A 66,993-nucleotide genomic window follows, 5' to 3' on the forward strand; every position below is an offset into this window, starting at 1 on the left:
AGATAAGGGACTCATGGAGTTTCCTGCTCCGGGCTGGCTTTGAACCGTGATCCTCAGATCTCAGCCTCCTGAGTAGCTAGGATGACAGGCGTGAGCCACCGGCGCCCAGTTTACTGGTAGCTTTTGATGACTTCCTTCTTTCCTGTGTATGCACCCAATTTAAACTAGCCTGTGATCATTTTCGTGTTTTCTTCCGTACCAGTTTGAATCAGATTCCCACCCACCCCCAAAAAATGTTGACATTATCTAGATGAAGTGTTAAGGTTTAACAGGATAGAATGTTCTCCCGCATTCTAACAGGCTCAGGAATATCTGCCAAGGTTGTGATGGCATTTGAAGGCCAATTTCCATCCAGCGTCAGTGCTGAAATCTTAGCCCCCTACCTCCCCGGACACACACACAGCAGGAGCCTGTGAGAGATTCAGATGCCTATCCGCCTTTCTGTGGCCAAGGACACAAATGCTGCTCTCTGCTGAGTGACCTCGAGAGTGACACTTAACCCACCTGAGCTTCAGTGGCTTTATCTATAGAACGGGTTAAAAAAACACTAACCTACCACACAGACACACAGACAGACACAGAGACCACGCCACAAGCAGTCAACACGTATCGAAGCTCTGGCCTCATTGCTCAATACCAGGCCTTTTGCAGAACTGGGTTAATCGAATGATAGCTTTCACTAATAGAGACATGATGTTTCCATCGGCCTTGAAGAGAGGAGAACTGGGCTCTAACTACATTCCCACGTGGATAAGATGCGTTTGTTTGTTTCAACGCGGAGCTTACATTTATCCTGGGTTCAGTTTTATTTCTCTCTCTCTCTCTCTCTCTTTTTTTGGGTCCGGTCGTGGGGCCTGAACTCTGGGCCTGGGCGCTGTCCCTCAGCTCTTCAGCTCAAGGCTAGTGCTCTACCACTTGAGCCACAGCACCACTTCCAGCTTTTTTCTTTCTGCTTATGTGGTGCTGAGGAATCGAACCCAGGGCCTCAGGCATGCAAGGCAAGTGCTCTACCACTGAGCCACCTTCCCAACCCCCCCTCTCTCTCCCCCTCCCTCCCTCCCTCCCTCCCTCCTTCCCTCCTTCCCTCCTTTCCTCCTTCCCTCCTTCCCTCCTTCCCTCCTTCCTTCCTTCCTTCCCTCCTTCCTTCCTTCCTTCCTTCCTTCCTTCCTTCCTCCCTCCCTCCCTCCCTCCCTCCCTCCCTCCCTCCTTCCTTCCTTGCTTCTTCTTTCTCGCTTTCTGCCAGTACTAAGCCTTGAACTTGGGACCTTTAACTCTTCCTTGGCTTTGTTTTGCTCAAGGCTGGCGCTCTACCACTTGAGCCAGAGCTCCCCATCCAGCTTTTTGCCCGTTCATGGGAGATAGGAGGCTCACGGATCTGTCTGCCTGGTTGGCTTCCAACTAACTGCCGTCCTCCGCTGTCAGCCTAGATCAGAGGGGGGCGTGCTAGTGTCCAGTTCGGTGTGTTTTGTCAGTTTGGTGTTCGATCTGTGCTTGGTCCATCTTAGGATATGACTGGACAAATCCAACTCCATACGTTTGTGTTCCTCACAAATTCTGACACATCCAAGTGACCAGCATAGATTAAAAAAAAAAATCTAGGGACTTTATCCCCCAACCATAAATATAGACGCTGATTTTAATACAGGCTAGCTTTATCAAAATAGCTATTGGTAAATATTAATGGTTAGATTATTTATCTATTCATAGATGTGTTTGTGTGTTGATATGTCTATAGAATATTCATATTGTATTAATATTTATAAATATGAATGAATACAGCCAGAGCCCATTCTTCCCTGGGTAGTAAGATGAGGCCTTCTTCTCCTGATTCCCGTTCCCCTCCCCTGCCATCAGCCAGGCCGGAAGGCCCACCTGGCTCCATCCACTTCCTTCCTGTCTCTTCCAGGACTCAGATCTCCCCGGAGACTCCTCCAGCTTCTCCTTTCCCCTCCTCTTCCTCCCTTCAAACCTCACACAGTCTCCTGTGTTCTGCCTGTGGCTGAGGACACACTCCCCTCCTCCGAGACGGCCAGCCTTGCTGTGATTTCCTCCCTGTTTCTCAAGCCCACATCCCAGGGGGGACCCCTCCATCATGGACCTCCTAGCCCATCAGCTCCATGGAACGGTTCCCCAAAAATCCCACTGCTAGGTTCCGTGAGAGAGGCATCTGTATTCAACTCTCGGTAGAGCTTTCCGTGGCAGCCAACAAGATGAGTCAGATTTCATGGCATTAGCAAGTAATATGCCTGCCGTCGATATCTGCTTGCATTCCCGTTTCCGCCTTATTTTAGGTCTACCTGGACCGCAGCACCTTGATTGATTGTCTCCCGGGAATTAATACTAGGGAGTTTCTATGTGCTAGCCGTTGATGGGTTTCTAGAAGCATATGATTGTAATAGCCCCTCCAAGAGCCCTTTTGGTCCTCCGGAAAGGTTTCTGTAACTGCAGCCTTCCACGGTGTTAGACATTCAAATGTTAGGCGGAACGGCGTCAGGACCGCTGGTTGTCAGGCTCACGCAGCTTTGGATCCGAAGAGGTGGATTCAAGCTGTGTCTCTCTGGCTCGGCCTGTCCCCAAACCCACGCTGTGCCACGCTGACATTCTCGGGATACGGGTCATCAGGAGCTGTCCTTACCCAGAGGGGCTCTCCGTGTTGGAATTAGGTTTCCAGGTGTTTGGTTATTTGCGTTCCCAACACAGTTCAGAACTCTGTGAAGTTGGGGGTTTTCATAGAACATCTCATTTCTTATCCACACACTCCCCCCGCCCGCCATCTCCGTTTCTAAATCATCATTTCCCCCCAGCCCCATGAAATCACGTACTTTGGCAGCAAGAGACAAGCACTGTGTCGTGAAGAAGATGAAAATGAAGTCAGACATGTTCCTTTCTGGCCTGTGGCTCCACCTTCCCAGGACCCATAAGACTCGGATCTAATGAGAACCAGGAGTGGCCGGCGGCAGACTAATGAGAAACTTAGCTGGTGCCGTCTGTCCATCCCTTCCATCTCTCTCTGTCTTCCAGGGCCATGCTCAATGGGGTATTTACACATCTTTCCTCTTACGGTTCTCCCTTCTCATGGGTCTGATGCAGCACGTAGCAGGGCTGTATTTGAGTATCAGTAGATCCCCGGGGTGGGATTAGATGCCCCAGGAAAGACATGACCGTGTCTGCTGGACCACCTGACGTGCTTGGTCTTCTCTGATCTTAAAGCTGATGATCTTGGATGGGGATATTCGAGGATTTGTCTCCCAGGAAAGCCAAAGGCAGCATGGTGTCAGATGATGTGCAGAGGATTGGGATTATTCTGAAACTCAGTGGGAGGGAGAAGTAAGAACAGGGAAAGGTCTGTGCGTGCTCCGGGCCAGCTCCGGCCATTTCTGTGTAACAAGCCCACCGAGCCCTCCGACAAGGAGCCCCAAGAGGAGAATTGCGTCCTGTGTGGACTGTATCCCAGTGGCCGTCGACGTGTTGGCAGAAAATAGAAAGTGAATACTTAGAAGTGAACGGGAGAATTTGCATTCATCCTCCCAACTTCATAGTTGAGAAGATGCAAATGACGGTTGTAAACTACTTTTGCGTCTGATTTATAGGCTAGATTGGCTTGGTCGATGGCCCTTCTATGTGGAAAACTGTATGTCCAGTCGCTCAGAAAACACTGGTTTGTTCTAGTTGGAGAAAGATGTTTCCCCTGAGAAATTTGCACCTCCGGTTTGACTTTATGAGGGCCTGTGGTTTAAATTTATATTGCTGGTGACATCCTAGAAACTCAAACTGAAAAATCAATTTAAAATGCGGTATTAGGTTGGAAATACTCTTGGAACAAAGCAAAAACAAAGATAAAGCATCTTTGAAGGAGCCAAAGAACAGCCAAGAGCTGAAGATGTCTCCTTCACTAGAGCCCTACCAACATCAACTCACAGCTCAGAGTAAAAAAAGCGTAAGGAAACAAACCTCCATGAGAGACAGCAGAAATGAAAATCTGAAAGACAACAAGATTACAAGCCAGGCACCAGTGGCTCACACCTGTCATCCTAGCTACTCAGGAGGCTGAGACCTGAGGATCACGGTTTGAAGCCAGCCCAAGCAGGAGGGTCTATGAGACTCTTGTCTCCAATGAATCAACAGAAATCTGGGCGTGTGTTGTAGCTCGAACTGGTAGCGCACTGGCCTTGAGCAGAAGAGCTCAGGGACAGCATCCCAGCCCAGAGTTCAAGCCCCATGACCAACCAAACATAAATACACCCAAGATTTAAGTGTAATGAATTAAGGTACCAAACGTGAGAGGTTAGGAGAAATATACCCAGAACAAATCCGAAGATCGCAGAATTAAACCCAAAAGGCAGATAAAGGCAGAAACTCAGAAAATAGAAAACAAAACTATACCCAAGAAGATCAAGGAAGTCCAAAGCTGGGTTATTATTTTGTTTGTTGGTTGGTGTTTGTTTGTTTTTGAGAAGGCAAATAAATTGGGCGGTTTTAATATGCCAAGAAGAAAGAAAAATAAGCAACTCTATAAAAAGAAAGGAGCTCCCATAGGTTCTGTATCCATTTAAGAAGCTAAGAATATGTCAGAATTTGTGCAAACAACTCAGTAAATGTAGATGAAATGGAAAATTGAATGGAAACATCACTTACCAAACTATCTAAGGGAAAAACTACTTAAGTAGAGCTGTCCTCACTAAAGAAATGGGATCAGCGGTTAACCTATCCATTCACCAAGAGGCAGACACTTAGCGCTTTGTGGATGAGTTTCTGGCTTTTCGTTTTACACATACCTTTCAACAGAAAAGGTGAAGAAAGAAGACACCCCAAATTATAAGGGTAGCAGAACCCAGGCGTAAAACCCTGTCAGAGCCAGAAATGAAAATGTCACAGCCCCTCCTAGGCAGATCATGAACGCAAGAACCGAGGAACCACACGTTAGCCAGAAACCTCGCCCATGGATGTATAGGGAAGTACATCGCCATGAATCTCCATTTATTCCAGGGAAGAAAAAAACGCTCTAATATTTGCCACCAATAGGGTATCATTTACCACGTCCCCAGACAACGAGAATATACCATCTCAGTAGATACAGAAATGCCTAGAACAGGGAAGCGGTGTCGAGTAGGCCGATTCTTAGCCAAAAATAAAAGGGAAAATTTAATCTGACAGAGAATGTCTAATTATAAACCACTGGAAATACCACATAGGGTGATGGAACTTTAAAAGTATAATCCTTCTTACACAGTCTCTGATAGGCTCCCCCTTAATGTGTTTTGTTTTTTACTATTTTCTATCCTTTTATTTTAAGCAGGGAACATCCTTGGATTAAGAAAACACACACACACATATTTGTCACACTGCTTCCTTGGGATAAATTTCAAGAAGAGGACTCGGTTCAAGGATTTATGTGCTCTATATTTTTATTATATATTCTGGAAACTTCCATGCAGGAAGGATTGTACAGTTTCAGTGTCATCAAGCAGTTTCTGGGAACTCTATTTTTACCCCCTTTATTCATTCAACAGATGTTTATTGAGCATCATGATAGGCTAAGCTGTCAGCGAGTGGCGTGCTCAGGGCTGAGCGGAGCTCTGTGGAGCCTGCACATTCGTTGTGATGTTGTCTGTATCCTTCAAGAAATCGTCTGCTTGAGACTTCACGCAGTTTTGTTTTGGATTTTATTTTCTTGGGTACTTGGAAGGATTTGCCAGTAGGTGAGATGTGTAGGTATTCAGTACATGAAGTATTGGAGCTGCAAGGAATGACATCTCTCTTTAGAGTAACCGTTTCCTAAACAAAAAAATAAAAATCCAAGCCGGGCGCTGGTGGCTCACGCCTGTCATCCTAGCTACTCAGGAGGCTGAGATCTGAGGATCCCAGTTCAAAGCCAGCCCGGGCAGGAAAGGCTATGAGACTCTTATCTCCAATAAACCACTAGAAAACCAGAAGTGGCGCTGTGGCTCAAGTGGTACAACGCTCACCTTGAGCTGAAGAGCTGAGGGACAGCACCCAGGCCCGGAGTTCAGGCCCCATGACTGACCAAAAAAAGAAAAAATATCCAAACAAATGGTGGGAACGAGTGTAATTGTACTCAAATGGGGATAAAGGAAATACTAGCCAGGCACAGGGCACCCAAGGTGTCCCTGTGTGTCATCAGGGAGAAGCTGGGGCTCCCACCGTGGATTGCCTAATTCCGCCAGGTTTGCTCTGAGCGCATTCTGATGGTCCTATGGCACCAGAGGTCTGTATCAACCAGCCTTGAGCTGAGTATCCCTAGAGCTCAGGCTAAACTGACCATACCTCTCTACAGTCACACTGGTGGGGGGGGCCCACAGGTAACCTCCCAGCTATGAGCATCATGTGTGCAGAAGAAATGAGGAGTGAGCGCAGAGGCTGATTTTAAGCTTCAAGGGTGTCACTGCAGAGCAGGCTCTCTTTCTACAGATGCATGTGGTTTTGCTTTGCATATGAACGAGATTTTTTTTTTAAGCCATCGTGAATATACACAGAGCCAAGACAGACCTATGTGGGATAATTGAAGTCCCTCAACAGTTGGGAACACGTGTAAAATGGGCCGGCAGAGCACCAGATGAAGTCAGGACTCAGCTCTCCTTCAGAAGTGGTGTGGGCAGGCGAGGTTTTTCAGTGAACACGGAGCCGTCTTCCCTGGGAACAAAGAGAAATGCTTCCCTCCCCTGTACTAACTCGCGGTTTTTGACATTTTGCTTCTATTGCTATGGGTGTGCAAGGACTCCAATACCAAGAGGTTTTATAGAAGGGGGCTTTATAAATCTCCCGGAGAACGAAAGCTCAGCGAATTTAATCATTACAGAATATGAATCTTCTGGAGTTCAGAATAAGCGCTTACACCATCTCCAGTGGCTATCATGTGTTAACCGTCTGTGACGAAGGAGCTAGCCCAGCCAGCTTACTGTCCATCAGCGATTGAGTTATGGATGCCCAGGCCTTGGCACAAATCACTGAAGAGCTGCGCTCCAATTGAATGGCATCATCCAGATTTTCATCTTTCATTTTATTGATTCCTCTGATTTATACCCAGCCCAGCCTCTCACCAGGCCAGCAGAATCAATGCCCTGGTCTCGGCTTTGAGCCTTCTATTGAGTGCACACTAGGCCCATTCTGCCGCAGTTCAACAATTGAACTCACAATCTTCTACATAATGAAAATAATTTTAAGCCCCTGTCATAGCTTTTAATTTTCCTTCGCAGACGAATCGATTGAATCTGTAACCCACCTTACCTTGGGACCCATATTGCTGATCAATGGCATCAGAATAAGCACCTTGTGAAGTTGCAGACTTGAGGAAACTATCTTTAATGAAGATGCAACCTTAGAAAACCTACCTCCCCCCCAAAAAAGTCAAAAGTAGAAAACCTCCAGAAATAAGAACGCTGTTATCAGTGTTTACCGGCTAATGTAATTTAGAAAAAAATTCAAAGAAAATAGCTTTCCCCTGACATTATACACTTGAGGATTTCAAGAAAAATCTGACTGCGGTGTTTGCTCACTCTTTATTCAGTTTAATGAAGCTCAATTCCTTGCAGCTGTAACTACATTTATTATTTATTTCCTGTATTAACTTTCCTTAATGATGCCTATTCATCTTCCGGAAGAAGAAAAAAAGTGTTGTGTTTTTACAGGCTGCGCTTTTGAAACGCCCGTGGTTTTAGAAAACAAAATTAGGGTTAGAAAAGGCGGTGAGATGGGAGGAGGTCGGTAGCCAGCGGGAAAGGAGAGGGAGCCAGGGATGGTTTCAAAGGGAGAATTCAGGGCTGAGCAGCACTGTATGTCAAGCCCTTCCAAACACAGGGAGTAGATGGTGTTAGGTTGGAGGTGCTGCAGAAGCACAACCTCCAAACTGGGCTGCCTACACTTTAGGCATTTATCTACACCTAGAGGTCTTATATATACATGTATATAATATACTTAATTATAATAGAATAAACTTAGGCATTTATACATAGATGTTTTATATATATTTATATATAATTACAATATATAATAAAGTTTAGGCATTTATCTACACATAGATGTTTTATATAATTATAATATATAATAAACTGAGGCATTTATGCATAGATGTTTTATATACACATAATATATAATATACTTAATTATAGTATATAATAAACTTAGGGATTTATCTATACATAGATGTTTAATATATACATATATAATTATAATATATAATAAACAGGCATTTATACATAGATGTTTTTATATATTTATATATAATTATAATATATAATAAACTTTAGACATTTATCTACATGTAGATGTTTTATATATAATTATAATATATAATAAACTGAGGCATTTATGCATAGATGTTTTATATACACATAATATATAATATACTTAATTATAATATCTAATAAACTTAGGGATTTATCTATACATAGATGTTTAATATATACATATATAATTATATAATAAACAGGCATTTATACATAGATGTTTTTTATATATTTATATATAATTATAATATATAACAAACTTTAGGCATTTGTCTACACATGGATGTTTTATATATAATTATAGTATATAATAAAATGAAGCATTTATGCATAGATTTTTTATATACACATAATATATAACATACTTAATTATAATATATAATAAACTTAGGCATTTATCTATAGATTTTTTTTATTGTGAAAATACCGTACAGAGGGGTTACAATTACATGGGCAAGATAATGAGTATATTTCTTATCAAGCATTGTAGCCTCCTCTTTTGTTTCCCCTTCCATAATATATTGTGTATTACAATGAATAATATATAGTAATATATGTTATATAAATAATATATATATCTTAGGCACTTAATCTATACATAGATTTTATATGTATTACAATATGTAATATACATAGATTTTATATGTATTACAATATGTAATATATAATAATATATTTTATAATATATAAATAATATAAATAAAAAATATATATATATAAATATCTCATCTATAGGAACCTGTTTACCATGAACAAATTTCTTGAGTAATAGAGACTCAGGGATCAAAATTTTGTGTTTTCAGTAGCGTTTACTATAAACATTAGATCTTCTGTATAGAAAGCTTCCACTTAGAAACAAAGATAATATTTTGTTAAAAAAAAAAAAAAAAAGCTGGACACTGGTAGCTCACGCCTGTCATCCTAGCTACTGAGGAGGCTGAGATCCAAGGATCAAGGTTCAAAGCCAACCTGGGTGGGAAAGTCCCGGTGAGACTCTTATCTCCAACGAACCACTCAAAAACCACAAGTGGCGCTGCGGCTCAAGTGGTAGAGCCCTGAACACAATGAGGCTCAGGGGCAACTCAGACCCTGAGTTCAAGCCCCACAACCGACAAGAAAACTAAATAATAATAACAACAACAGCAATAAAGCAACAATACAAAATTAACCCTGGGACAGAATTGTGTAGAAGACAAAATAACATTGTTATTTATTATTGCAGCTTGACAAGTTTTGGAATATCCCAGTTCACATGAGTTTTTGATTGTGTCAAACTGTAGCCGACATAAACAGGGTTGAGGAAATAAGGTGCCTTCCATCAGGATCACTCAGCCAGTGCACGCATCCACACCTTTCACTACAGGAAATATCATCTGCTGATAAAGACAAATTGCAGTCCTGTGTGTATATAAGAGAAGTCAGTCAGAATGAGGAGTGAGCATGTTTTTTATTAGAAAGACAGGACTTTTTAAAGTCTTTAAACTCAGCAAATAACTCAGACTAACAGGCATGGTGTCCGAGAAGTCTTCCAAGAGTGTGGTTTGCCGACCGAATGAAGCTGCTGAATTCACACGGGAATGACCGCCAGCCCCTTCCCGTTCCCCACACAGCTCATCCTCCGATGGAGCTATTTCCCTACTCTTGTTTGTACTATTAACTCGCTTTTATTTTTAAATTCCTTTTTCTGCTGAAAGGAAGCTTTGTTAAGCAAAGATTATAGCCTTACCCCAGGTCCCCTTCGGCAGCTCACCAAATGTGAATTCACAGAAACAAAATTAACACTGTGGATTGTGCTGATTTTTAAGTCAATTATTTTCACTGATCCTGGTTGGAAAGGAAGTCACCTGTTTATATTGAATTAGGAAGAGACTAATTTGAAATGTATCATTGTGGCAGTCTGGGGAATTTTGTTGGTTTGTTTTCATTTTCGGTTTATTTGTCAGTCCTGGGGCTTGCACTCGGGGTCTGGGGTTTGTCTCTAAGTTTATTTTTGCCTCTAAATCTTGAGCCACAACTTTACTTCTGGGTATGTGTGTGTGTGTGTGTAATTCTGAAGGTCAGTTAATTGTGCATTTGGGGAAGGAACAGGTGGTTTTACCGCATTCTCCTTTGGAACTGTCTTTAGGACAGTTTAACGTGAGAAACGACATTAAATTCACCACACAGATTTTCATTAAGGGTCCAAGAAGGAAATTATTATAAAAGCCTGTTCGTTCAGAGAAACGTCATTCTGTGATAGAAGTCGACAAGAGTGCTAATCAGCATGGCTGCTTCCTATCAAAGGAACCTTTTTTTTTCTTTTTTTTTACAATGCTAACCATCCTCTGCAATTTAAAATGAGAGAATCTATCACGTTGTCACGGGTTTTAAAAACAGAGGTTTAAAATGTTCGTGTTGGCAAGAGAGGGGCGGGGTCCTCTCTGCCGCTTGGGTAGAGACGCAAACGGACTCGTTCTTTCTGGGGGGTCCGGTCGTGGGGCCTGAACTCTGGGCCTGGGCGCTGTCCTTAGCTCTTCAGCTCAAGGCTAGCACTCTACCACTTGAGCCACAGCGCCACTTCTGGCTTTTTTTCTTTTTGCTTATGTGGTGCTGAGGAATCGAACCCAGGGCCTTAGGCATGCAAGGCAAGTGCTCTACCACTGAGCCACCTTCCCAGGCCTGGACTAGTTCTTTCTGAAAAGCAGGCCGGTAGTTAGGTTTGCAGAGGAAGCCTGCTATCTGCTCCGTGACACAGAAGCCTGTGTCAGGAATTTCACCCGAGCTGGACTGCCCAGAGCCGCTCAGCTCAGTTTGTGTCCCGGCTCCCCGGTGTGGTGCGCCTCCTCAATTCACACGTGGTCCCCCATTCCGGGTGGGGTGCTGTTTGGAGGGTGAAGCTTTGGGGAAATGGTGGTCAGGAACTGAATTAGAGGATGAATTGAGCCGGTGTCCTCATAAGAAGAGCAGGTGTAGGAGGTGTAGATCAGAGTAGGAGGTGACCCTGGTCAGCACCCAATCAGCCGGCACCTTAACACCCCCCGCCCCAGCCCCCGGGGCTTACCAGCTACTGGATCTGTGTCAACACCAGCAGAGAGATCCAAATGATGGCCAGGTCTGACTTCGGGGAGTGCTGAAGGTTGATGAGGCAGAGAGGCGTTCCCCCTGTTCTAAGATCTTTCCGTTTCCCATGACCACTTAGGGGATGGTGTTTGGCTGGACCAACTGGACACTATGGGAAGAAGACCGGGTTGTTCGCAGGAGCTGCGTGGGGTTTTGTTTTTGATTCCTTTCTCCCTGTTGCTGGTTTGAATGAAGGTTTCTGACAAGATTCTGAGCCGGGCGCCGGTGGCTCACGCCCGTCACCCTAACTATTCAGGAGGCTGAGGTCCGAGGATCGCGGTTCAAAGTCCGTGAGACTCTGATCTCCCATAAACCACCAGAAAACCAGAAGTGGCGCTGTGGCCCAAGCGGTAGAGCGCCCGCCTTGAGCTGAAGAGCTGAGGGACGGCGCCCAGGCCCGGAGTTCAAGCCCCTCGACCGACAAATAAATCAATAAAGAATCTGTTTTCTGTCAGGTGACAGGTACCAGGCGTTCTTTGTGGGGTTGACAGAGTTCTCTCCAGAGACCTTTACCTAAGGGTGGTGTATGTAGGGGGGGGATGAAGTTTCAGAAACTTCCAGATGAAGAACCTAGACCACAAAGTCAAGTCTCCTGTGGAGGTGCCCCGGGGAGAGCCCGTGGACATGGGGCCCTTGTGGTGTTGAATGCAGGCGTTAGAGAAGGTGGTCCACGTCCCACCGAGCGCTCCGCGGGTAGTGGAGACATCCTGGCACAGCCGCGTCACCCCAGCAGCATCTCTGCCTGGCTGCACAGCCCCGTCGGGGGATTACTTACTCCCTTTGTACCAGGTAGAAAGGGGCATCCCTTCATCAGTCAACCCAGCAAGCCCTGCCTGCCCAGGGGCTCAGAATAAACTGATGGCTCTAAGGTTGAAGAATAACAGACGCTCTTTCTTCCTTGCCAGTTTTCCCTGTTTGTCTCTCCTGCCTGCCTGAGGAGGGTCACTTAGTTTAAGCTCAGATATGTTTACTTGTGTAGAAGCACATACTTGTACGTAAGTATATATAAATATAGAAGCATATATATGTATATATAATAGGGCTGGGAAGGTGGCTCCGTGGTAGAGCTTTTGCCTTGCATGCCTGAGGCCCTGGGTTCGATTCCTCAGCACCACATAAGCAAAAAGAAAAAAGCCGGAAGTGGCGCTGTGGCTCAAGTGGTAGAGCGCTAGCCTTGAGCTGAAGAGCTGAGGGACAGCGCCCAGGCCAGAGTTCAGGCCCCACGACCGGACCCCAAAAAAAAAAAATACTTATATACTTCTTCAGGGTCTTAGAACTTAAGCACACCTCCCGGGTGATACACAGAAAGAGGAGAAACAATCTTTGTGTCATTTACTGTCATACCTCAAGCGAGTCGCTGGGCTTGGATTTCCATAGCAGGGGAGGTCGGTTGTCTCCGTTGGAATGGTCGTCCGGGAAAGCGCGCTGGTTGATGTTACCCGGGCTCGCTCCTCCTGGGCTTGCGGTTGGGAAGCGCGGGGTGGGGGTGCGGCTGGGCTGCGCGTCACTGGGTAGAGAGCCAGCTGGGTCAGCCGAGCTGACCGGAGCCGTGAGGCCCGTGAGCCAGGAGAGGGACGTGCATGGGGGCCCACAGATGGGCTGGCTTCCCGGACCGGGGAGGCCCACCGAGTCATGGAACACACCGGTCTCCAGCCTGAGCGGTGGCTGACGCTCTGGGTGTCTGTTTTGCTTCCAGTTGTTTGAGTTCATGAACTTCCTGGCTGAGAACGTCATCTTCTGCTACATGGGCCTGGCGCTGTTCACCTTCCAGAACCACACCTTCAACGCTCTGTTTATCCTCGGAGCCTTTGTATCCTTTGAAAGAGGGAACGGGGCGCGATCATTCGCCCTAACCTCTGACCGTTCGTTCTCCTGAGTTCACTGCAGGGTTCAAACCAGAGATGTCATTTCCAGTGAGAGGGGGAAGTAAAAAGCATCCTAAGACAGCAGGGACTCCATGAAACATTTGTGGTGTAGGGTAAGAAGTCGAGAAAATGCTCTGGGGAGTCGAGGAGGGGGACACCTAAAGAAAAGTGAATTTTCAAGTATTCAAACTATGCCTAGCAAAAAAAGTTAATCATTTATAGATGTATAAATCATGTATATGTCCAGGTATGCGTATAGAAAAAAAAATACATTCACTTTGAATTAGAGCCGAGCTGAAGGCTTAGCGAGAATTTTACACTCTAGAGATGTTTGCATGACGTGGTAATAAAATCCTTTTCTTAGGAAAAAAAAAAGTAAAAGTAGCCAGGCGCCGGTGGCTCACAGCTCACCTCTAATCCTAGCTACTCAGGAAGCTGAGACCTGAGGATCACCGGAAAATCCCCGTGAGACTCTTCTCTCCAGTGAACCACTCAAACAAACGGAAGTGGCGCTGTGGCTCAAGTGGTAGAGCGCTAGCCTTGAGCACAAAGAGGCTTGGAGACAGCGCCCAGGCCCTGAGTTCAAGCCCCACAACCAACAAATAAAGGTCTTGCTTGGAATCCGGAGGCCCCTCCTGGCTACAGGCTGGGGTGGGAGCCGTTCCCAGGGGAGCAGGTATTTGTCAGGCAGGGTGCCAGGCCAAGGGACACATTCCTAAAAGCAGTCGGGCCTGCCAGCCTCGTTTTCCCACTTGGAAGAGGAGGAAGGGGGTCCCTGGCAGAGGAGCTCACGAAAGTGAACCTCTCCCTTGTGAGCGTCTGCCTGCCGTCTTGTCTCATGAAGCGTTCAGCTGGACTCTCGAATTTCACCTACACCCCGAATCTTCCAAGAAAGCTCCCCGGTCCCAAATGACTTCCACCCCCACCCCGCCCCTCTACCCCCTTCGGTGAGGACAAAGTAGAGGGCACAGACGTCCCAGGGACAGAGACCAGGACAACAGAGGAGAGGACTCACGAGGGCCAATATCCTCGTGGATTCTTACTTGGCTTTTAGTGAGATGCGTCTCAAAGCCGTTGCCCTACGTATTCAGATGGGTGCTCCCTTCCCAGAAAAGACAGAGCAACAGACACATTGACCAGCCGCGCTGGGGAGCGGGGGAGCAGGGCATGGGGGGAGGGGCTCCTGCCCCTCCCCACTTTTGTCCCCCAATTCTGGCTTCCACAGAATCCAGGGTAGAGTCCATCACGAGCCCCAGAAAGGTGTCCAGACGCCTGGTCCTGGGCTCATGACCTGAAATCAAGTGACACGAACTGGCAGACTTCCCGCCCCCCCCTTGTTTTCTGGGTGCCGTGTAGAGACACGTGGTCAGCACGGGGCAGTGACCCTCGCTCGGCCTCCATGTTTTCCTCAACGCGTCTGTCTTTAGCTCGCTATCTTCGTGGCCCGGGCCTGCAACATCTACCCGCTGTCCTTCCTCCTGAACCTGGGCCGGAAGGACAAGATCCCCTGGAACTTCCAGCACATGATGATGTTCTCAGGTACGGTGCTGGCATGGCCGGGCTGCGGTCCTCCTGTACCGTCGGGAATGGTGTGGGGCACGGTGGGGAAGCTGGGAGAGCCTGGAAAATCGAAGTCCTCTGGGGTGGCAATTACACACACACACACACACGTGCACACGCACACATGCACACACGCACATACTAGATCTTTCCAAAGCGGGAAATGAAATTCAAGGGAACTTGTGGAACTGGTGCCAGCCTGGTCCCACGGCTAACGGTACACATGGAACCCTCCCCTGTTTGGGACACTTTGCATGGTCCCCATAGCCGCTTCATCTGGCCCACAATGCCTTGTGGAGGGCGGTGTCGATGGAGACCCAGCAGGTGCCTGAAATGCGTTCTAGGCGGAGCCAGTGAGTTCCCTGCTCCCAAGTAGGTCCTGTGTCTCCCCGCTAACTGATGTCCTTCCCGCTCAACCCCAGGCCCCCAGGCTCCTCTGAGAGGAAAGTAAACCCAACGAGCCTGCGCCCGACCGTTCACCAACCCTGGCGAGGGCCGTTTCTTTTGAGATCATCCATTTTCCTGCCACCAGCCTTTTCCCTGCGGGGAGACATAGTTGAGAGGCCGCGTGTGCTCTGTGCGTGCGCTCTGCGTGCGTTCACAACACAAACAAAGGCACCTGGGTGGAGAACAAATGATCATGGCAAGCCAACGTCATCCGGGGCACATCGAGATGTGTGGAAAAAAGTGAGGGGCGCTAATGTTGTCACTGCGTGCCAGCTCAGGAAGCGAATCAACACCGCTCACAGGTGGACGAACACGTTCAGGATCTCTAAGGGTTTGAGTGTGTGTGTGTGTGTGTGTGTGTGTGTGTGTGTGTAAATCCATTGTTTTAACTTAACCCTGGCCTATAGTCTAACCTGGGAGACGTTCCCTGTGTATTACATATGGTGCTGTGTTGTGTGTTTCGAATGTGTCCATTGGTTCTGCTTGTTTGGGGATTCTTGCGTTTGCTGTTCCTGGGCCTTGAACTCTAAGCCTGGGCGCTGTCTCTGAACTCCTTTTTGCTCAAGGATCCTGCTCTCTCAGTTGAGCCTCAGCACTACTTCTGGCTCTTTCTGTGATTCGTGGGAGGTAAGCGTCTCAGGACTTGGATCGGCTTGTTTTCATGTGTCTCTGTGAACCTGCTTCTCTTCTGTCTGGGTATCTTAGCCATCACAGAGCATGGGGGATGTGCGTCTCGCTCACTGCAGCGTTATCTGTTTCTCCTTCAACGCGGTTGGGTTTTACTTCATATATTAAATATATTTGAGGGTCTGCCAACTAGGTGTACAAATGCTTGTGCTTGTCATATCTTCTATTGGGAGCTTGATTGCCACCATCCGTCTGTGATGCCCAGTTTTAACCCTTGTACCCTTTTTTGTTTAAAATCTATTTTGTCTGCTATTCGCATCGCCTCTCCTCTTTGGGCTCCGATTTGCACGGAACTATCTTCTCCATACTTTCAGACGGTGTCTTTGGATCTCCAATGAGTCTTGTCAACAGCAGAGAGTTGGATATGTGTGGTTCTTTTTTTTAAGTCCATTCTTCTAATCCTAGTCTTTTGATTAGTTTCACACAGTGGCATCTCAGGTCGATTACTTTTGGCCTGCACCACCGTGATCAGAACCAGCTACCGGTAACCAGAGCACCTGGTTGCTCAGTTGTATTATTGATAGGGCAGAGTCCTTTTTGCCTCCTGGCTTCTACACACTAGAGGCTCACAGCTCCAAGTCGCTTCCTGCCCTGTTCTGAGAGCTGCTGTACTAAACTGACCCAGATTAATGGCGATTTACTGTCCGAGGCCTCCCCGGGAGTTTGCAAACCTTCCATAGCTTCCAGAACTCTAAGACAATTACATTAAATAGATCCTTCCAGGAAAATGGTTGTCCAGGTAGGAAAACAGATTCCTGGGGTTTTCTCAGGATCCTTTTAAGGGTGCAATTTTACAGATGATTTAAAAAAGTAAAGCACAGAGAGGTTGTGTATCTAGCTTGCCATCTCACAGCCTCCTGAGAGGAGAAATTGGGAATTGAATCCGGGTCTCTTTAGAATCTTCGCCTCTGCAGGGTAGTACCTCGGCATCCCCTGGAGGTCAGGAGAGCAGAAGTTAAATTCAAACCATGTCCTCCCAAACCCAGGCCAACCCCAGCCTGTCTAGCACGTGCCTTGGGCAGACTTGACCCAGCAGCCCCTCCCAGCCACGCCCGCCCTTCCCGCAGGATGTGCAAAGGCCCGGGAAAGATTTATTCAGACTGTATGCTTACGTAGACAGGGAGCTGGACGCAGAGGTGAGAGGTTCATGTAGCTGACAGAGTCCCAGTGGCTCCCGCCTGTCATCCAGCTCCTCGGGAGGCTGAGCTCTGAGGCTCCCAGCATGCAGTGCACCACAGGCTCCCCAGCCCACAGTGGTCTCTCCGCAGAAGCCATTTGTTTGAGACAGGCAGACAGTGCAAGACCTTGGTTGCCAGGGCTGTAGGTAGAACTTTCTACGGTTACCAGGGGTGCTTTCCAAGGCTAGCCCGTGAATCGACCTGCCCACAGATGGATTGCTCATGGATAACATTGCTTATAACAACAACAACAACAACAACAAGAATCCTAGCTCTGAACTCAGGTTTCTCAACTCAAGAGACGATTGCATTTCGAAGCCAGATCATTCCTTGTTAGGGTGCATCATATACACGGAAGCACGTGCGTTCAACAGCGTGAGCCTCTGGAACGGGACCCCAGGCATGCCCTCACCAACCCAGCCTTGGAGAAAGCCATACACGTGTCCAGGTTCCGCCAACCATTCCCTCTGACGGTGAAGCGCTCCCCCTGGGAGCCACCGTCTATAAAATGGGAAGTTCAAGTTGACCTTGGGGAGCCCAGCCTCCCAGAAGGCTGAGCCTCTCTTGATCGTTCTTAACCTTTCTCTAAAATACAGCTCTGCGTCCACCACTCTGGCAGTGAATCACAACATCCGTCTCCCCTGCCTGAAAAAGAAACTTCCAGAGCCAGAGGTGTCTGTGCCTGCTGGTTTCAGAGCCATTATTTACCATTACCCCTTCCTGGCTGCCCAGGGCTTCCAAAAACAAACTTCATCTCGTGTAAATAGACCAGAAGAAGCGTGCGTCACACCGCCTCCCAGCAGCCTGGATGGAATCATTTGATTTTAAGAGGAGAGATGAAGGAAAGAGAGTTCAGCTTGTCTTAACCCAGACTTTGTTTCCAGAAGAACCTTGATTTGTTTTTTTTTTGAGTGCAGGGTTTTTTCCCCGCCCAAAACAACCTGTTGGCCTCACTTCCCTGTGTTAAAACGATGTGGAACCGAGACCGGAACCGCGTGCGTGGTAAAGCCACGCTCTCCGGGAAAATGTATTTTGAAACCAGCCTGACATTTTTGCTGAAAGTCCTGGCCCTGTGTAAGATCACGAGACTTGAGCAAGGGGAAAGACAATACATAATTCAGTTCTCGACCCATACCAGGCTTTGATCTCTCCGACTGATGATAAGGATGTGTTACGTCTTTGAAATCAACCCTCTTCATGGTTCTTGAGAAAAAGAGGGCAATGGATTTATACTCCAAAAGGAAAGACACACAGATAGCAGAATAGCTCATCTTGAAGGACAATCCTTTTCAAGGACAAGATTTCGTTTCTTGAGGACATTTCTACGTCCCTGCCCATCTGCTGGCCGTTTCCTGGTGGGCACCAGTCTCGCTTTCAAATGCAAACACGACCTTTCCTTCATCTCTCCACTCAGGGAAGAAGGCAGGGAGTTCTCGCTTCCCATGCATGTTGTAAGTCTGCCCTTTAACACAGCCATCTCAGTCTCATCCTGAGTCACCTGCATTCCTTCTTGGATGAAGATTCCCACACAGGCTTAGAGTCTGGCCCTATTTTCTTTTTCTTGCACCATAAATACCCCAAGACTCACTGCAGCTATAGATAGCTGACCTGCGCCCCTTCCGAGCCCGGATGGTACACGTGTAATTGATTAAAAGCTCCGCTCTTGCTCTTTCAAGATAAACAGGAAGCTGCGTATTTTCCTCCAGCAGGAGTGCTTGCTAGAAAGCCTTCCCTGGCTGGCCAGCCTTCCATTGTTGTGAACAGAACATCAACGTCATTAGCATAAGAATCCCTTAGAGGCTAATTTTAAATGAAGCCATATTTAATTCTAGGTTGTTCTTCTATTTCCTGAGATGCGAAGTCTCCCACTGGGCATGTGGAATTTGTCAAAAAAAAAAAATCTCTACAGAGTGAACCTATTTAAAAAATGAAATGGTGCCAACCACCAACTTCCCCAATGTATAAAACTATTTTGATTCCTGGGCCAAAACAAAGAGAAGGAAAAAAAAAGAGATAAACCAAGAGGAGGTCACAAAGGACTCAAGAAAAAAAAAAAGAAGAAGACAAATTTCCATGAGTTTTTCTAAACAACACAGTGTGTGTCCTTTGGAAACCATGTTTTTGCCAGAAGGAAAACCCTAGATCAATATTAATTTTTCATTACTTAGTATTTCGCTGGTAGCCTAAGTGATTTGTTTCAAGTCTGAAATCCCCGGAGGTCTGAGACCAGGAGGCTGCGGTACACACGGTGTGCACCCAGTATCCAATCAGGGTGATGGATACGTTGGAATTAACTGAGGGGCCATCGACCCGATATTTGCATGGGCTCCAAATGTGCGCAGACACTAGGAGAGTCAGGAAAGTCTCTGGAGTTCTACATGGCTCCACTTTCCCGCCTGCCCTGTTCCCAGGCCTAGGCTTTGAGTGTACCCGCCTGGCCATCCACCAGGGGATGCAGGCGTTGAGAAGCAATGGTCTGTGGGCAGCCCTGGGCTTTTCTAGGAAACCCCTGTCCCTGGGCCTTCTAGGAAGTCATTCTATTCAATGGTTATTTCTGGTCCTCATGGACGGGAGGGGTTTTGACCCTAATCAGCAGTGCTTCAACCCACCACAAAGCCACAGCTGCACTTCTTCTTTCTCAGAAATCTCTACTTTGCAGCTCTTATAGAGTTTCTAATATTTCTATTTATTTTTTGGAAGGCAAGATTAGCAGATATACTTTGAGTAGGAGTCTATACATATGTATACACAGCTGTATATGCATATAGGTGTAGATGTATGCATTTCCCTGTTTGTGTGTGCATATATATTGAGTATGTGTTTATATATACACACATGTGCTTCTGCTTACACTTTTTCTTTTATAGCTTCTCCCTATGTATTCCAAGCTAGCCTCCACTTCTCTGTGTAGTTCTTGCTGGCCTCCAACTCTCAATCCTCCTCCCTCAATCTCCAGAGCCCTTGGATTATAGGCAGGTGCCACCAGACTCACTTTTAAAACCCAGAACCGCTCGTGTCTGGCTAATTTAGATTTACGAGCAGTGCCGCACTGGTTTCACATGATTATAATACATTATTAAACATCCTTAGGAAGATTAATGATTGCTTGCTAGCCTGCCCTTGATAGCCAGCCTGAAAGAGTTTACAGCAAGCATGAGACAGCAAGTTATCATTTGTACTGGTTTTTCATCGCACAAAAACTTCTTTAAAAAAAAAAAACAGACCTACAAATATTCATACGAGGAAAAAAATGAACACTTGGTGACTTATCTCCTCATCTGGGTTTAGGCTGCTTTCTGGATATTTCCGCCATCTGAACTTGAGGGAAAGAGAGAGATGCAAAGGTCGTGTTTTTCTATCCCCAGGCTTGTCCTGTGATTGAACACTGCCAGGAGCTTTAACCTGCACAGACAGAAATCTGTCCTAAGATGTTCTCATCCCCTGATGATAGTGTTTGTCCTTCCTGGAGAGAAATTATGAACCCCCCAGGAGAGTGGGTCATTAATAACCCCGCCTCTTGTGGCCAGCCAGGTCTGTACACACGAACATCTCCCCCAGGCCCCGATCTTGTACACCCACACCACAAGTGTGTCTGATGTATGGGAACGCTTTTTATTCATGTCTCCTTCAAATGTTATCTTCCTTATCTGCCGGCCATTTCCTTGTCTGCACGGAGACTTAGAATAATTTCCTTCCTCCCTTACATTTTGTTCCTCGAAGGTATTTTGTAATCAGTACTTGGGCCCCCTACCTTTCCCACTTCCTCCTCTGGGGAAATGTATTCAATCTCTCCCGTCTACCACGCCACATTTTGTCTCTTGTCTGTCCTCAATGAGAAGAAAAGAATAGTATATCTAGTTTGAAATACTGAATTTTAAAAAAAAAAGAGGGTTGTGATTTTATTCATCCTACTTTCTACCTTTTTTTTTTTCCTTTTTGGCCAGCCCTGGGCCTCGAACTCGGGGCCTGGGCGCTGTGCCTGAGCTTTGGGGCCCAAAGCTCGTGCTCTAAACTGGAGCCACAGATCCACTTCCAGCTTTTTGGTGGTTCTTTGGAGATAGAATGTTCTTCCCAGGCTGGCTTTGAACCGCGATCTTCAGATCTCAGCCTCCTGAGTGGCTAAGATGACAGGCGTGAGCTGCCGGCGCCCGGCTTTTATATCTAATTTTTAAATATATGAATGACAATTTGGAAACCTAGCATTCTACTAAATAGGATCAGAACTGGCTTACTGAAATTGTATGTGTTTGACTCGAGCCATTCTACCGGGACAGTCAGATCCCTGCCTCTTCGCCTTTCACTGTTACCCCTGTGGCACAAAGACGGCGGAAGTCCTGAGTCACCCCCACCCCCACCCCGAGGCCTTCCGAGCCGCCCCGTCTCCTTTCCCACCAGAACTCTCATTTACTCTTCTTCGAGTCTGCATTTCCATTTTTGTTAATATCATCCCACTTTGAAGTTCTAGCACTTAACCTTTCGTGTCTCTTCAAGAATATTTAATATGGATTTATACAAATTCAATTAGCATATTGTTATTAACGGAGAACAGATAAAACCAGAAAGAAAAAAAAAACAGACCATGATGCAGAAACTCTGGGTGATTTTTTTTTTTTTTTTAACTGTTGGTGGGAATGTAAATTGGCTCAGCCACTTCAGAATATGGGTTGATAATTTCTTTAAAACTAATTTCTTGAAAAACTAAACATAGGAATATTGAAGTGCTCTGTGATTGCACTCCTGAGTATTATCTCAGAGAAATCGTGCAAAAAAAAACATTATGCAGATCTTAGCAGCCTAATTTGTGGCCAGCAGAAACTGTAACACTCCACATACCCTTCCCTCGGTGGGTAGTTAAACAAACATCCACACTATGAGAAAGAGCCAGGCCTAGTAACACATAGCCATAACCTCAGCCCCTTGGGAGTTAGAAGGAGGAGGTTCACAGGTCAAGGCCAGCAGCCTGGGCAAGAAGTTAATAAGATACCCATCTCAAACCGCCATCCGGGGTTGGGGGTCATACCTGTAATCCCAGCTCCTTTGGAGGCAGAAGTAGAAGTATGCTGGTCTAAACCTATCCCCAGACAACCGCAAGAGACCCTATCTGAAAAATAAAGTTAAAAAGAAAGCCAGGGGCCATGGCTCAAGTCCTAGAGCACTTGTCCAGCAAGGGCAAGGCCTTGAGTTCAAACCCCAGTACAGCCAAGAATATAAAAAGATCGAAAGGAATAGACCATTGGTGCGTTCAGCAACTTGCATATGCAGGGAATTATGCAGGGGAGTGGAAGGAGAGAGGCCGCCAACTTCCAATACATCCATTGGTACAAAGGCCGTGGACTAGAAATGGTGGCATCCCTGGTTGTTGGGAGCGAAGGAGGGGCCGTGTGGGAGGGAGGCGTGGAACTGTCACGCGACCGGAGGAGGGAATATGTTCAGGAACCGGCCTGCGTCCGTGTTGTCATTCCGACGGAGACCCTGTGATGCCTTCATTAGGGGAAACTGAGGAAAGGTTCCCCGGCATCTCTCCCTATTATCTCTGATACCGCTGCAAAGATCCCCAACAAACAAACCAAAAAGTCATGGCACGGAACAATCTGCCGGAAGGAGGAGGCTGAGCAAGGCACTTACTTCCCTCCCTCCCTCTCTCCCTCCCTCTCCCCTCCCCAAGGCCTGCGTGGAGCCATCGCGTTTGCTCTGGCTATCCGGAACACGGAGTCGCAGCCCAAGCAGATGATGTTCACCACGGCCCTGCTGCTCGTGTTCTTCACCGTGTGGGTGTTCGGGGGAGGGACGACCCCCATGCTGACCTGGCTTCGGATCAGGTGAGCGAGCGAGCGAGCGAGCAGCAGCAGGCGCTGCAGACACACGCGGCCAGACACACAGGGAGACGTGGGTCGTCTAGAACCTGCGCTGCAGGCAGAGCAGACAAGGAGACAGTAGCACATGGCTGGTACCTGCTGGGAAACCGGGTGGTTCTGTGTGTCCCTGTGCGCGCTCTGTGAGCGAGGGCCTCGTTTTCATCTTGCAGAAGTCAGTGTAGGCCAGCCACGTTTCCTCAAACCCACGCGGGTGGAGCACGGTGGGTGCAGGCTCTCTCCATTTCCCATCCTTTCCCCAAGACAAACCCGTCCCCCACCATCAACTGCCAGAGGGGTCTCAGACAAGGCCTGTTGTCATGAAATAGTAGCTGGTGTAGATAAGTAGATGGAATAGATAAATGAGGGCAGCCACCCACGTACATGCTTTTAATTCTCTCTCTATCCATTTGACCAAGCAAAAGCAGAAGCGAGCGTCCTACATTGACCCTAAGGAAGTTCATGTTCACGCCCGGCCACGTGGCTACGCGTGAGATCAGAACCGCAGCCAGAAAGTCCCCTCAGACCATGGCTGTCGCTAAACACACAAAAGGCTCTCGCGACAGGTGAACAAACGGTTTTGGAAAGGCTCGTGGGGTTCTAGCCTGACCGCGTGACCCACAGTTTCTCTCTTACCATCGGGGATCCCCGTGGACACTCACGTTATGTGGAAATCTGTGCTGTTGAGTCTAAGACAGTGCTATGTTCAGGTTTCTGGCTAATCGTCAGAAAATTGGATTTGTGCGTGGAAAATGAGCGCTTGGGGCCCAATCTTCACAAGATAAAAGTGTTGAAACGTCTTTTGGGGTTAGTGAGAAGATGGAGCGGAGTGCTCAGATATGGAGATGTCCTTAATCAAATGTAACGTGTGTTAGTTACAGTGTTTCTTTTCTGTGCACTGAAGGAGTTGTCTCCAAATCAGTAACATGTCTTGTCTTCAAGCACTGACTCAATTCCTCTGTAGCAGAGACGGTCCACTGGCTGCTCATAGGTGTCCTAAGTTAGAAAGTCTCTTGATACTTGGCTGCGCTGGAGAGCACGGTTGTGCAGATGAAGAGTGTGGATTGGGTTTGGCTGTGTTATAATGACCCATTCCACCTCCATGTCCTGGTTTGTAATATCATCCGAGATCTCAGTTGCATCAGAAATTCCCAACTTGCACTATTTAATGAGACCTGGCTTATTTACACAGCGATATCTCTGTCACCAGCAGCCACGTCAGACTCTCCGTAAAATAACCAGGATGGGGGCAAACAGCAGCTTTAGAACACGACTTGTTTGCACAGTTCCCTTCATGAGTCTACATTACTTCTCTTAAGTTCCTGTCCCTAGGAAATTTCCACTCCGCCGCCACATGCCATCTTGGGATGCAAACGAAATGTTTCCTGTAAGGTTCAGAGTTGGTAGTGCTAATATGAACTGCTCTCTGATGGAAATGATGCTTCTATGCTCTGAGAAACACACAATGATTTTATGGGTGAGACATATTCTCCCCTGATTGCATGTGGTCTGAAGCGCCATTCAAATTTCTTGTTTTGAAGCAGCTTTCTTTTCTTCTTGGAAAAAAAATAATAGCAAAATAGGTTTAATGTAGCATTCGCAGCAACTCAGATGTTGGCTTCATAAAAATTCTAGAAGAGGGGGCTGGGGAAGGTTGCTCAGTGGTAGAGCGCTTGCCTTGCATGCATGAGGCACCACATATGCAGAAAAAGCCAGAAGTGGCTCTGTGGCTCAAGTGGTAGAGCTCTAGCCTTCAGCTGAAGAGCTGAGGGACAGCGCCCAGGCCCAGAGTTCAGGCCCCCGACCACCACCAACAACAACAAAAAAAATTCTAAAAGAGCCAGGTGCTGGTAGCTCACACCTGTCATCCCAGCTACTCAGGAGGCTGAGATCTGAGGACTGTGGTTCAAAACCAGCCTGGCCAGGAAAGCCCAGGAGACTCTTATCTCCAATGAAACCCAGAAAAATCTGGAAGTGGAGCTGTGGCTCAAGTGTAGAGTATTAGCTTTGAGCACAAAAGCTCAGAGACAGTGTTCAGGACCTGCACACGCGCGCGCGCGCACACACACACACACACCAATTGTAGAAGAAAAGACTTCTCTAGCATCATTTTGGAGGTCTCCAGGTTAAAAAGAAAAAGCAGCATGTTTTCTTGAGGAGAGCCTGGGTCTCCTCTCTTCAATGGAATGCATTCATACTGGCGACAAGGAAAACCCAACCCAGGCCTCTGCTGGCCGATGCTGCTGTGAAGCAGGAAATAGAAGGGATCAAAGCTTTTAGACTTCACCCTGTGGAGGCCAGGAAACAGCATTTCCCAGCCCAGGCTCGCATGCTTACAAATACACATCAAAGACCGAGAGGGTCTATGCGGACTTAGCAGAGCAATTCGCTAACTCGGGCAGGGCAGCCCGCTTGGCCTGAGCAGACTGCCCCAGGCCTCATCCTAAGAGGCCAACATTCCAGGCACAGAGCGCCCGATCTGTACCTGAAGGCCGACCGATCTGTACCTGAAGGCCGACCGTAGCAGTCTCCTCCTCACGTGGATGACGTTCAGCGTGGCACCGCTGCCCGGCTGCAGGACAGACTCCAGCCAAATCTCAGGGCCTCGGGGCCACGCGTCCCCCAGAGGCCCTGCCCAACGGAGCTTATTCCGCCTGCAGAATACGCTGTAGCGTACCTTGATGAACAGACCCTCTGGGAAGAGGACGTGTGTGGGCCCACAAAGTCACAAACACAGGAAGTCTTCATCCGTCATGAGTGACTGGGCTTATTCTAGGCAGCACGGAAGTTCTTTAAGGGTGGCCTTTCTCTTTGAGCTGGAACCGTTAAAGGTGAGCAAAGCCCAGCCCTCCTCCAGAGGGGAAAAGCTGTCTTACAGGAATGGCAGGAAGTGGACATGTTTGTGCTCACCTCTACCCTGCTGCAGGCCTCTTCCCAAAATTACATACAGGAGGCTGTGTTCTTGGCATAGTGAATATCACCCAGCGAACACAACGCCTTGGGTATCAGTATTTCAGTCAAATATTTGGGTTGGCGCTCTACTACTTGGGCCACATCTCCAGCAGCCTGAGTGGAATATTTAACTTCTAATCTTGGCTTATTCCCAAAAGCCATCTGTGGGTGAGCTTTCTTGACGGCTCACACCCACAGGCCGCAAAATCTTAAAATAACAGTCATATAGGAATGCACACAGAGATAAAGAGACATCTGCCCTTTGTACTATTTTTATATGATAAACGAGAGCAGAGCTAACTCCGCTTGCTTACATACAGACTTCCTTTATTACCACGCTGAGGAACTATCAATTTACCATAATGGGGAGCCTGTATATTATTAAGTTCCTTGATATGTGTCTCCTAATTTGGTTTCCTTTATAGACCCCAAGTCTCCTGTATGCGTAACACCGCATATTAATGTAACAAATTCACACACACACCAGAGTTGGAATGCATTGCCAAATTATGGAATATTTAACTAGAATTTTTAAAAAATTAAGTGCTGGGAACTAGCACCATAGGCCACTCTAAACAAATGGTTCAAGACAGAGAACTAACTGCCCATTAGAGGCAAAATACACCATCCTGCAGATTTCCTTGTCCTCACTACAACCATCTTGGTTCATATGAAGAACAGAGGGCTGTTTAGAAGAATATTAAACTTCTCTTTTCTTCTCTTCCTTTCTTTTCTTGTTGTTATCTTTCTGAAAACGCTCTTTCCCAATGCTACCCACAGTGTTAATTCCTATTAACATTCCTATTAACAATTTCAGTACATTTTTCTAAATGTGCTTTTAGAAAAGGTTTCCTTTTAACTTTCAAAATCCAAGTCTTGTATTTTTTTATTTTTAAACCATAGTATGACCACTTTCTGATTTTATTAGCTAGTCCTGAGAATTATTTCAAGGACTAAAAAATGCAGAGCCCTGGGAAGGAAGACTACCTGAATTAATCATTTAAATTTGTTATTAGATAAATTGAACTGGAATGATCTGAGAGGATTATAAATGATACCGAGGTTGGCGCATCTGAATCTGTGATTATTTTCTTAGGCTAGATTCCTAACCGTGGGATTAAGGAGTCAAAGGGTAGAACAATTTGTAAAGCCACCGCCACTGCCAAATTGCTTTCCAGTAAGGTTGCTCTCATTTAAACACAGCAATGCAATCCATTCTTTCCTTGGTGATTTTCCAATCTGTTTCTTATTAGTCTGGGATTACTTTTTCTTTCTTTTTTTTTTGGAGGATGCCTGATCGTGTATTACAATTTCTATCTGGATTCCAGAAACTCATTTCTGTGCATGCAGGAAGATGTTCACCTCTCTTCCTTCAGGAGAATGCATCACAACTCGGGCTGCGCCCGTGTGTCCTGTCTTTGCTCGTACCCAAGTGTGTACTCACGTATCTGCCCGGCCCACAGGGTGTGAGCAGTATTGCTGCCGTCTGTAAGCCCGGCGTGATACTCTCTCTTGTCTCCGGAGATGGCCGGCAATAGGCTAGAGGTTTTCCTTCCTTCTCATTTTTTCTTTTAAGTAATCCTATCAGGTTCATGATGAATAGAAAGTCCTATGAGATGGTGGCTTTACGCGCCGCATCATTTGGAGGTTTCGGTGGGACTGGAACACTCGTCTTTTTTTGTTGGGGTGGGGAATGGGGGAGGTGGGAAATTAGCAGTGGGCATTCCGGGCTGCTGACCAGATGCCGTTTTGAACCGAAGTCAGAAAGAAAAAAGGAGACTGGCTCTAACTAGCACCATCTTGGCCACATGGTGGATGTTAGGGAACTGGGTTTAACTGGTACCATCTTGTCTTCCTGGTTGAAAGCAGGAAGTCCCACCGCCAGGGGTGGTGGGCATGCCTGAAGTCCGAGAGGCAGGGGAGGGGATGGTGGTAGGTTACTGGACCTGTCGGCCCTGTGCTTTGAACTCACCAGACTCTGGAGCTTCCTGCGAGCCTGGCCCTATCTAGGCCGAGATGCCATGACGTGCTGCCTCTTTGTTTCCTGTCTCTTGTCTCTGCTCCGGTCACCATGGTGTCCCAGCTCTCCACTGGAGTTGATCTGGTGTGTTGCTGTTGTTTTTCTGTTCTTCTCCATTCTCATGGTTCAGTGGTCCGACAGTGTTAAGTGTATGCGAGGGGCCGCAGCTCTTTGGGATAGGGGTCCACCTGCAGCGGCCGGCTCTCCGATAAAGACTCCCAATTCCACCTCCCACCATGCGGCGTCTCTGTTTCCGGTGAGTGAGTTCCCGTGCCACACCGCAACCTGCTGGGGAAGTCATCCACAGCTCTGGCTTCTTCGGCGTGCGATTCTGGGGGCGAGGTGCGTGCGTGGCTCACATCTTGTAGACGTGCGAGGGCAGTGCTGTTGTGGCTCACGGAATGCAGCCGTGAGTTCTGGGATCTGGGGTGACCGTTCCCACCGCCCCAGCCTCAGATACCTGTGGGCCGCCATCCCCCACGGCCACCTGCGCACGCGCTCCTCTGTCCTCCGGGACAGAATTCTCCCTCCCCTTACCTGAATGGCTCCAGTTTCTCCTTCAGGGCTCAGGCGTAGAGTTCATCTGCTCTGGGAACTCTTCCCTGGTGAGTGCTGCCATCTTAGCCCAGCTGCCCCGGCCTGTGCATGGGCGGCGGCGGGAGGGCTGTCCGCGGGGCGGGGCCTCGGCTCAGGCAGTGCCTGGCCGGCGTGGCTCACAGGCTGCCCTCCGCCAGGGGTCCCGAAAACCCCAGGGCCCAGCGCATCTGCCTGGGTTCTATGATTCTGTACCGTCGTCCTGCGTTTGTGTGGCACCCGGGCGATTTCACTGACAACCCCTGACCATGGCAAAACCTCGGCTGACGGTGGGTGGGCCAGCCTCTCCTGTGTGACCCTGTTTACGTAAAGGAAATACAGGCGGTTAGCCGACTCAGGGACGGGAGACTTGTGGGGGAGAGGGGAGGGCTGGGGTATTGAGCTTAGTGTCCATCTTCATCTTTACACGAAGGAGCTGATCTCCAAGTGTCTTCGGGAAGTCTGTAAAAGCACGGCTACCCCTCTTGTAACAAATCGCAGCTATTGCGTTGACCTTGCCTGCCGCGTACATTCAGAACTGAAAAGGCTTGGAGAGGCTGAGGAGGAGAGGGGAGAGGGGAGGGAAGGAGAGGGGAGAGGGGAGGGGAGGGGAGGGGGGGAGGAGGGCTCTCAGTCACCGCCCACCCACTTCAAGGCAGGAAAGGCCAGCGCCAGGGGCAGGGAACTGCAGCCGGTGAGTGAAGCCACTCAACTCCCATTACACACTGGCTCTGTGGAATCTGTTTCCTGCCCCAGAGAAGTACAATGCAATCGCTCCTGAGTGCTGAGCAGCAAATAGAGACCTGTACCTTCCCTCTGAGCTACTGTTACTTCTGAAGCCCCGTGGAGAATAGAAGATCCGTGACAGCCACGTGATCTAGTTGTTGCACAGGAAGAGAGTCCCTGGGGAGGCCTGCCTTCTGTTCCCAATCCTACCCACGCTCCTCGGCTGCCCACGGCCACCGCCGGCCCATCCGTCCGTCTGTCCTTCCACTCGGAAGAGAGAGCGTGGAGCCCTCGGACACTCAATACCACGCAAACAGCGAATGCTCATCGAGACTCGAGGTTGCCTGGCGTGGTCCCTCACCTGAGAATTTGCTCATTTCTGAAAAACAGGAGCCCCTCGGGCCAATCAACCCCACACTGAAGCTGTAATTAAACGGAGAACACACTGCAAAGCAGCCATTGAAGGAGCAGCCAAGGAGGCGGTGCCGTGGAGCTCTGTGGTTCTGGAAAGCTGTAGAAGATGTTCCCCTTTAGGAGGGAGAGTCTCAGGTTTAAGGAGAGCAGGTGTCGCGTCCGGGCTTTGGAGATCACAAATGGATGGGAAAAAAACAACAACGTGGTAATAGGAACTACATGAGGAGTAAGTTTCCAGTTCTGCACTGCTCACCTGTCGCCAGTGGTTTGTTTTATGCCGGGTCTCAATGCGTCTCTTTAAGCAGAAAGGGTTACGGCGGATTCAAAAGCCTCTTTCTTTCCCAGAGGCTGTAAGGAGACCCACAGGGTGCTTTACACGGCTTCAATGCTAGTTGATCATGCTTAAGCAGGGGAAACAATCAAAGGGCCACAACCTCCCAGAACATTCCTCCAGCCCAGAAGGAAGATCTTTGTCATTTATCCCTGTTCCCACCCCAGCTGGCCCGGCCCTTCACCACGCTACGCCCCCTCGGCCCCCTCCGGAGAGGCCTCCCCAACCCCAGCCCGCAGGGAGCGTCAATAAAATCCTGCTTGCGCTGTGGAGCTCGGAAGAGCTGGAATCTGAGCCGGCGCGGATGGCTGGCATCTGTCATCCTAGCTCCCCAGATAGGGGTTCAAAGCCAGCCTGGGCAGGAAAGTCTGTGAGACTCTGATTTCCAATGACTACCAGAAAGCCAGAAGTGGCGCTGTGGCTTAAAGTGGTTGAGTGCTAGCCTTGAGCAAAACAATAAGGGATAGCGCCCAGTCTCTGAGTTCAAATCCCAGTACTGGCACATACACAAAAAAGAAGGAAAGGAAGGAGGGAGGGAGGGAGGGAAGGAAAGGAGGGAAGGAGGGAGGGAGGGAGGAAGGAAGGAAGGAAGGAAGGAAGGAAGGAAGGAAGGATCTGCTGAGTAGCACCTAATTGACAAAAAATACTGGTCCTGCAGCTGTCCAGTTTTTAAGTATAAATGAGCTTGGAGAGCATGAAGTGCCAAGGGCTGCCTGTGTGCCCTGCACACCTGCACACACACACCACACTCACGCTTACGCCACAGTACCATCCACAGTACCATCCACAGTACCATCATCACCACTGCCAACTACTCCAAAGCACCCATCTCTACCCGACCCCTGACACACACGGCTGGGGCTCTGGCTGGGGTTCTGCCAGGACGCGCCCTCTGCTCTGTGAGGCGCCTACGGGAGCCAGGGGTCCCCCTTCTCGGGACAGTGCCCCCCATACACACACCCGTTCACAAGCACTGGGTGAATTGCCACCAGCCCCCCCCCCCCCCCCGGCTGGCCCTGTTCTGACATTCTGCTGTCTATGCACGTGGGGCTTCGACCGATTGTCCACCGAAGCAACGCTGTCTGGAGACAGGGGTGTCATGCAGTGCTGTGTCCCAGCTGGCCTTGCAGTCCACGCCTCAGGCTCCCTGGAGGGCGGGAAGACAGTAAAAAAACGAAGGATCCACTGAGTCACTACCGAAAGAGGAGAGGGCGCGCTCAGCACCCCCCCTCCATCATTCTCTAGTGACCAGAAGAAAGAGCGCAGCCATTCAACCTAAAGGCTCCGCTCTGCTCCCTCCTCTGCTACGCCCTGTGCGGCTCACAGCCTGGCTCTTGATTGAAATCATTTCACCCAGGCTCTGAAGAGCTGTTTTTCTTCCCCGAGCAGAATAGACTCTTCTGGTAGGTAATCTCTTTTCCTCGTCTCCACTGTGGGTTTGGTGACTGAGAACAGGGGAATGGCTCTCCCCCCCCCCCCGCCCCAAGATCCTGACCCAAAGTCTCCCCTGTGGACTGTGCATGGAGTGGGGAGGGGGGTTGGACTTGACCCACTTTCCTGCCTGTTGAGCTGCCTGGGGCCTCAGATGTTCTTCTAGAATCTTCCAGCTGTTTTCTGGGCTAAAGTCTTAAGATCTTTCGCTCGACTCAGTCTCCCCCCACCCCAGGCCTCAAAGGCAACAGTCTGGAGAATGGAGAATGTGACTCCTCACAAACCCTGTGAGGCAGGCCGGGGAGAGGGAGCCCCAGGCTCCTTCTAGACCTGAGACAGGAAGTGGGCGGGAGGGCGCGGGGGAAGGGAGTCTTCTGGAGGAAGTGTGCTTTGAGTGGCATGTGAGGGACCAACCGAGGAGCCACGGAGGAGGATTTTACCAAAGCCCAGCAACAGCCACCAAGCCTCTCCTGAGGCCAGCCTGCTAGTGCCTCCCTGTAATCCCGGCTGCTCAGGAGGTAGGCTAGGAGGGGGCCAGCCGGACCCCAGCCCAGGAAAAGTTAGGTGTGAGAGCCCTTCCTGAAACACTAAGTACTAAGGGAAGGACTGGGGGGGGGGGGGGGGGCTCATGGGGTAAAGTTTGTGCTGACAACCAAAATATGAATAAAGCAAAATATGAAAAATATAAACAGCAAAGTATTTGTTAAGAAGGGAGAGGGGGAGAAGGGGAAATCTTGGGGCGCCTGAGAGCAAACGGGGCTCAAGGCCACAGACCAGGGCGTGTGGCTCCATCGGCCAAGGGCGCTGGGTGAACGTTGGGGAGAAGGGTTCTTGAGGGACCAGGGGCGCTGGAAAGAAGCAGGGGGGACCTGAGGAGACGGGGGGGGGGTCTCCCCCTCCCTCCCCCTCCCCAGGAGCGGGGTGACAGCCCTGGGGACGCGGCTCTGTAGGGAGGGATGGCGTGGATTATGGAAGGGAAGATGACGGACGTGGCCCAGGGGGGGTAGGCCGGGGCGGGGAGGCCGGAGGATCAGCAGATTCTGGGCAGACAAGGAGGGGGCAGCATGCTCCATTCATCCCCACCAGACAGGGTCAGCGAGGAGACACCGGGTAAACACCGGGAAGGAAAATTACAGGATGTCCTTGCGTGAGTCCTTCAGCCCTGAGCGCCTCCCGGAGACACCGGCACGGCCCACCCCGGCCAACCTGGCTGCGCAAGGATGACCTAGACGGCTCTTTTCTCTGTTGTTTTCTCTCCTTTTTTTGGGGGGGGGGGTATTGGAGTTGGAATCCAGGGCCTGGCGCTTGCTTGGCACACACCCCACAACCTGAGCCAGGTCAGCTGCCCCTTTGGCTTTAGTTTTTAGATAAGGTCTTGTATTTTGATTTTTTTATTTGCCTGGGGCAAGCCTCCAGCCATAATCCCCCTACCTCCTCCTCCTGATGAGCTGGGATTGCACTCAGGGTCCACCACCTTGAAAAGACTTTTTCCCCCCTTTCTGCCTTTTTTTATCCCCCCCTAGTCATGGGGCTTGAACTCTGGGCCTGGGCGCTGTCCCTCAGCTCTTCAGCTCCAGGCGAGCGCTCTACCACGGAGCCACCTTCCCAGCCCCTCTTATTTTTTCTTTTTAAACATTATCCATCGCTAGATATTTTCAAAGCAGTTACACTAGGTAGGAAATAGAAATAGCACAACTCAGCACCCAGTACCTGTCTGGAATGGCTCAGTCCATTGGCCGCCAGAGGTGCGTGCGCAAGTCACGGTATCCTCCACTCCGCGATCATTCGCAGTGGGGGTCACCCTGAAAAGGGCATCGGGACTTTGGGCCCACAATGTTACGTCGATTCAGGGTAATGCGATGTGCATGGGGACATGGTTACCGTTGCAGTGTACCCATTTCAAAGATGGGGCAAAGAAAGTCCTGAGGGACGGAGGAAGAGCAAGAGTGACCACGCTTGTCGGAGGAGAGCGGCCCAGACCAAGCTGCTGCTCATCGGACCCCTCGGGACCCACAGAGGAAGCAGGAAGTCACCCGCCAGAAAATTCCACCAGGCAATGATGTGGAGCGAGCAGCGTAAACCAGCTGCCTTCTGACTGCCGTTTCCAGTCCAGATGGCCTGGTCTCTGTGTTCCAGGCATGACCTGCCGGGGCTCGAAGGGTTAAGAGCCATCCTGCTTTTTTTATATGATCCAGTCTCGGTTAATCCGGCAAATGCTATAAATCAAGGGGCAGCGTGGAATGGGACACTAAATGTCTCGGACGTTATTATAAAAAGAGAAATTGGATAATTTCTACTCATTTCTATCCGAAAATGAAAAACCGCCCAGGGTAATGAATCTCTCTGATCTATTGAAATGCCTCGTGGTTACCAAGTACTTTTCCATCAAAGAGATGAGCAGAGCCAACACGCGAGACAGAAATTATCCACGACCGTGTTTCTCGAGTAAGAGTAAATATATCTCCAAGCTGTTTGGGTATAACCATGCCAGCACCCCCTTTAGAAAAAAGAAAGACCACCAAGTCGGGGGAAGAAGTTCTTGTTTGGCTTCGCCCCTTTGAGGAAAAGAAATCTTGGCAGCTGTAGATAAAAGAGGAAATATCCAGACCCAAGACGTTGCTCCCTGCCCTTCAAGTATGAAATGCCAGGCGTGGTGTTATGCCTGCTGTCCCGTTCATGATTTCTGGAGCCCTGGTGTTTCATAATAAGGGTGGGACCCTCAGCCCTCACCCCCTGTAGGAGAGATAATGCCTTCCTCTGCTCAAGGTCCTGTGTAAGCTGTCCCAACTCCTCCATCTTCGTGAAAACACAGGGTACAAGTAAGAAGTAGATGAGAGGGTCATTATTAGCGTTTGTTGACTCCCTTAATGCAGGATGCCCTTGGGGGCGTAGGGAGAAGATTCTAGAATCAGTCTGAAGCATCTGAAAGCAGCTTAATTTTTCTGGCAATGCCAGTGGTATGAGTAGTTGCAACGACGTGACACAGTACCATTTCTCACACTCAGGAGCCGTGAAATGACAGTAATTGTCTTGTACTCAGAAGTGCTACACGAGTTACGTAAGTCTCGCTGTCGCTCTATGACAATTGGTGTGTCATCATGCTTTAGCCTGCGCAGAGGAACGCCCGGAACCTTCCTCCGGAATCTCGCCGTTCTCTTTGTCAGCGGGTCTGAGGAAGTGGCTCTCTGACGTTGAGCATTGTTTGTGCAGATGGGTCGTTTTTATGGGTTGGGCCTTGCTTTCTCAGCACCGTTGGACTGTGTAGAAAAGAGTAGACTGTCATCCCTGCAAACAGGAGCTCCGGGGCCTGGGTTCGAATCCAGCTCAGTCCCCCCACGGCTCCATCACTGCGGCCCCTGGGCATTTCCTTGATCAGAAGGTCCTTGCTAGGGTCAGGTGAGCTCACATGTTGTCTGCATACACAGAACTGGAGGGAGTACTTAGTGTGTAGTAAGTACCCAGAAAAGCCTACACTGAGTACAAGTTTACCCAGTGATGAACAGGAGCCAAAGGGAGAGAGCAGAGGAAAGAGAACAGAGAAGCAATGAACGGAGCGGGGTATGGGTTCAGAGGGAAGCTGGCCAGTTCCTGTTAGAAAGCTGCCTCATCCTTGGAAATTTCCAGTGGCTGTGTGAGAGGTCAAGCCAGTCCCCGAGGAGACCGAACACCGCAAGGCGGCTGCAGTCAACCTTTTTCAGCAGTTCATCCCCTTAAGCATAAAGTCTTCTTGGCTATCACCTGTGCCAGTAAGAGCTGGTAAACAGCTATGACTTTATAACATGGGGTTTTTTTTAATTGGTAATTATAATAAAAGAAGCAACAACCCCACAATCATCTGCCAATCCGTACATCTGTGAAGTTTAAATGGGAAAATTGCCCCTTGTCTCAGCAAGGATGTAATTGATTCTTGGGTACTTAAGGGTATAATGCCAGTGGCTGCCTGGCTCTCTCTTCCTTCAAAGAGCTGACACCATTATGTCACTGATATAAATGGAATCCTGAAGGTACATCAGAAATTCTCTGTCTTTTGAGAGGGAAAGGGGGAGGGAAAAAAGCCATTGTGCGCTTGAGTTTGTAAGAGGTCATGGTAGAGTGGGGTGAGCCTTTGGAGCAAGGTTGGTCCCAGCTGGAGTATTCACCCTTTTCTATAGAGTGAGTGAGGGGGAACCCTTATTTTTTTCCAACTCTGCCTTGGTCATTGTGAACCACACACAATGTTTTAAAAGAACACTTTTAAGAGGCTGTCAGAGGAGAGTGTGGAGGCTTTGTCAGAAGCCATCTGCTCTGGAGTCAACCGAAGCTACCTGGAAAAGAACTCAGAGTTCTTGAGACTGAACTTGGAGAGTGGAAATGAACTGAGGGCGGGGGGGAAGAAAGAAAAAACTTTGCATCAAAAGATGACTTGCAGAAAAAGACTCACCTTATTCCCTAACCCCAAATGGCTCTTAATTATTCTAGCCGCTAGTAAAGGACTCAGGGTAGAAGAGGAGCAGGTTCAGAGAACCCTGCCTTTAAATGCGCTCTGCATTTCCCTTCCAACCAGACAATTGCTCCAAGTACCCTCTAAAATTTCCCATCTTTAACTGAATTAGACACTCTGGAGAGTGGATCCACATAAAGCCTTTGTAATTAAACCATATCTGCATATTTATAAGAGTGTCTTAACACAATATTTTTGACCTGATGTAATGATTATGTATCTTCTGAAATATATAACTCAAGCCAAGCCTCTTTTGGGTCTTAAATGTATATCAAAACTTAATTTATATCTGCAGATGATAAGCATACCCATGTTATTGTAAACCACCTCCGTCTATAAAATCTACAGCCATCTCTCAGCCTGGGTAATAGGATGGACCACCGAGGAAGTGGTTGTAACTGAATTACCTGGTTCTAAATTGGGCAGACAGAAATACACCAGACTCTCCATCTGGGCATATGCCCTGAGGGGCAAGTGGATTGTGAAATGATGTATAATAAATACAATAAAGAGCATTCTGCATTTGCTAGAGCACTCAAGATGTTAGGTCCCATGTGAGGCTCATTCATTTAAATCCATAAGGGCCCTCTCTGGGTGCTATTTTAAATGCCTGTTATGTAGCCCAGGAAAGGAAGGCAGACACTATAGGCCTAAATTCACATAGTCTATGGTAAAGCTGGATGTGAGCCCAGAGCCTGTGATTTGAATCTGTGGTTTCAGTCTGAGCCTCTACATTCAGCACTCACCTATGTTTCTTTCTCGTATAAAGAGAAAAATAATAACCACTTTTGTTTTGGGCCAGTTCTGGGACTTCAACTCTGTCTGGGCCTGGGCACCATCCCCGAGTTCCTTTTGTTCAACTCTGGTGCTCGACCACCTGAGCCACAGCTCCACTTCCAGCTTGTTCTGTGATTGACTGGAGATGACTCTCACAGACTTCCTCCTGCCCGCACTGGCTTCAGACCGTGGTCCTCAGGTCTGAGCCTCCTGAGTAGCCAGGATGACAGGCGTGAGCCACCGGCGCCCACCAATATCACCTTTTTATTTTTAAAAAGCTATCAAACTTCTAAAGGGTTGCAGGTTTAGCAACACCGCGTCCACTTTTTTCCCCTGAATCAGGGAAAATTGTTTGAGTGATATCCCGTCAGCTTCAAATACCTTGGTATATAATCTCCACACCTCTCCTGGATTACCACAACAGGGGCCCCAAAATCATCTGAGTTTCCCCAGTTCACTCAACAGTGGGATTTTAATCTTAAGGCTGTAGGTTTTTAATCCTGTGGTTCCAAGTCCCATGTTGGTCCGGCTTCTTATGTCTCCTTGGTCCCCATTCATGCGGATAATTCTTCAGCCTTCCACTACCACCACGTTTACACTTTCAAAGGTGACAAGCCGTCTTGCCAGCCCGTGGCCAGGACCCTCCTGTGGGCTTGTCTGACATTTCCTTATGACATCGAGAACACTGCACAAAGGATGCGAGTTCCCCTGCAGGCTACAGAATGATCCTAATATGAGGTCTTCACTTTGCTAGAAAGTTCCTCTCTTCTAGCCTGCCTGCCTCCTCATCAGGATTTTGTATGTAGGGGCGTATGCTTTGAAACTATGTAAATACCGCACGTCTCATCAACTTTCAAGTCATCCCTTTTATCAATGCACACTTGTGGCTTTCCATTTTATCTAATGGTGTGACAACGGTTATTCCATTATTTATTTTAGTATTCAGACTGTCTCCCTCTCAGCCATCCAAGAATGTACCCTGTCTTCCGCCCTGTGTTCCCCCAACACCCCCCACCCCACCCCCACCCTTCCCCCCTCCCCCCCCACCCCCAACTTCCCCAGCCAACCTCCTCTGCATCTTTTTCTTTTGTCAGTTGTGGGGCTTGAACTCTGGATCTGGGCGCTGTCCCTCAGCTCTTCAGCTCAAGGCAAGCACTCTACCACTTGAGCCACAGTGCCACTTCCAGTTTTCTGGTGGTTTATTGGAGATAAGAGTCATATGGACTTTCCTGCCCAGGCTGGCTTTGAACCTTGATTCTCAGATCTCGGCCTCCTGAGTAGCTAGGATGGCAGGCGTGAGCCGCCGGCGCCCGGCTCATCTGCTCCACTTTTGACATGTGGTCAGCCCTTTAGAGCACTTTGGCTAATTAGAGCAATAAAGTGTTTCAGGCTCGATCGGTCCCTTCCCCTGTCCAGCCTTGGAATTAACTGATCCTGGATCCCCGCTTCAGGGTGTGGCTCAGGACAGCTTCAAAGCCAGCTGTGTGTGTGTGCGCACACGCGCATGTGAGCATGTACACACCTGCATCCTTTGTTGCACTGTGCCTGCCACTGTCTCTGTACCGCCACTAGCCTGAGCCGTGGGAAGGCCAGGACACCGCAGTGTGGATGATTCAGGCCGAGGCATCTTTTCTCTCTATCCCCAAATAGGGCAGGATCTCCACAGACGCGGTGGCCACGTGGGAGGCTGGGGGCCTCCCGGTTCTTAGTGATCCAGAAAACTGGGCAGTAGCACACCGAGGAGGAGGATGGAGGAGGCGTCGTTAGCGCTATATTCTCGGGAAGTGAGGATTGAGGAGTGACAGAAATGGCCGGGCTTCTTTTCAAAGCTGCACGAGAGAGGCTTAGCTCTGTCATTTGTGGACCCTCGGGAAAGGCGGCGTGGGTTGAACCCCAGCACTGGGAGTTGCTGTGTGGCTTCAGGAAAGCTTTGAGCTCTCTGTGGCCTCTCTGACAAGTGGGATTGTCATGAGCATGCACCAGTGAGCCGCGGTGTCTGTGGTTGTGACTGTCATTTGTATGTGGTCCTGGGGCTTGAACTCAGGGCCTGGGCGCTGTCCCTTGAACTTTTTTGGCTCAAGGCTAGCGCTCTACCCCTTGAGCCACAGCTCTACGTACGCTTTTGGGTAGTTTGTTGGAGATAAGAGTCTCATGGACTTTCCTGCCGGGGCTGGCTTTGAACTGCGATCTTCAGATCTCAGCCTCCTGAGTAGCTGGGATGACAGGCGTGAGCCGCCCGGCGCTCAGCCAGGATCATCGGTGTTTCATGCCGTTTCAGCTTCGATGTCACCTCGAGTGTTTGTGGCTTTGCCAATACAGTACCGAAAGCCACATCAACTACGAACATGTGTTCTTTGTTCAAAGCGGTCTACACAGGAAATTACCATAAGCCGGTCATTTACACGCATGGGTCTCCAGGGAAAGGGGCGGGGAAATGAAAACAGGGCTGCCACCCAGATCTTTCCTCTGTCGTGAATGTCACGCGTGGCCAGAAGAATCGGCCCAGTGGTTGGGCCCCGGAGCAGCCGCTGCCAGCCAGGAGGTGCCCCGGAAAGCCACCCGAGCCCCTCCCCCTGGGCCGCAGGGTTCACGCGATCGAGCCTGTTTTCACTCAACATTCATGGACTCGAGGCTCCAGTCGGCCCTTGGCATGGCTCGCGTCCTTCGGAAAGGGGCGCCGAGGTCCCCGCTGCCCTTCCAGCCTCTCTGGGAATTGTCAAGAAAGAGCCAAGACCGCCTGCTAATGCTCTCCTCAGACTCCTCCCGTGATTAAGAGGTCATGATAACTCCTGACCTGACACCACGGCGACGAGACAAGAAAACAAAGATGCACACAGGGGAGCGCGTCCTCCCCCAGCCCCCCTGGAGGGACAGGGAACCCCAACGTCATGTTCAGAAGTGATCCTGGGCCCCGGCCGAGCCTCCTTCCCTCTTGGGGGGCAAGATGGAGCCCCTGAACCCCACGGCAGCGCTGGGGGATGGAGCGAGAGCGAGGCTCCGGAGTCTGGGGCGAGGACAGGGCCTGGTGTGGAGATCGGAGCCTCACCAGGGGTTCAGCTCAAGGACTGTGTGTTGGGAAAATGGAGGAGAAACAGGAAAGGAATAGGCCGGACGCGATCGTCCACAGGCGGGGACTTTCTACTGAGGAACGGGGAGAGGTACAGCCCTTCCCCGGGGTTTGGGGGTCGTGTGGGAGAGTGAATTGGGGATCAGGCTTCTCTGGGTTCCGAGCAAGGAGGCAGAGGCGCGTGGAAAAGCCGCCAGTTCACGGCTGGGCTCCGGCGGATTGCCCAGCGTCCCGTCGGACAAGTTCGCACACACCGGGGCTTTCCCCTGGCGTCTGTGTGGGCCCGGGACAGTAGCGTGGGGGTCAGTCCTTCACTGTGTGGACAGTGGGGGGACACCAAGGCAGGTGGTAACCAGAGCATGGCTCCGGTGGCCGCGCACCTGCCCAGCGAGCCCTAGAGGTCCAACCCCAGTACCAAGACAAACCAACTCAGAGACGGCCTGGAACCCAGTGTCCTGTCAAGGAAGAGCCTCGAGCCCTGAGCGTCTCAGTCTCATCACTTGAGCCATGAAAGCGAGGGTAGACCCAGATTCCAGAAGAACCTGCCGACCGACCGCAGGGGAAGAGCCTGACTTGTCCCCAGAGCGGAAGTCATGGCTTTCTTAGATCCCTGAAGGAGCCCATCTGTGCGATCTGAAGAGGTAGAGCAAAACTCCGACTCACCACGCATCCCCTCCGGCCTCACGAGGGCTTTTGGAACAAACCATCTCGGTGCCGGATCACTCTGCTAAGAAAGGGTTTGATCAGCACCTCAGAAGAACAATGGTTTGCCCTCTCCCACGCCGGCTGCTCCCAGATCCCCTCCTCCCAGCCCTGCCTGATGCAGAACACCCCAACAAGGCCCGGCCGGGGGCAGGCATGCAGCGAGCACACACACAAAAACGAGAAGGTAATGAAAAATCAATGAAGACTGTTACCAGAGGGAGAAGGAGCAGGCTGACCGCGAGCACCGGCAGCTTCGTTTATAGTAGGACCGAGGGAAAGAGGGAGAGAGAGAGAGAGAGAACATTAATAAAAGCAATTAAAACCAGGATATAATTGGGACACCGAGAAGGTTCTCTGGGATGAAAAGTGATTATTTCTCCATTTTAAAAATTCAACAGACAACAGTAAGAAAAAAGAACGCTCACTCCTGAGACTAGAATTCACGTTCCCGAGGTTGAGTGAAAGAAATCAGACACAGAGAGGTCCCGTGTGGAAAACGAAAAAAAAATTAGAAGATCAATCCAGACGGCCAGCTGTATCGGCAATGGAGAGTAACAGCTGCATGGAAAGTGATAAGCAAAAAGAAAAGAAAAAAAATATGCCTTAAGCTGAGAAATGCTGAGATGGTCAGATTACAAGGCCTACCAAGTCTTTGAAGGGGTGAATGCAAGGAAAAGCAATACTTTAGACACACTATGGTGAAAGTCCATATTTCAGAGAGAGAGAGTATGCTAGTCAGCTCTGGGTCTATACCAACACCCGAGAATATCCTACAGTAAAGAGAACAGGGTTATTCTGGCTCCCAATTATAGAAATGTCAGTCTGTGACTCTTGGCCCCCTTATTTCAGGCCCATGGTGGTGTATCATGGTGGAGGAGTGTGTGGCAGAGCAAAAAATTAAGAGATAAAAGGGATCCACAATCCCTTAAAGTCACCCACCCCACCCCCAATGACCTAAAGCCCTCCCATTAGACTACACCTCTAACGGTTTTCAACTCCTCCAATACCAGGCCCCAGGAGATACTTTATAGTCATGAATTGCTCTTAGAATCTCCTACTCGTCTTCTGAAATAATTAACTCTAGGAAAATCCTGAGCACCTACAGAAAGGAAGAAGGATTCTTAATAGAGATTTCAGATTCTAAATTCCTGTCGATCTCCAGCCCAGTCATCTGAAAGAATGGAAGAGTAATAGTGATGACCAGCTTCTAGTGATAATCTGGGATAGTATCGGCCCTTGGCAGTAATTACAAAAAATCCTAGTCACTTGCACATGAAGTAACATCCTTCTAAGTTATCCTTTTTATTTTTACAACAAGGAAGTTGTGACGCAAAGTGGTAGAGCGCCGGCCTTGAGCACAAAAGCTCAGGGACAGTGCTCAGGCCCTGAGTTCAAGCCCCATGACCAACAGAAAATAAAAACTTCAGGGCTGGGAAGACAAGGTAGTAGAATACAAGAGCAGAAAAAGACCATTTTTCTGCCTCAGGTTCAAAGGTGGGAGACATCGCTATGGAAGAAAGAGCTGGATCCAACAGCTCTTCCTGGAAGTGAGAACAGGAAGTTGAAGGAAGCCAACAAGGAGGAAGCTGGAGCTTGGGTGAGCAGACAGGAAGTAGCTCTGCGAGGGATAGAAAGCAGAGAAGAAAGAATACCTTTGCCAGGGAAGATGTGTTGGCTTTCGAGTGCTGTAGCAAAATGCCTCAACTCGTTCATTTCTGGAGGGGGAGGTTTCTTTGGGCGCCCTGCTTCGAGGTGTTGCTCCGTGGTCCCTTGGCCTGCGTGCTTTAGGTGTGCGCCTAACAAGACTGGTCACTGCATCATCAGTAGCCTGCGGTGCTAGACAGAGTCTCCAGGCACCAAATAAGCCGGAGTGTGCATGCTTCGTATATGTATGCCAGTCCCAGAAATGCACACCCTAACAACCACAGCGCAAGAGGGAACAGGGTCCTGGGAGATGAAGACCAGGAGGAGGTAACAAGGCCAGCAATTCCTTCCTCCTCCTTACTCCATCCAAATGCCCTACTTAGAAAACGAGCGATCTCCTCAAGAGATTCGTCCCCGAAGTGTTTAAACACAGCCTGCTTTGGAGCTCAACGACTACCAAACACAACCTTAGTTCTGTTTATGTTTTCTCCGTCCTCTTTCTCCTTCTGTCCCGGAAGCCCACGATTCCAGCAACCCACGGGCAACACAGATCCTGGACATCCAAGGAATTAGGCGTCAAGATGTGTTACTCTCCTAATAGCGCTTTTAAACAAAGCTGGTAACAAAATGGCCTGGCTTACAGCTGTGTTCCTGTGTGGCTTAAAGAAAAGAACCAGGCAGGGAATATTCTAGAATGAATTTATTTCTCCTGTGTCTCTGCTTGTACAACCTGCATCTTTTTCCCTTCGGTGGAAAGGCTAGGTTCGGCCACGTGCGATCTTTGCCAGGTGTCCTTATTCTTGGTAAGAGCTGAACAGTGGCAGAAACGGGCGCTGTGCATCCATACCGGAATCCAAGTATTTATTCTGACAAGAATGAGTACACCGTGACCGCGTGAGAAGCACTCTGCTTCAGTTGACCGTGAGATGGGGGGAACTCGCGGGCCGTGGGGAAGAGTGAGGCGTGCCCTTGAACAGGCTGTGTCTGTGTACGCGTGGGAAATGTGGGTTCCTGTCTGTGGCAGAGACTCTAGGTCCCATCCACCATCTGTTGTGGTGGATAGCGGAGCTGTGGGCGGACATCTTCCCTGATCGTTCCCATGCTTAGAGTTCGGGATTTCTGTTACACTCCGGGGTGTGGGGGGGCGCTGGTTTAATCTCAGCATTGAGCGCCGTGTATGAGTTCCTTCTGCCGTGCGCTGCCCGTATGTTTCCCAGGCGAGCGTTATGTAAAGTATGCCTTCCTGCCGCGCCAGGAGGTAGCTAAGTTTATGCACCACCTCTTTCCCCGGGGAATAAAGCCCAGAAGAACTCGAGAAGTCTCCCCGAGGTTCTCTGTGTCCGTCCTTCGGCAGTGCTGCGGGCTGCATCAGAATTGACAGCACAACCATTCTCCTGGAGAAGAAGCAAGAGGTAATCAGATGCCTTGTATTTGGCCGGGGGGAGGGGGGAGGGGGGGAACCTAAGCTCTCCACAAGTACTTGCCATTTGGAAGACCCCAACATGGGGCTCTGGTTTTCACTCAAGGCTAAGGAAGCACAGCACAGCGTCTCTCTCACTGGAAAGGGATGCCACCCTCCCTGAATGAAATCCACTCTCTTCCACCTGTGCATAAATACCACTCAGTTCATTTCCCTGGCTGTATGCTGAGCACACACACGCACACACGCCTAGACTGCGATCCCTCTATTTGTATTATTTTTAGCAAGACCTCCTTGTCTATTATTTATGCATAATACCGCCACGTGCCCTGCTTCACCAAAGTATAAATAACGAAGGAGGAAGAAGAAAGCATTTATTGAGCGCCGACTGTTTTCCCAATGGATATGCTGATGGTTTATCTCCTACAACGCCAGCTCTGCAGAGCCTTACCTGTGCAGAGACTTGGGTTCCTAGGAGCTAGGGGAGTTTTTGTTTTTGTTTTGGGAAGAGGGGGTGGGGGTGTTGGGTGTTTTCCCTTTTTTATTTCCCCAGTCCATCTCATGCAGCTAAAAGGCACAAGGCCAACATTTAAACCAAAGCCATCCTGACCCCCAAAGCCATCCAAGGCCCCGCGGACAAGGCTTCAAGGACAAAGCCCTGTATGTAGACTATGAGGTTGTACCACAACGAACTCTTTAAACATGAGAAGTGTGTGCTTATTATTAACCCCACCGTACCAAGAAACATAGTCACCATCTACTCCCGACAGCCAACACATTTTTAAGATACATATGGGGGGGGGCTGGGAATGTGGCTCACTGGTAGAGCGCTCCCCTTGCATGCATCAAGCCCTGGGTTTGATTCCTCAGTACCACATACACAGAAAAGGCCAGAAGTGGTGCTGTGGTTCAAGTGGTAGATTGCTAGCCTTGAGCAAAAAGAAGCTCAGGGACAGCGCCCAGGCTCTGAGTTCAAGCCCCAGGACTGCCAAAAAAAAAAATATATATATATATGTATGTATGGGGTATGTTACAAATAACTTTCAGAAGAATAGGGGAAAAGCAACCTCATTCAAAATCTCCGTGAAGATGTAAACACAGCAGGCGTGATTTTTGTTATGTTTTCCTGGGATGAAAAGAGAAATTGGCAGAGAGACAGATCTGTCTGAAACGGACAGTATCCTCGGAGTACAACCAGCGGCTAATCCATTGTCACGAACCTGGAACGTCTTCATTTCATACATTCTCAGTCTGTATTTCAAGTGCTCCGCGGAGAGATTTCAGTCCTTCTTCAGGCACTTATGCAATCATCATGCAAAAAGACCTGAGTAATTCTGGGACAATTTTTTGATTAGTCATAACTTGGTGGAAGGAAAAAAGGACTACAAAACACTTGCGGTTTTTTTAATTTACAAACTGCAGTTAGAATCATAAGCCCATTTAATTTTCTCCCAGCCGTCTTCTTTGGAATGTTTGTGTACAGCTACCTTTCCATTGGTGCACTTACAAATTGTATCAAACAACCAGGATGAACACATGAGGAACACAGGATAATGGATCTATCCTTCAGAAATGGAATGGTCCTTTATAAAATGTTGCCCATCAGGACTTCCCTGCTGAAATCCCAACTCGATGAGCCTGTCACATTTCATGTCCGCTTTTAGAATGACCCTGCTCACTTGTATTCTTGGCTTTAAGAACTCATCTAGAGTGTGTCATCTGACAGGGAATGATGTAAGATGGCTCTAATATTACCCAAGCGCTTTGACCCACATCCTCAGACCACAGACTTCTGTCTCCACGTTCGCTCTCTCATCCAATCATCACGGTGAAGATAGATTCCTCTCTTTGTTTTATTTTGCAAATTCTACTCCTTTCCCCATAATGGGTGAGAAATGAAAATTTCTGAACGTTTCCCATTGTTTTCAAAGAAACATAAACATAGACTACACATGTTGTATTTCCTTTGTGGCTTTTGACATGTGACAGAGTTCTTCAAGGAACACAAGAAAATGAAGCAGAAGGCTTATAAATGAGGAGGAGAGGAAGAGGAGGAGGAGGGAGGGGAGGAGGAGGAAGCGGGGAACTCATTTCGACGTTCTGTCTAGGTTTTGTTTTGGTAGTCATCTGGTTCTTTGCATCATGGAGTCAGGATGTGAGATGTGTTGCAATGTGTCTTAGAGTCAGTGGGGTTCAAGAAGAATTGGCAGTACTGTGTGTGTGTGTGTGTGTGTGTGTGTGTGTGTGTGTGTGTTTCCTGGAAGAACAGAAAGTAATAGCCCGCCTTACCATTCATGTCCCGTGGAGCCTGGTGAAGTTCCTCTCAACCCTTCAGAGACCTATCGGGTTTTCTAATTCTCCCATAAAACCTACAGGGCGGCCATGGTATTGGTGACGTGTCTTCAATCTGTGGTCCATGAACGAATGAGGAAAGGGGAGGGGAGGGGGAGGGGGGGAAGGAAGAAGGGAAGAGAAGAGTCCACGTCTTCAGACTGATTTTGACTCCTAGGATGGGGATGTGATTTTGACTTTTAGGATGGTGTCAGCAAAAATAGCAGCCCGGATGTGCAGGCCGTGTAAGCTGTCCCCGCGAGTTCCCGGAAGGATCGGCTGCGAGGGGGAAAGAAAACAAACCCTGAATGTGGCATTCGCCAGAAGCATCCACTCCAGCCTCATGATTTCATTTCCTGCCGCCCTGATGCTAATCCCGTCCCCTTGAGGCTTGCGGTGGCCTCGGCCTCGCTCCTCGCTGAGGTCTCCGTGTGAGACTCGCTTTCACAGCTGGTGTTACCGCTCCTCCCCTTCCACTCAAAAGCAGCTTCTCCCCCACAGCATTTTTCATGAATTCCCCGCTCACTTTCCTGTTTTTTTGTTTTTTTTTAAACCACTGGTTCTAAAACCAAAGCACATTTTTCCCCCCAATAGGAGTCTAGCATGAAGCATGAATTCCTGAACTTCCCAGAATATGTGTGTTTGGCTTTCAGCAGTCATGCGCACCAGCCGGCACCACGGCCCTGTGGTTAATCATTGTGAGCCTGGCCGGGGAAACAACCTTATTTTTCTAGTGATTTACTTTAATCCCTCCCAGCAAGAAACTACAATTATTTTCTTCTCTTTGGATGAGTCATCCAGAAGCAGCCTCCCTAGCTTAGCCATGAACTCTTCTGTCAACTTGCCTTTTAAAATTAAGGTAGTTGTGTGCACTTTTAGCCAAAAGCAAAGTTATGCATTATTAAGACTATTTCTGACTTTAGTCTTTGGGGACTAGGGAAGAAACTTATTTTTAGAAGTAAGTATATATGTGATACGTGTAAATATATATATTACAAATATCAGTACCAGTTATTAATATCATCTGGTCTTAGAAAATGTTCACCACCCCAAAGGAAAATAAGATTTCAATGGTTAGTTGGTGAGGTTATAAATTGCATTCTACTCCCAGCTGTGGGCTTAAGTCATGTTTGGGCAACCATTATTTATCCCCAAACTAATTTCAATTTTAGTGATTTATTATGCCGGCGAAGCAATCTTCTGTGGCTATTTTGTGTTGTTTAAGTCCCCGTGGCAAATTGCCCCTCCCATGCAAGATGCTCATGACACATAGCCAAAAGCTATAGATCTACTAATGCAAAATTATGACAGAGCCTGGTTGCAAATGCTTTTTAATGTAGCTCATTGAAGAGGACACTTTAGACCTCTCTTTGTTTCATTACTAACACACATGCTGTCAATCACTTCACACCCTCTCCCCGGACTCCCAAGGCTTCCCGGTGCACGTTCGCACATTAGCTGGCGCAGATCCACAGCCTAGCGGGCATGGTAGGGATCGGGGGTCTCGCGGCTCACTGCCCACGCTCTGTGGCGCGCCCACTCTCCATCCATTTCTTGGCTTCGGTTGAGCCTTCACGCTACCTCTCTCTCCGCTCTCAGCCATGTCTGATCCAGTCCTTTTCCCCTTATGTGAATAGAGTCCAAACTCGACCCTTCTCTGTCCTGGCCCATTAAGATCTAATGTGCAGTAGGACATGGTGAGCTTTGACTCAGCATTAACAGCCGGCTGAGGTCAGGACCGGGGTGGTGGCGGCTGCTAACCGTGCGCACGCTCCGTGCCCCCCTCCTGCCAGGACCCGTTCTGGGGGTTTAGAACTCATTCCCCCCTCGGGCTCCTTCCTCTAGAGCGTGGTTCTCGGCCCGGGTTCCCCTTGGCGTTCTGTGCGGACAGAGAGGGAAAGGGCAGGGCTGGTCTCGTCGCGTGATTCTCTCTTTGACTCTCAGATAACCACCGCTGTGGGCAGCTTTTAGGCTCCCCCCACCCAGGTCCCTGACATCTGGGATTTATGACTCAGCTCCATTTGGTTTCATTCCAACATGCAAGGCTCGCTCTTAAAACTACTTCGTATTCAGGAATACAGTGTCTCTTCTTCCCCGCCCCCTGCCACATACACACACATCCAACGCGCTCCATCTGACATTGAGAAAGACCCCCTGCTGACAACTCGCTAGAATTTAAGCAAGCCCATCCACTTGGAGCTGGGCATTTGGTTCTGATAAATCCCTGGGTCTGGGTACCCGGAAGGAAGGCTCAGAGGAGAGAGGCCAGATGCTGGATGAGCTGTTACATCTGTCTTTCTCCCCGCAAAGAGTGGCAGTGAGCTTGAGGCATAGGTCAAGTGAAATCAGTCTGTAGATCAATTCTCGACCCGGCGCCTCGCTGAGCTTCTCCGTGGCCTGAGATCCGTCGGCATCCCCGCCGAAAGATCCGCTCCAAACTCGGGGGAAGGTTTGCCAAACACAAAGCACGGGATGTATCTGTGTCTGACACTTCATTTTCAAAGGGCATCGTGTGTGTAGCCTGCTGCTTCTCCGTTCCCCAAATGCATCCCTACACTGTCAGACTTGTACAAACCCTAGCACGTGTTTGACCTGTGCAAGACACCAGCCTAGCTCGGCCTCCGTCCCAGCTTCGTAGTCTCCAGGAGAAAACACACACACACACACACACACACACACACACGCACATGCACATGCGCACACACACACGCGCGCACACACACACACACACACACACACGAGACTTTGGGTGCCTGGAGGCGGGAATGTCAAGTGACCCGCATGTCACATGACCGCTCCCATCCAGCCATTTGCAGATCAGAGCGCAGCCATGCACAGAGGGGCCGGGGAGCAGCACCCAACCTCATACCACGCTCTCTGTGGCAGGCTCACAGCAGTACCACTGGCTTAGGTGGCAGGCTCTTCCTGGATTCTTGATTGGATCATTGATATTATCTGCTAAACAATCTCCATCTCTCCGGTCCCTCTTAATATCACAAATATGCCTCCAGTGATCTTTCTAATATGTTATATGTGTGTATATATATATATTAATTTTACATTATATAATATATGCAATAACATAAAATACTTTGCACCTGCTACATACAGGGGAAAAACACGTTTTCCTAAGTAAAGCACTCAAAAAGCCTTCCTATGGTTGGCCTGGAGTTATTTCCCAGTGTCCTCTGCATCGGCTCTGCCTCCCTCAGTGTGAATGAATCTCGCAGGCTCGCCACCTGCCATGGGCCAACTTTTTTGTGTGTTTCGGTTTTGGTTTTTGTTCTTTAACTTCTATGGTTTTGCGCATGTTGGGCCCAGAGGTAAAGCTCTCTCCCCAGCACCCAGCTCTTCTGGGGAATGTTACCCCCACCCCCTCACAGGTCTCCCTGGCTGGACTCTTGGCGTGTTGCGTGTGCCGGGTCTGTAGTTCCACACCGGTCTGTAGTTCCAGCGTGGGCCCTCTCCTTTGGCCCTCCTCCCATGGAAGCAATCCTGTTGCTGACCTTCCTCTCTCACTCTTGGTTTTAGCCTGTATTCGTGCGGATCGCTTGATTGAGCGTACACCCGAGTCCCCCCCAACCCCCCCCCCAGAGTAAGAATACCCACGGCTACCTCTGAATGCCCTCACGGTGGCGTTTCCTGCGCTTGATAAGCCATAACTCATCTCGACCTGTGCCTTGTCCCCTTCGATCGCTGGAGAACACTGAAATGGAGACAGGTTAAGTGAGTTCGTCTCCAAGCCACCGGCACCACAGGTGACAGACGGGAGACTCCGAGCCCGCGCACGCGCCCACGGCCTCTGACACGCGCGTGCACGCACCCTCTCACCCCGTCACCTTGAAGTGACCGCAGGCGCGGGGGTGACGTCTCCCTCTCGCTTTACTTCCTTTGCTTGGGCTCTTCCAACACAAATTCAGACGGCTTGAATTATTCATTAGACGGGGTTACTTCGGGTCACGAGCCGCCCGGGACGGGGAGGCGCATGATGCCCGATCTGGCGACCGGACAGACCACAGGCCCCGAATCTCAGCCGGGGTCCCTCGGATGTCCCCCGCCGTCCAGCCGCATTTACATGCTCCCTATTCAGTCATTCCCGCTTTTTCTTAAGGATGAACCTTTTCTCCTCCCACCCACCCCCCACCCCTGCCCCCCACCCCGTCGGCAGAGGACTTGAGAGACCCCCAAACTCCACCTGAGACCCGTGGAATTCACACAAAGAAACGAAAAGCCCCAGCAGCAGCTCACTGTCTTTCCGGAGTGCTCGCTGATGAGGATCAGAATGGGTTTCGTGGGCGTCCGTGGGAAAAGGAAGCCGACCGTGCATGACTCACCCGCCTTTCTCTCCAGGAGAGCCCTCACTCCAGAGCATTCTTTGCGGCCGTGGTTGGGCCGGGGTGCTGTGCCCGAGAATGGAGGTTGAGTAGAAGTGAGGTGCTTTGTGGCACACAGACGGGTTTTGCTCTGAGAAGGGAGCTGAGCCTCCACGCAGGGTGGCTGAGCTCACCAAACCCCACACGGGCCCAGGAGGTATTTTAGGGGAAAGATATTTGGGAACAATGATTAAAACGTGGTCTGCTGGGGCTGGGATGGTGGCTCAGAGGTAGAGTGCTTGCCTCGCATGCATGAGGCCCCGGGTTCGATTCCTCAGCACCCCATGAACAGAAAAAGCCGGAAGTGGCACTGTGGCTTAAGGGGTAGAGTGCTTGCCTTGAGCTGAAGAGCTGAGGGACAGCGCCCAGGCCCAGAGTTCAAGCCCCACGACCAACCAAAAAAAAAACAGTGATATGCTTTATTTTTTTTCTAGATTTTAAGATGCGTCGTGTACTTGCCAGCTTTCCAATGTATAGAATTCTTTTCATTTGTCTTCTTCTGAAGTCTCTCTTATTCCCAATCTCACAGTTGTGCTTTTATAATATATTTTCTCAAAGAGACCTGCCGCTCCCCCCCCAAAAAAAAAATTATATTCGCAGCCTGGAGCTCCCCAGAGTCATGGGACCCCTGGACAAAACTTTGACTTTCTCTGTCTCAAAGAACTCTGCTCCAGCCTCGGCCCCCACAATTCTGGGAGTGTTCGCTGGGCGGCTCCTGTAGGATACTAAATGACCTTCCTGCAGGCAGGCCCCTGTTTCAGGGTCGGTGGGGGTCCGTTTCCTGACGGTCCCCGAGACTGGAGCTCTCACTGGGGTGCACAGGGATGCGGAGCTGGGCTTCGTGCCCAAGCTCTCCAGCCACACAGGGTCCCCTGCTGGGGTGGGGAACGGGGTGGGGCTGGGGGGGCTCTCTGCCGGCCCGCCTCGCGTTTGCATCACGTTTGGGCCGTGGGATACACGAGGCCACTGCCCCCCTCCAACAGCGCGGGTACTGATCAGCCCTCTCCTCACCTTGACAGAGTCGGCGTGGACCTGGAAGAAGACCAGAAGCCGGAGCCCTCTGCACACCAGGCAAGTCACAGCAGTGTCCGCGGGATGCCACCCTCCTCCGTGGGCTGTCCCACGCTGGTCGGTCCCACGGGGGGCCCAGAGGCTCGTTCTAAATGGGGGGGCGCCTCTGCCGATAGAACAGGAGAATGCACGCCGATCGCGTGTGCCACATGCACGCTCACAGCTAGCACGTCCGTACGGCCCGTGTGTGCAGCTGTGAGCACCACAGGCCCCTGTCGGTGTCAGAGTCAAACAGCCTCCGCCTGACCTCCGTCCCTGCCCAGCCACGGGCCAGCTCACGCCGTGAACCACCACCCCCCCGACTTAACGTCCAGACCACAGGGGGACCCGCGTCTCCCGCACTGCTGCTCACAGCTCAGGTGTTAGGTGAACAGGAAAATAGAAACAGACAGGAGCCGGCAAAGTGACCCACGCCAGCTGGGCCTGACCCAGCGTCTACCGAGATCTCAACAGATCTACAGAGATCCAGGGGTCCCAGCAGCGTGGAACTCCCTCGAGTCGTGGGAAAAAATAATTCTCCAAACCCTGGATTTGAACCCGACCTCAGTGTAGAATCTGCCTTTGTCCAGACTGCGTGAGACGTTGGGTGACTTGGACAGACAGACGGCTGGCCGTGGAGACGCGGCTCCCTCGGCTGAAGGGCAGACGGGGCAGGGTGATCCGGAGAATGTTATAACGGGTGACGTGGCTTAATAGTCGACTCGTGTTCCGATTGTATTTGCCTTTGAAAACGGTGCACCCCTCTTTGATCTTGGGGGTTCCCCGAGGGCGTGGCTGGTTTGGGGGTATACCTGGCACCTTGCCGCTTCCTGGAAAGCAGGAAGGATCCCGGGCTCTGCAGAGAAGTCAGCCAGGAGCTAGACTCGGGTGTGCTTTGCGTTTCCCTGTCACGTGTGTTCCGAGGTCAAGCAGTGCCATCTTCACATTGCTCAAAGCCAGCAAACGCACCTCAACGCCAGGATATCGTGAGCTCCTCATCTCCAGGGCCAACTCGGTGATCTTCTTAGAAAGGGGATCAAAGCCCGGCTCCGGGGCCCCATGGCTCTAACAAGCAGCTAGTAAGGTCTGGAGGTGGCTGATTCTTATTTTTTCAAACGCGTTTTCATCATCTGTAGCTGAAATGATCTATTCTCCTGCCTTCAAGTCCAACTTTTTATCTACATTTGGGCCTTCCTCTACACAGACCATTTTGCTCTCAAAGAAAAAAAAAAGAGTAAGGATATTCATCAAAGAGAAGTCTTTACCTTCTTCGGTCTACCATTCTACAGTCACATATAACTCTAGGCAAAAAAAAGAAAGCCTTCCCGCCAACCTAACTTCCTTCCTTTAAAAATATAGATGTACTTTACTTCCATTCACCTGTGGGATAACTTTGAAACAAATCTCACCGTTGTTAATTCGCTGTTAATTCAAGAGCTCAAGGTGATCAAAGGTCTTTAGCCCTTGTAAGAAAAATAGTACAACCTACTCCATGATACTGTGAGCAAGACAAGTTTTCCCAGCTTAGAGTCTCCGTTTCCCTGTCTGTACAAGGGAAGCAATAGTCATGTCTACTTCTCCAGCCCATCACGATAATCGAGAGAAATTATGTATATAAAAATTATCTACCGTAAGCTAAACCCATCTCATTCTGCAGAAGAGTTGAAGCCACCTGCACCCCGACAGACAGGGAAGTAGCAATAGGGTATTTTTAGTGAACTTTAAAGTTCAGTACAATAAGGAACAAAAGCAGAAGCACAGAGAGGTTAAAAAATGTAAACAGATCATGAGGATTATCTATTCACTGTAGCCCAAACACAAGTAACCTTTCCAAGAGTCAAAGGAGGTGGCAAAAGACAATTATTAGTCTATATGTATATATATGTACACACACATGTATATCTATATGTATATCTATACATATATGTATATCTGCATATACACACATATGTATATCTACACATATGCATGTATGTTTATATATCTATCAACACGTATATGTATAGATGGATATATACACACATATAAATTTGTGTATGTATAGATGAATATACAGATGTATATATACACATATATGTGTGTGTATATACACACACACATATGAATACTAAATTCTTGAGAAGGAAAAAGACCTGTACCCTCTCCTTGGGTAGTACAAAAACTTCACAGCTCACTATATTTCAACACAAATTCCTTACCTAGACCCTCTATAGAGGACATAAAGAGCTATCAAAATGTTCAATAGAGCCGGGCGCCGGCGGCTCACACCTGTCATCCTAGCTATTCGGGAGGCTGAGATCCGAGGATTGGCGTTGGAAGCCAGCCTGGGTAGGAAAGTCCACGGAACACTCACCTCCAACTAAGCCCCACAAAAGCCAGAAGTGGAGCTGTGGTGCATGTGGTAGAACGCTAGCCTTGACCAAAAAAAAAAAGCTTAGGGAGAGCGCCCTGGCTCTGAGTTCAAGCCCCGGCACCCAACCAAAAAGGAAAATAAACCCAAGTAATACCACGGGCGTGGTTCCCAGCGCCTCCAAAGAGCTTTACTTTGCACAGTGTCATCACAACGTCCCATTCCCAAAGCGAGCGCAAGCCAGAGAGGGGTTGGCTTCTCTCCGTGCCTTGCGGTAATTGCTCCCTCGACGGTTCAGTACAGGAAATGTGCCCGTTGCCCACAACGGCCCTTCTCAGCTCGGCTCTTGTTTTACCCGGAAGCCCTGCGATGATTCCCAGCACCCGCGGAGCTGTCGGGCTCGGGAGCCTGACCCTAAGTCTGAAGGGGATGGGGCACTTCCACGTGGTTTATCAAGCCAGGTTTCCACCAACAAGCAGGACAGCAGCCTGTGCACTGGAGCCAGCCCCCAAAACAAGAAGAGCCTACCCTTACTTATGCAAAAGCTCGAGACCTTCCGCGTGTGTCTGGCCCAGCCACACGTGTGAATCTCCAGCCAGCCACGCGCTGGGTGCAGACACGCCCCTCTGAGAAACGAAGCCTGTGTCTCTCGAAGCCAAAACAGAACAGAAGCGCCCGGGCATGCCTCCCTGCCTGCTCTGGAAGGTTCTCTTGTAATCCAGCCCCCGTCTTTGGGAGCGTGCTGTGCGGAGGAGGGGCGAATCCCCAGAGCAAGGGTTTTTGAGGTCCGTGGGCAACACTGGGACGTTGGCACTGCTGCTTCATCCCACGGATCAACAGTTACAAGAACATTCTAGAAACCAGGTGTCTTTGGTCGAACCTACTGCCAGGGTGCATGCAAAAGGCCAGTGAAGCCGGCGGGGGTGAGGAATCGGGGTGTCTGATGTCCCTGGTCCATCACGTAGACCATTTGAACCGAGGGAAGGAGTTTGGATCCCGTGATCATGGACAGGACTTGGGTCACACGATCACTGATAGGCCTTGACTCCTCTGACCAGCCCTGAGGCTTATTTCACACCCACAGTGTCAGTTACACATTCCGTGAGTGTCTGAAGAAAGATGCATCGCGGGCAGCCGCCGTACAGCACTGCAAACAACCGCCGAACGTGGTTCCTGCAATTAGTATCACCTGCCCACAGAAAGCCATAGCCTAGCCGGGCGCTGGTGGCTCACGCCTGTAATCCTAGCTACTCAGGAGGCTGAGATCTGAGGATCGAGGTTCAAAGCCAGCCCGGGCAGGAGAGACCGTGAGACTCCTATCTCCAATAAACCACCAGAAAACCGGAAGTGGCGCTGTAGCTCAAGTGGTAGAGCACTGGCCTTGAGCTGAAGAGCTGAGGGGCAGCGCCCAGGCCCAGAGTTCAAGCCCCACGACCGACAAAAAAAAAAGAAAGAAAGCCGTAGCCTAGATCAGACCACTGGTGACGAAGAAAATACTTGTTCTTCTGCACCATATCCAATCGATGAGTTCTCTTTTTTAACATCTCCTCCTTTGATCAGTGACTGATGAAATTGTATCTCATAGACACACTATTTTATAAGCCACTGGTAAAACTGAAAGGAGGACTTCCCCTGTTGCTCTTAACTTAGTTTTGTCAGAGTTTTTTTGTTTTTTTTTTTTTTGTTTCTCCCTTAGGGCTTCAAATAACTCCAAAACAAAGAGCAGCCTCCTCTTTTCCCTATTCTGGGCATTTCTAAGCATGAGAGTTCACTGAAAAGAAACATATCCATTTCCTACCGTGCCCAGCCATTTTCCAACCTCTGGCCCGTTCCTTGGTTTAAGGAGAACACAGAAAGAGATCAAATTGCCTACCCATTTTTAAATATTTCCAGAACTAGGCGATGATAAGGGAGGCGAATCAAACACTCCGCTCCTTAGAAGCACCAAGGCAGGGGAAAGTTGAAATCCAGCACCCTTAACTCTCCATTTCCCACCCGTAGCTGCACCCGGTGAGGTTCTGAGCCGCTCAGTGCGCCATTATTATCCAAGGGTAGAAAGCCCTTTCCACCTTCTCTACGTCTTCGAACGTACCACCACTTCCCCTCTGAAATGAAGAAATATTGCCACTGATCATATATTTTATATTTATTAGATATTTATATTGCACGCACACGCACACATACACACACACCACCAAGCCCAGCTTCTATGTCTGATGGTGACTGTCCTATGCCCACCTGGTTACTCCCAGGAGCCCCTGCCCCTGCCAGCATGGCTGTCAGTGTCTGTGGACGCCAGCCTTCCCCTGGGCGCATTTATCTTCAACCCCCCCCCCCCCCCAGTGCCCGAACAGAACTCAACTCGATGAAACTCATTTATTTCTACTCATTTATGGATGGCCTTTCATAAGCAAGGTATTAAGTCATCAATAACTTCAGAGAAATAGATGAGAAGCTCTAGAACTGGGCCAACAGATGATTTAAGACACAGACGCGCTGAACATGGTAACAAGGATCCCGCGAAAAGCCCGCGCTGGGTCGGCAGCGGAATGTCCCCCACCTGGCAAGATACACTGATTCGTTTCTCATTCCAATTATTATCCTATCACTGATGTTTTCTTCTAACTAGAACCCAGCGTGTTTCTCCACCACGTAGTGGAACAATTAACCTCTCCAGTCATCCGAGTACAATAAGGCTTAAAAATAAAGAGTACGCCATGTTGACAGTTCCCTAAAGTGATGCTAATCTACGTCGATCCTCCCACTGACAAACACATCCCCGTGGAGGTCAGTTCTGGAAGCTGAACTCAGGGCAAGCTGAACTTGCTGGGCAAACGCTCTGCCACTTGGGCCACGCCCCCAATCCTTTCCGCATTCGGGTTGGTTCTCAGATAGGGTCTCACGCTTGTGCCCGGTGAGCCTCGGCCTGTGATCCACCCACCTGTGTCTCCCTTGCGGCTGGGACCGCATCCGGCTCCTTGGAGCCTTTGCCGGAGGACGCGTAGGACGCGTTCTTGGAGGATATGACGTTAAGTTACCATCTCCTTCCCTTAGCAAATAACATTCACAAGAGAAGGAAGCGGGAAAGTCCAGCAGGGCGGCTTGCTAAGGTCTGCGGAGTCTGGGAAGATCTCCAGGAGGGTGTCTTTGGGGGTAGCAAGGCCATTGGCAGGATGAGGGGTGCTCTGCGTGTCCATTGTTTTGGGGTAGACGTGGCTTTTCTAGCTTGGTCTCCAGGAGCATGCCAATATCCTGTCTCAGCTTCTCCGTTTGCCCTGAGGGGTCCCCGCGTACAGCCTGAGGATCTAGCTCGGGGGACGCATCCAAGGGGCCAGGAACCCCAAGTATGCTTACAGACCTCTGACACCCCTCCTTCTCCCCACCCCCTAATCCCCCCTAGCCCAAGCCTCGGTTTCTTCCAGTGTGGAATGGAGACAAACTGGGGAATGCCATTTGAACGATGGGAGATCTTGGAACCAGGGAGCTTGGATTTGAATTTCATTGACTCTCTCTCTCCCTCCCTCCCTCCCTCCCTCCCTCCCTCCCTCCCTCCCTCTCTCTCCTCTCTCCCCCTCCCTCCTTCCCTCACCTGGTCCATTCACTCTTCCCTTTCTCCCCCCTCCCTCTCCCTTCCTCATTTTAGCCTGAAGATAAATGGAGAACTAAAACTAGGCCACATTTTTTTTTTCTTTCTTTCTTGTATCCGTCCGATGTGTCGGGAGCGGAGCTGCTCGGCTAGGGCAGGTGTTTCCCGGGGCTGAGGGCTGCACTTTCTGTCCAGCCATTTATCACCAGCCGTGGGACGGCCGGCTGAGGAAGGGCAAGAAATACCTGAGTTAAAAATGCAAGTGTTGAAGCAGGGGCGTAGGGTCAGCCCAGGGGATTCCCCGTCCTCCGCCATCATCCTGACCTTAGAGGATGGACGGCCGCATTGTTACTGGCTTACCGGGCCTGGGGCTGGGCAGAGCAGAAATCCGCTTGGAGCTCTAAGCGCTCTTAATGAGGGACGTGATCACAATTAGGGTTGACTGGAGTTCTCCTCCCGGAAGTAAAGCATGCTGCCGACTACACTTGCTATGATTTTTGTCCCAAAAGGATCTCACCTGCCTTTCTTTCTCCATTCTTGCATTTTCATTCTCCCAGAAATGCCATCAACTCATGTTTCTTTTCCCCCTTTTAATTCCTTTCTTTCTCCCCACTCCCGGGGTAAGGGAGAGACAATGGTACTGAATTCTTACAAACTCATCACAAATGTCTCTCTCCGTGCTCTTCATAAACCACAGCACGCTGTCCAAAATCCACCTTTCATGATGATCTGTCAAAGAAGGAAAGAACCTAAATACCAGCATAACAATGATTAGACTGTTATCATTCCTTTAGCATCGACCTTTTGGTAATCCATAAATAAATGCCATCCACATCTGACAGAAGCAAACTGCAAAAGTCCCGCCGCAGCAATCTGACAGAAATACCACTTATGGATGTCAAAGAAAGTGGCATTTTTAGCTACCTAAGAAAATTAGGATTATTAAGAAAAGCAAATGTCGACACGTGTTGCAAGAGTCATCTGCACAGGAAGATCTTCCAGCTGATTTGCTTGGCAGCTGCCTTACCATCCAAATGAATAGGCCTATACTTAGAAACCTTTCTTAATGTAGCTTGACTTCTCTGTGTGTGTGTGTGTGTGTGTACACACGCACGCCACATATGTACCAAGTTAAGCATCTCTCAGACTTTTCCTGCCTCCAACTGTGATCCTCAGATCTCAGCCTCCTTTGCAGCAAGGAATACAGGCATGAACCACCGGCGGCCGCCTTTTGACATGTGTTTTTATATTAGAACATGCGAGCTATTGATCTAACGCCTTGCTCCATGTTGCCTCTCCAGGAAGCAAACAGCGCGGATAAAAACGCCACAAGAACCGAGAGCGCGCTGCTGTTCAGAGTGTGTACGGCTTCGACCACAAGTATCCTTTGGCAAATGCTGCTGTGTGGCGGGGAACCTGCCCTGGATCGTGAAGCTGCGTGCTCCGCGCTCCTGAGAAACCAGGAAGGTAAGGCAAATTTGCAAATGTGGTTTTTTTTCCGAAGGTGGAGGTTGGGGGTGCGGGGGAGCGGAGAAGATGATCTCCAAAGGCTGAAAGAAAATACGACGGAGTCCAGACTTGAGTGCTTATGAAAAGCTAAAGTGCAATCTCCGAGTCGATGGTGTTTGGTGCTTGGTTGTGTTTTGGTTGGTTTGGGGGGGAGGGGTCTTGTGGTAGTCATCCGATCCTTTCTGATGGCAGGTGACAAAAATCATATCGTCCCAAAGGATCGATCTAGTTTGCTGTTCTTTGGAAGGATCTTATTTCCGGTTGGGTTGGTGGGAGAGCACGCTGGGGGGGCAGGTGTCACCCGTGCACTTTAATTTCCTGCCGTAAAAAAATAAATAAGCGAAGGGAGGGTGGGTGATCCGTTTCACCAAGCTATAACATAACGCTGCCGCGTTTGCTCCGGGCAGACTGGAGGCAGCTTTTCCTCCTGAAGGGGAATTCTAAAAGCGGTCACGGTCCGTGGGGACCCGGCAGCGTGTGGTTGGAAGGGCTGGCCAGTCGTGGCGGGACGCCGTGGGCAGTTCCCCGGGTCCCAGGCAAACGCATCCCGGGAGGAAGGCGGGAGCCGCACGGGGAGCGGAGCGCGGCGGCTCTCTGGGGCGGGGTCCCCTGGTCACCCGCCACCCCTCTCTCTCAAGGTAGGAAATGTTGATCTCAGAGGCGTCTGAAGCCCCGAAGCAGTGAGGAAAGCCACAACCGATCCCGGGGGAAAGAGAGAATGAAGAGCACAGGAAGGAAATTCAGAGCATAGGTGAAGAGGAGGTTACCCGGGGAAGGGAAGGGCGGGAGAGAGGAAGGGAAGGGGGGGGAGAGAGGAATGAAAGGAGGAAGACAGGAAACTCACTACAGAAATGGCCAGTAAATCAGAGAAAAGGAGGAAACGCTAACTAGCCAAGGCCAAGAGTAACACGCGGTGTGAAGTTGAGGATCGTGTCACCGTTGAGAGTTCCAGGAGGGAGGGCCGTGAGGCGGGTGTTTGGGGATCTCTGGGCTTTGTCCCTTCCTTCCAGCATGCCCGAGTCCATCACGCAGCCATGACCTAGGCCCCATGACCTACCTGAAGTCTTCCTCGCGGGGAGAGCTCTCTTCCAGCCGCAGGGTTTTCTTCCGCCTTTGCTTGTTACTCCCTGAGAAGTAGATCTTTAGAGAACTGGGCTGAAAGGTACACCTAAGGATTGCAAGGACATGGAAAGCTGGGGACACGCGAGCACAGATTTGTTTTTCAGATCCCGCAGGGCTGTCAGGAAGGCCTTGTTTTGCGATGGAAGCCAAAAAGGGCGGGGGGGGGGGGGGGGGGAGGTGGGGATTAACTCGGGGGAAAATGAGAAAATGGAAGGTGCACCCACTCAACTTACAGCCAGTGACACTAACTCCAGACGCTGCCATTGCCTTTGCCCGGGAAGTTTATTTCCATACGATTCAGTCAGCTTTGTGCGCTCCATGAAGCCTCTCCTCGTGGTCATCTGCCTCCCGCGCACGTCCATCCTAGAAATTGCCGTACAGACATCGCTGCGCACACGTCTACTTTTCCCCCTTAGACAGCAGAGCATTTGTGCCCTATTTAGGCGTTACATTTATACCTCGAGAGCAGCCAGCCAACCGGCGTCAGCTCTGCCACCTCCTGACAGACCTGTATTTCTAGACACAAATAATCCGCTTGGCATCTATTGTCCAAGACACCCCGAGTGTCCTCTATGCCAGCCACAGCCCCGCAGGGACGAGCCTTCTCGGGTTGGGAAGCCATTCCTGCTCTGTTCCCAGGCCGTTACAGCGGGCAGAGGAGACGTTCCAGAGAATGATTGGCAGGGCCGGGAGGTCGTGGAGGGGTGGGCTCTTCACCTACCGTGTTCAAAGCCCCCCCCCCGCCCCCTAAAAAAAGAAAGGGAGGAAGGAAGGGAAGTATTGGCAGAAGAAATACATAAGCCTGCAAACCACTGTGTCCGCCCGAGAGACAGGACCCAAGGGAAGCGATTTGCCTGTGTGCCGACATACCTGCGGATTTATTCCCAGAAATTGCTGGGGAAATGCACCTTCTCCAGGGTAGGCTGTCTGTGGGCAGGAGGTGGAGTGTGTGCGTGTGTGCGTGTGTGCGTGTGTGCGTGTGTGCGTGTGTGTGCGTGTGTGTGTGTGTGTGTGTGGTGTGTGTACCTGGACGGCACTGGGATTTACATCCAAGCCTTGTGCTTGCTAGGCGGGGGTTCTACTGCTTGAACTTCTTCCACTCCACGGTTCCGTCTTTACGTTCGCTGTTTCTGAGGTGGATTCTCACGTTATTCCAGGCCAGCCTGGACCGCGATCCTCCTATTTGCGCTTCTTTCCTGGGTCACTAGGGCAACAGGCCTGTTCTGTCCCAGTCGCTGCGCTTCCACCCCCCTAACCTCAGTAGCTAGGATGACCAGTACGTACCCCTGAACCTAGCCGTTGGCAGAACAACAGAGTGTCGCAAACGTGTCGGTGTTTTTTCCCCTCGGGCTAGCCTTGATCCCATTCCTCTTATTCCATCTGTAAAACTCATTAAAGAAAAGCCACCCGGGCAGCAGCGCGCGGTTATGCGTGCTTGCTCTCTAGGCATGGCTCTCAGCTCACACGTCAATTGGTGATGGGTGGAGGGTCACAGGCCCAGGGACCTCCGCTGACCAAACGCCACCGTGGAGAAAGGCGTGCCCAGGTTTCTGGGGCTCGTCTTCCATGTGTGGGGGCCGAGAGTCCACTATGCCGGGGTCTCTCGGTGTGGTTCATTCTCCTGAGTGACAGACCCACGCTGGCCGAGTTCGAAGGCAGCAGAAGCGTAGACCAGACAGACACCAAACTCCTCAGTCCCCGCTCCCCTTGGGAATAAACGTCCCTCCCCACCCCCCATCTGCCAGTGTGTCCCTCCACCCCGCCCTGGCCTTCCTCAGTCCACGTGAGCATCCGGTGTCTCTTCCCTTTACCTCTTTTTCATAGAATACACCCTTACCCCCCCCCCCCCCCCGCACGCCCCTTGGGTGCCTTTTGTTCACACCATCATTTGTCCCCAGCCGCAGGAGCAGCGCCCGGCAAAGAGCAGACGCTCAATAAATAATACTTGACCGAAAGCCTGAATTGATCAGGCCAGGAAGCGAGCGGTGTTTTTCCCAACAGAGCACGACCTTCCTCTGAGACACGGAGGTAGCAGGAGAAGCCAATTAGTTATCTGAAGGTCACCAAGCGAATCTGAGGCCAGAGCAAGGCCACGTGGGTAGAACGGGTGTTCCACTGGGGAGAGCCCCGGGAGACGGCCGGCACCCCTGGGCCCAGACTCAGGGCTCGCCCCTAGACTCAAAGAGCCACGCCCCCCCCCCAGAGGGACAGCCACGTGGGTTGAGTGTCCATTGTCCAGGACATACTGCCCCCAGAACGCTACAGGTGCGATCTTGAACGGGAAATGCGGTTAATAATAACACGCGCAAGGGTCCACGGTCCCCACGCTCAGGCTTTTGGATGAGCTAAACGCGGTTCTGAATTCCATTCAAAGGAAGGTGCGTTGAGACCAGAAAGCAGACCTGACCCCACCAACCCAGAAGTAAGACTCGCCGGCTCAAGTTCTGTGGGTGCCACTGATCTAGAACGGGGGGCGGGGGGAGGAGGGTCAGCTTAGGAGTCATGTTGAGACTGGGGGGGGGGGGAGGGAGGAACCTGGGACTCATCTCAGAACGCAAGATCTTAGTCCCGTGTCGCCTCCTAGAAAGACGCCACTGGACGCTGACATTAATATCTCCTTATTCACACCCAAAGACCGCCCAGCAAAGCATTCTCTTAGATTCCCACCGTCCTACAACGGACGTCACCTAGTACTAGGTGACAGATGGCCTTGCCCTCTGCTTCCTGCAGCCTCTGGGAGCCTTACCACTTACCCGCTGTCTCTCGAGGGTCTGCGTGTGTTCGTCCTACCCGCGCGAGTAACACAAGATAGAAAAAACGACCTCTGTCCAAAGACACAGGGCCTCGTGTCCAGCCCCCCCCACGCGCCGCCGTCCGCTGAAAACGAGCACATTCTCGCAGTCACGCACGGTTCACAGCGGGGAGCCGCGGGCGGGATGGCAGTTGGCACGCACACCAGAATTCCGCAAGGCCGCTGCTTTCCATTTTGAAGACATGGGTAGGTCCCAGGCCCCTCCCTGGGCCACGGGTGGCAGATGGAGATTCCATGGTAAAACAAGGAAGCGTGAACCCGCAGTAGATCTAACGGATTTCAACGCAAAGAAACGGATTTCTTTGATATATGTGTATATATATATAATATATATATAGCAAAGAATTGAATTCTGTCAAGCTTTAAGAGAGAAATATTATATATATAGTATATAGTATTATATATTATATATATAGTATATATATAATATAATATTTCTCTCTTAAAGCTTGACAGAATTCATTCCATCCCACACAGTCAAGCTTATGCTAAAATCCTAGGTATGAATATTGTGAGAGCAATTTCCATCTTAAACGATGCTCTTGGGCCATAGGATTTTGCTCTTTTGACTCTTAGGAGCCCCGGGAACTTTCTTTTTTGGGGGTGGTGCTGTGGCCTGGGGAATGACTGGAGTTTGCCTCCCAAAAGACTCCGAGAGAAAGGAAGAATGCTACGTCTCTGACCCAAGTCTCTCTGGTCTGAGCAATGAAGATAGTAGAAGTCCTTATGTCAGAGGTTTGATGGCCGAATGACTTAAATACTCGTACGACAGTGCTCAGTTGATGTCAGGGTTCTGTTGTCTTTGGAACCCAGCTGAGATACCTGTGTTCTCTCTCAAGGAGAAGTCTCACTTCTGTGAGGCGCTTCCTTGTTGGTGCTCATTGTGAGCCACCCCAATGTCCACTCTCTGCTTTCCAGGCAGTAAGTTTTCCATTGCAACAGCTGCATGTGAATCAGTGTTAGAAAGTCTTCAGTGTCTGTAAACAGGACTCTTCCCGATTCAGTCCGGGGCAGCGGCCATGGCAGGAGGCTGAGCTGCTGTGCCTTGATCGGAGCTCAGCAATCGTTGTTGTCATGTATATGATTTTCCGAAGTTAGGAGCCCTCGTCCCTCTCCCTAGTTCTCTGGAAATTACACCAGCGATGGCAATTCTGTCTCGACAGAGAGGTGCTGCCGTTTCTCTCCTCCACAAAGGAAGCCACGCGAACCTTTGATGATAATTATTCCTCCCGTGCCCTCCCGCACAGCCGGGCAGGTGGTTGGCCGTTAGCGATGCGGTGCTATCCTGAAGATTTCTAGGTCAGAATCAGATGATTGTCATGGGGGGGGAAAGACAGGAGAGGGAATAAATGTGAGGGTTGCCAACGTGGCTGGGTTTAGTTTTCATAGCTTGTGGTAAGTTTTCTTTGATCATTGTTTGTCGTTCCTCCTCCTCGCTGGAACAGCCAAGGTATGTGTAGGCCGCCAAGCAATTCATGCGCTGCCTGAGACCCATCATCGGCCTGGACGCAGGCCGTGGGCTGGACAGAGAGCAAGGGGCCCGAGTCTGGGTGGCAGACTGCGGTTACTCTGCACCTGTCTGCGGGCAAAGCTCCCTACGAAGCGTGCCGGGCAGGCACGGCCCTGCCCTCAGCAAGCCCCAACACTTCTTGGGGGTAGATGGTGAGGCAGACGCTTCAAACCACGCAGAAGGAAGAGGAGGGCAAAGGTTCAAGCAGTAAAGGGCCTGCCCGGCAAGCCTAAGGGTCTTAGTTCAAACCCCAGTACCACCAAGGGAGGGAGGGAGGGAAAGAAAAGAAGGAAGGAAGGAGAGAGAAAGAAAAGCAGGAAAGGAAGGAGGGAGGGAGGGAGGGGGAAGGAGAGAAGGAAGGGGGAAAGAGGAAGGAAGAAAGAAAAGAAAGGAGTGAGAAAAGAAGGAAAGAGAAAAAGAGGAAAAGGAAGGAAGAAAAGGAGAGAGAAAGGAAAGAAGGAAGGGAGGAGGGAGGAAGGAAGGAAAGAAGGAAGGGGGAAAGAGGAAGGGAGAAAGAAAAGAAGGAAGGAGGGAAGGAAGGAGGAAGGGAGGGAAGGAGGGAGGGAGGGAGGGGGAAGGAAAGAAGGAAGGGGGAAAGAGGAAGGGAGAAAGAAAAGAAAGGAGTGAGAAAAGAAAGGGAAAGAAGAAAAGGAAGGAAGAAAAGGAGAAAGGAAAGAAGGAAGGGAGGAGGAAGGGAGGAGGGAGGGAGGAAGGAAGGAAGGAAGGAAGGAAGGAAGGAAGGAAGGAAGGAAGGAAGGAAGGAAGGAAGGAAGGAAGGAAGGAAAAGAAGAACAGACAGATTCATTTCTTTATAGCAAGAGGCCCAGCACGGGTTGGCGCCAAGCCCCACAGCCCAGCGTGTAGTGGAAATCACTGGGCCGGTTGCCCCCACACACGCATCCCCCCCCCCCACCCCCTGTCCCCCCCAGAGTGAAGACAGAAGTGATCGCATTCTCCTTTAAGAGTCCTGTGTTTTAAACACCACTGCGTTAGAAGAGCGGAGGCTGACCTCACCGAGGCCTACAGCCCCACCCGGGACAAAAGCTGCTGCTGGCCAGGGGAAGGGCAGCGGGCCAGCTTCTAGTCACGAACCCCAGCCTGGGCCTCAGTTTACCTTCCGCTGTCTCCTTGGCTGCCAAAGAGTCAGAGCCTGCAGGACTGCCCACCGAGGCCAGACGGCTTTCCAAGAGAAAGGCCGCCACTCGTTCCTGGGCTGGTAACGTGGGGTGCCACCCGTGCCGGGCCTGGGCTCCGTTTGGGGGTGGGGGGGCAGCCTCCTGCCGAGGAAGCCGTCCCCCAGGGCTTCTCACTGTAAGGGAAGACGCGCCGGAGAGCGAACCCTGGTCCGAAGGAAACAGACACATCCTGCGTCCGCGGCCTTGGCCGGCCCTTGCAGTCATTTCCTCGGAATTCCTTGAAATCGGCCAGCGTGCGGGACCTGGCTGACCCCAGGCCGGTGAGCCGGGAGAGGTTTCTAGAGCCTCGGGATGGGAGGCTGGGGCAGGTACCACGCCCCGGGCCTCCACCCCTGCCAAGGATGGAAGGCAGCAGCTCCGTGTGCACCGCGGGCTTTGTGTGAAGAGAAGGGAGCAGTCCCGCTGGCTTTAGCTCGACCATCGCTTTTCTATATATAATGTATATATAATACACAATATACACACATTGTATAGAATAGATCATATATGCATATGTGTATATAATATGTAAATATATATATAATTCCCTAAACACTTAGTCTGAAATGTTCAGGAGGTGAGCACTGAGCATTGCACAAGGATAACTAATCATGGTACAAGCGTTGCCCAAATATCCAGGGCGTCGTAGAATTGAAACGCTAACTAAATTCAGGGGTGGGTTTGCAGGCCCCCGAGACCCTCCAAGCCAAAGCATGGCCTTCCGTTTTTGTTCTGTCTGACCTGTAACCGATTTCCTGCTGTGGCCCACGTGAGGATCGGCCCCTCTGTCCCCTCCGGCCTCACACCTGTCTCCTGGAGAAAGCTGCTTCTTCCTGGGGTCCTGGCTCCCACCAGCCTCGCTCTCTGAGAGTGCCCCGCGGTGGCATGCACCCCTCCTTCCCACGGCTGAGCCGGCTGAGATTGCCTGTCCGTGACCTTCCCCGTGACCTTCCCCAAGAGGAGCGCAGGCCCTTCCTTCCTGGCCCAGCCTTGCAAGAACTGTTTGTGTTCCTCACCCTAGGAACTACCGATGCACACCCTAGGTCTCTCTGGCTAAGTCTCTCTGACTAAGTCCCTCTGGCTAGGTCCCTGGCTAGGTCTCTCTGGCTAGGTCCCTCTGGCTAGGCCCCTCTGGCTAGGTCTCTCTGGCTAAGTCCCTCTGGCTAGGTCCCTCTGGCTAGGTCCCTCTGGCTAGGTCCCTCTGGCTAGGTCTCTCTGGCTAGGTCCCTCTGGCTAGGTCTCTCTGACTAGGTCCCTCTGGCTAGGTCCCTCTGGCTAGGTCTCTCTGGCTAGGTCCCTCTGGCTAGGTCCCTCTGGCTAGGTCTCTCTGGCTAGGTCCCTCTGGCTAGGTCCCTCTGGCTAGGTCTCTCTGGCTAGGTCTCTCTGGCTAGGTCTCTCTGGCTAGGTCCCTCTGGCTAGGTCCCTCTCCTTTTGCAACCCTCTGAAAAGGTTGTCCAGGCAAGTTGCAAATCTTTTTCCCAGACATCTCTTTCGGGTCTCAACAATGATTTTTCCAAATCCATGCAAGGGGTTCCTAGCTGGAACTTTCTAATCCATAAAACCGCGTGGTGGCAGTGTTCAAAAGGAAGCGCCATCTTGTAACTTCCAACAGACATTGTGCATGTGTGTGTGTGTGTGTGTGTGTGTGTGTGTGTGCGCGTGCGTGCGCGCATGCGCGCCCTGGCCTGTGATGGGTAATGTGTT

At 50.0% G+C, this 66,993-nt stretch overlaps 1 protein-coding gene across 1 annotated transcript; it reads left to right on the forward strand.

Moving 5' to 3' along the window:
- Positions 1–11,881: 11,881 nt before the first annotated feature.
- On the forward strand, positions 11,882–58,628 carry LOC122102602 (sodium/hydrogen exchanger 9-like; the record flags this gene model as incomplete). Its single annotated transcript, XM_042673361.1, has 6 exons — positions 11,882–12,124; positions 13,039–13,152; positions 14,635–14,746; positions 22,745–22,898; positions 51,195–51,246; positions 58,463–58,628. Coding segments are annotated over exons 1-6 (841 nt in total), but the record flags the coding sequence as incomplete, so codon positions are not given.
- Between the last annotated feature and the right edge of the window lie 8,365 nt (positions 58,629–66,993).

This window comes from Dipodomys spectabilis, unplaced genomic scaffold (genome assembly GCF_019054845.1).
Source record: "Dipodomys spectabilis isolate Male_0828 unplaced genomic scaffold, ASM1905484v1 ptg000809l, whole genome shotgun sequence".
In the NCBI taxonomy this organism is placed as follows: Eukaryota; Metazoa; Chordata; class Mammalia; order Rodentia; family Heteromyidae; genus Dipodomys; species Dipodomys spectabilis.